The sequence below is a fragment of the Phyllobates terribilis genome, unplaced genomic scaffold (assembly GCF_046119375.1).
Source record: "Phyllobates terribilis strain yellow unplaced genomic scaffold, ASM4611937v1 Scaffold_796__1_contigs__length_659822, whole genome shotgun sequence".
Lineage (NCBI taxonomy): Eukaryota > Metazoa > Chordata > Amphibia > Anura > Dendrobatidae > Phyllobates > Phyllobates terribilis.
In genome coordinates this window covers 1,731-62,678 of record NW_027363556.1, presented here as the reverse complement: position 1 = coordinate 62,678, position 60,948 = coordinate 1,731, and the positions used below count along the sequence as shown (strand labels likewise).

Sequence of the window (60,948 nt, the reverse complement as noted above, 5' to 3'; positions counted from 1 at the left end):
ACTTTGCCAACTGGCTTCTTCACTTTCTATCCTGTGACATCCCCACGCTCATCACAGGAGACTTTAACATCCCCATCGATGATCCCCTCTCCCAATCTGCCTCTCATCTACTTTCTCTAGCCTCCTCATTCGGCCTCTGACAGGTTACTAATTCTCCTACACATGAAGACGGGAATACTCTGGACCTGGTTTTCTCCCGTCTCTGCTCGCTGCATGACTTTACTAACTCTCCTCTCCCGCTGTCGGACCACAACCTTCTTTCCTTCTCTGTCAAGAACTGTCTCCTCACCCGGGACACCCCCACTTACCACACTTCTAGGAATACACGTACCATTAATACCCAGCTGCTTATGGACAATCTCCACACATCTTCAGCCCCCATCTCCTCCCTCTTCTGTCCAAACTTGGCATTGTCACACTACAATAATACACTGAAGAGCACCCTAAATGAAGCAGCACCTTCTACACGCAGAAAGACCCGACGCAGACAACGGCAGCACTGGCACACAATGCAAACACGCTTTCTTCAGCGTTGCTCAAGGTGCGGTGAGCGTCAGTGGAGAAAATCTCTTTTAGCAGAGGACTTCATCCACTATAAATTCATGCTCAAAACCTATAACTCTGCCCTTCATCTGGCCAAACAATCCTACTTCACCCCTGTCGTCACTGCTTTCTGGTTCTTCTATCCTTTAGTATACAGGCCCGGAGAGAATAAGACACAAGACAGAGTCTGTTGATGCATACTACCTAACTTTATTACAAAGCATAGGGTTTATATACACCCTGGAGGAAGAAACGGATTTACCATATATGGTCCGATCATACAATTTAGCTGTGCAAACAAAGACTGGTTTCTGTTCTCGTGATGCCTATGCTTGTGTTGAAACATTTAATCAGACACATTCTGATGACTAGCAAGGACACGTTAGTTTCTATTGATACAAGGAAGGAACATTTAGTTGTTGTTTTTGACCTAAGGTAACCGTCAGACTTATATAGCATAGATGGGGTCTTTGAACTTGGGGGGACCTCATCTTCTGCTCTAACATTCCGTCCTTTTGTTCCTTCATTTATCAATATGAATCTCTATATTTTCTTTTTCTTTTAGTACAACGCTGAATACACATTAGAAAAAGCTTAAAAACCAAATAAACCGCAAGACACATTAGCAAAACCTGAAAAATAGCTTGCACTATACCAGCCAACCACCCACCGATACCTTTAAACCAATTGGCAGGATTCAGAAAGGAAAATCTCTGTGTGGAATTATTGGCCAAAGTATCTGAGCAGTTCACCCAAAAGTTTATCTCTTCCCATGTGACTGGGACAGCGAGAAAGGGTATGCTAGTGGATGTCACAGGGGCATGTGTACATATCCAACAATTAGCAATAGTCTGGTTTTGCTCCTTTAGTCCATCGATTAGAGCAAGATGGTGTTTAATTAATCTATTGTCATCTCCATCCGTGGTGCCTAACGTAGTCCATGCACCTGTGGTCGCAAGGATGCAGGTAAGTATAAACAATGTCTTCATTCTTTGTCCGCTGGTTCTCCTAGTATCTTTTTGCAATGGGACGCGTGGATCCAGGCCTCTTTTCCCTCTAGCTTAACGGCTGTGCTTGTGGTCAGCAGAACTTGAAAGGGTTCGTCAAACCGTGGATCTAGGCTTTTCCTCACGTGTCTTTTTATAACCACCCAGTCTCCAGGTTGCAGCGTATGGCTGCTAGAGTCTTGATCTGGATCTGGAAGAGAACTGAAAACATTATCATGTATTTGCTTAATCTTTTTGTGGAAAGCCCTCACGTAGGAACTTAGCACATGGTTGTTCATTTCTAATGCTTGCGGATAGAAACACCCTAGGCTGGGTACGTTGCCAAACAATATCTCATATGGAGAGAGTCCAGTATTTTTATTAGGCGTATATCTTACTGAAAACAGAGCAAGCGGTAAACAATCCGTCCATGGTTTTCCTGTCTCAGCCATGGCTTTCTGAACTTTTAATTTCAATGTCCCATTCAGTCTTTCCACTTTACCACTACTTTGTGGGTGATATGGGGTGTGGAATGCTTGTTGAATTCCTAGAGCTGACATGACTTCATTCATTATTTCACCCGTGAAGTGTGTACCTCGGTCACTCTCAATTACCTCTGGTACCCCATACCTGCAGACCACCTCCGCAAGCAGTTTCTTTGCAGTTGCCGCAGCCGTGGCTTTGGCAATCGGGAAAGCCTCTGGCCATCCTGAGAACAAATCAATACAGACCAACACATATTCCCATGATCCTGACTTCGGCAGCTGAATATAATCAATTTGCAGTCTCTGGAATGGATAGAGGGGCCGGGGTGTGTGTTTGGGTGGTGTTTTAACTACTCTACCCTGATTATGTGTAGCACATATCATGCACCCTTTTATCAGTCGTTCAATACAGGTGGAGAATCCTAGTGCCACCCAATGTTTCCGCATCACATTCATCACAGCCGTTTTAGATTGGTGTACCGGCCCATGTAGCATCTGGGCAGCCGCTGGGTACAGTGCCCTTGGAAGGCATCGTCGTGTCCCTTTCCCCCATACCCCATTTGCTTCATTCAGGCATGCACCTTCCTTCAACCACTTATTAACCTCCTCCTTCAGAGCCAGAGCCTGCATTTGGGATAAGATGTCCTCCGACACAAAGGGGTTTTTAGGGGCACTTATCTGACGTACTGTTGACCCTTGTTGCGGCTTGCAGGCTGCTGTTTTTGCTGCTGCATCTGCCATCGCATTACCTCTGCTTACCTGGTTGGTGCGTCTGGTATGTGCTCTTACCTTTATGACAGCTACTTGTTTGGGTAATTGTAGCGCATCAATTAACTGCTGGACCGCATCAGCATTCTTTATGGGGTGTCCTGCTGCCGTCAGGAAACCTCTTGATTTCCATATTGGACCAAAATCATGCGCTATACCGAATGCGTACCTAGAATCCGTGTAAATGTTAGCAACACTACCTTCTGCTAATTTACAGGCCTCGGTTAGGGCCCTGAGTTCGACCTCTTGAGCCGATTGGTGTGGGAGCATTGGTTCTGCCTTGATTACTGCATTGAGGGAGACAACTGCATATCCAGTATGGAAAGTCCCTGAATCGTCCTGATGACGGGATCCATCTACAAAAAATTCAAAATCTGCATTTTCTAATTCATGTTCAAATACAGTAGGTAAACCTGCCTTTTCTTGTGCCATCATTTGTACACAGTCATGAGGAACTTCCTCTCTTGGATATTCCTTAAAAAGCACAGTAACTGACCCCTCCTTCAGATCCGAGAGAGGTAACAAAGTTGCTGGGTTTAAAGTAGTACACCTCTGTAAAGAAACATTGGGAGGCATTAACAGTGCACATTGTAACCTGAGATGACGTGCTGCTGAGAGGTGAGCGGGTTGCACTTGATTCAATATAGTGTAGACATCATGAGGTGTTAGCACGGTGAGCAGATGATCTAGAACAATGTCTGCAGATTTGTGGAGTAGCAGTCCAACAGCATGCAGAGCACCTACACAGGATGGTGCACCTCTGGCTACCGCATCTAATCTGCCACTAAAATAGGCAACAAGTCTCTGATTGTCACCATGTGATTGAGTTAAAACTCCTGCTGCATGTCCGGCTTGCTCGTGAAGGTACAGAGTAAATGGGAGCTCATAATTAGGTGTACCCAAAGCTGGAGCTGCCAAAATACGGTTTTTGAGAGAATAAAAACAGTCTATTGCCTCTGGTGTTAGTACAAAAGGTGTTGGGGTAAGACAGTCATAGAGGGGCTGCATTAAAACAGAGACGGCATGAATCCACTGTCTGCAATAGGAAACATGTCCAAGAAAAGTTCTGACGGCTGCAACGTTAATGGGGACGGTGAATGCCTGTACTGCTTGTTTACGTGCATTTGCTAAATGACGAGCTCCTGGTGTAATGCAATGTCCCAAAAAAGTGACTGAAGATTTACAAAACTGAAGCTTATCTTTCTACGCCTTGCAGCCAGCGTGATAGAGAAACAACATAAGTGATATAGTTGCATTATGACATTGTTTCCTGGAGGGGGCACAAATGAGCAGGTCATCGACATATTGCAGAACAACGATATGTGGTTCAGACCATCCCTCCAGTATTTCCTGCAGACTTGCAGTGTACATTGTGGGTGAATTCTGGGCACCCTGTGGCAACACTGTCCATGTATATTGACTGCCCTGGAACGTGAAAGCAAACAGATACTGGCAGTCAGGATGTAATGGTACACTGAAAAATGCATTTGCCAAATCGACCACTGAAAAACAAAGAGAGTTAGACGGTATCTGTGATAGGAGAGTATGGGCACAACTGGTGTTAGAAGTTCTGTGGCTTTGTTAACCAACCGGAGGTCATGGACCATTCTATATGTGGCTGATTGTCCTGGTACGCTCTTTTTCTTTACTGGGAACAGGGGAGTGTTGCAAGGGGACTGGGTTTTGACTTGGACTCCCCTGTGTAGTAATTTTTGGACTTGCTGGGCTATGGCATTCTCCTGAGCCGAGCTAAGGGGATACTGCTTCTGTCGAGGCAAGATGGCTCCTGGTTTTAGATTCACCATTACTGGTTGAACTCTTAACCTACCAACATCTGTGTTATCTGAGGCCCAAAAGTCGTAGGGTACAGCCTGCTTCAATATCAGGGGAAAATCGTTTCTCTTCTATGCTGGCAATATCTAGTGACATTATTTTGCAAAGGGTGCTTGGTTTTAAACCTGGGGTCATGGTGACGGTGCCATCAGGATGATATTCGATATGTGCTTGTAATTGAGACAATACATTGTTTCCCAAAAGGTTACATTGGCCTCGGGGCGATACCATGAGCTGGCTATGTACAGTAGCTCCTTGAATTTGCAGGGGAATTTTTTTAGTGACAGGGAGCAGGACAGACGTGGCAATGACATGTGAAAAATCAGTGTCAGTGTATGGCCAATCACCTTGCGTAATTACTGAATTGTCGGCCCCCGTATCTACTTGGAAATCGATTTCATGTCCCCCTGGTAAGTTCACCTGCACTATACAACTGGGAGTTGGGGGTAAGGAGATGAGGGGGTTCATGTGCAAGCTACCCTCATCCTATGGGGGCGTTGTTTGGTTGGCTGTAGGACCCGTACTCTGAGCATCTGGATACGGGTTGGTCCTACAGTCCTTTCTAAAATGTCCTGGCTTTCTACATCCGTAACATAGTCTCTGTCCCCCTCCTGCAGTCTGTCCTCTGCCTCTGTTGTTTCTGGGGCTCGTCTCTACTATGTGAACTCTGGCAGCTTTCTTTGCCTGTATTATGTCATGCTGTGCCCCCTGAGCTATCCTGGCCAAATCCTCTGCCTTCACTGATCTCCACTCTGGTCTACTTGCTTTTACCTTTTCTGCAATCTCTTTCTTTAGTCCGTTCATGAAAGCACTTGCTAATACCCTCTCACTAGTCTTATTTTCAGGAATGAACCCCATTTCTGACCAAGTCTTCCTTAGAGCCCAAAAGTAGTCTTTGGGGTCCTCTTCCTTACCCTGAACTCGGTCTTCTAGTGTAACCTGCCTTTCTCCCTGCCTGTCTTTACATGCTTTTACCAATGCTGTTGTGAACAGGACTCCGGCCGCTGCATTATTGGGTTATGCGTCTTCGGGTCCGGTCCTATTGTTATACTGCTTGTACGTTTCGTCTGTCAACCTATCATAGCGGGCTTCATCTGCCAATTTTCCCTTAATTACCCCTTGTAAATCATACCTAGTTGCATTGTACGTATCCTGTATGGTTCTTATCATTCTGGCAAAACCCATCGGGGACTGGGACGGATCTGGCAACTGGGAAATCAACGCCAATTGTTCTGAGGGACTCCATGGTCTATACATTAACATTGTACGGGCTTCTTGACCAGGAACAACTGCGTCCCCTACTGCTGCTGCTGCTGCTCCCGGTGCTCCTGGTAAAACTACCGTCCTCATTGGGAATAGTCTAGCTGGGTGGGGTCTTGGTCCTCCGCATGCCACACAGATAGCTACAGTCAAGGGATTCTGCTGTCCACATCTGGGGCAAACCCAGCAGTTGAGTTCCTGGGAATTCTGGTACTGGGGTGGGGGTGACGTCGGGGGCAGATTGGGGGAAAAATCTGTCATTCCGGTTTTTGTCAGTCTGTAACATCCGTTTCCTAATTCTTCAATTCTCCCTTCAAAATGAGCGCATGCATTCATCCATACATCCACTGTCTCCAACAGACCCTTATCTTTCAGCCATCCATGATAGGAGTTAAAGAAGGATTTCCATTTCTCTCCGTTCATCTCTCCATTTTCATTCATTCCCGCCTTACACAATATTTTGTCAATTCCAATCAGTGCCTGTTTCCCTTCTCTGCGTACTACTAAGTCTTTGGCTGTAACGCCTTCTTTGGCATTTTGGTTCCCCATTCTTTCGGTTCTCCTCACTCAGAGTAGACTCCTCAGTCACTTAGACAATGGGCCACAAAGATTTCTGAACCACTCCACTACTTGCCCTCCAGGACTTATACGCCAACCAGAAAAACAGACCAAAAACACCGATTCCGAGACACACCCACAACACAATCATCGGATCCATGCTGTCATTCTTACGTTTTTCCAAAGGATAGAAGGCAGGACTGACAATTTATCTGAGGGGATTCTACTGGTTCAAAGGGACCTGAGGCAGACAACAATCTGTGAATTACCTGGGAGCCGACCGCTCGGGGGTGAGGGAGTCTCTTCTATGTAGTGATATAATTTAGGTAGAATATAACAGTTATTCTTACCTCAGCGCTGTATATATCACCAACAGAGAGCTTCGCTCGTCCCACATCTCGGACCAGTCGAGCACCCCTGGGCAGATTAACTCAGGTCCCTGTTCGAGCACCAGCTTGTCGTCACTCCTTTCTGGTTCTTCTATCCTTTAGTACAGTGGTCCCCAACCTTTTTTGCACCAGGGACCGGCTTGAAGCAAGATCATTTTTCCATGGCCCAGCAAGGAGGGGGTGGGGTGGGCGGGGCTTTGGTCATATGGGGGCGGGGTAATGGAGGGATTTGGAGTTTAGTGCATACTTATCATATAGTGTAGACCAGGTCCCCGCCAGGAGCTATGTCAGGAGCCCCACATAATGTGCTGTGCCAGGAGCCGCATCACTGAGGCCCCATCACGCCCTGCAGCAGGACAGGGCAGCTGTCCTGACAGCTGCTGTTCAGCTGCATTTACTTCATCCCAGGGGCGGACACAGACTGTAGTGGGCCCCTGTGCAAGAAATTTTTGGGGGCCCCCCCCGCCCTTCATAAGGCAACAAAGTTATGTAAACATAACCCCCCCATGTGCATCTCTCACCCCCCCATGTGCAGCTCACCCCCGTGCATCTCTCATCCCCCTCCGTGCATCTCTCATCCCCCTCCGTGCATCTCTCATCCCCCTCCGTGCATCTCTCATCCCCCTCCGTGCATCTCTCATCCCCCTCCATGCATCTCTCATCCCCCTCCGTGCATCTCTCATCCCCCTCCGTGCATTTCTCATCCACCCCCCGTGCATCTCTCATCCACCCCCCGTGCATCTCTCATCCCCCCCGTGCATCTCTCATCCCCCCCCGTGCATCTCTCATCCCCCCCGTGCATCTCTCATCCCCCCCCGTGCATCTCTCATCCCCCCCCGTGCATCTCTCACCCCCCCCGTGCATCTCTCACCCCCCCCCGTGCATCTCTCATACCCCCCCGTGCATCTCTCATCCACCCCCCGTGGATCTCTCATCCACCCCCCGTGGATCTCTCATCCACCCCCCGTGCATCTCTCATCCCCCCGTGCATCTCTCATCCCCCCGTGCATCTCTCATCCCCCCGTGCATCTCTCATCCCCCCGTGCATCTCTCATCTCTCCCCTCCCTCCCATGTGCATCTCTCATCTCTCCCCTCCCCCCATGTGCATCTCTCATCTCTCCCCTCCCCCATGTGCATCTCTCATCTCTCCTCTCCCCCCATGTGCATCTCTCATCTCTCCCCTCCCCCATGTGCATCTCTCATCTCTCCTCTCCCCCCATGTGCATCTCTCATCTCTCCCCTCCCCCCCATGTGGATCTCTCATCTCTCCCCTCCCCCCATGTGCATCTCTCATCTCTCCCCTCCCCCCATGTGCATCTCCCATTCCCCCCACTCCTAGTTAATTGTATTTAAAAAAAAAATAAAACTTGTTATACTTACCCCCATGCGATCCCTGCAGAATCCTGGCGCTCGTCCAAATCGCTGACACCAGGTTCTCCTGACCGGAAGTCAGAGGAATTATGAGATGTCCTGGACCCGGCGCTTTGCATGGGACCGGGGGCCCCATGAGGAGAGAGACGCACAAGAGGGGGGCTCCGAGGGGGCTCCTACCGGCCGGGCCCCATACTGGAGTCAGGGCAGTCATGCCCTGATGGCGGCCCTGCTGGAGGCTGGAGGGGCCCCCTCTCCCCGCGGACCGGCTGAAAAACCCCAACGGCCCGGTCCTGGACCGCGGACCGGCGGTTGGGGACCTCTGCTTTAGTATACAGGCCCGGAGAGAATAAGACACAAGACAGGTAGTATGCGTCAACAGACTCTAACTTTATTACAAAGCATAGGGTTTATATATACCCTGGAGGAAGAAACGGATTTACCATATATGGTCCGATCATACAATTTAGCTGTGCAAAGACTGGTTTCTGTTCTTGTGATGCCTATGCTTGTGTTGAAACATTTAATCAGACACATTCTGATGACTAGCAAGGACACGTTAGTTTCTATTGATACAAGGAAGAAACATTTAGTTGTTGTTTTTGACCTAAGGTAACCGTCAGACTTATATAGCATAGATGGGGTGTAGTGCCGGCGTCCCTGCCCTCTGCTAGGCAGGGACGCTGCTCCACTCACCGCTCTGCTCCGTGCCCGGCGTCCTCCCCCCGCTCTGCTGTCAGCGCGCGCTCCTTCCCGGCGTCCTCCTCCTGCTCTGCTCTCAGCGCGCGCTCCTTCCCGGCCCCTGTGCTTAGGGCGCGCGCGCGCTCCTCTCCTCTTAAAGGGGCCGCGCGCGCCGTCCTAAGGAGTCCCCGGCCAATGGCCGGAGGACTTCATCATATATAAGGCACCTCCTCCAAAATGGAGGTGCCCGAGCAATGTTGTTTGCACCTGTGTCTCACCTGTGCTTCAGCCCTCAGGTCCCGTTGCCAGTTACCTGCCAGTTACCTGCCAGCTACCTGCCAGTTACCTGCCTGATTCCTGCCTGAATACTTGTTACCTGTCTGCCAGTCTGAGGTCCGACGGTCTGCCTTACTACTCCTGTCAGTCTGTCTAAAGGACCAGCCTGCCCGCTCACCTGGGAGCGCACATCAGCTACCTGCCTGCTTGCCTGAGGTCCGACGGTCTGCCTTACTACTCCGGTCAGTCTGTCTATGGACCAGCTTGCCCGCTTACCTGGGAGCGCTTCTCCGTTACCTGCCTGCTTGCCAGCCCGGAGGCTCCGTTGTCACGTGCTGTGACCATCAGCTACTTCAGACTCTTGCCCGCTCACCTGGGAGCGCTTCTCCACTACCTGCCTGCTTGCCTACCCGGAGGCTCCGCTGTCACGTGCTGTGACCACCAGCTATTTCAGAGACTCTTGCCCGCTCACCTGGGAGCGCTTCTCCGTTACCTGCCTGCTTGCCAGCCCGGAGGCTCCGCCGTCACGTGCCGTGACCACCTGCTATTCCAGAGACTCTCGCTTGCTCACCTGGGAGCACACATCTACCATCTGCCTGCTAGCCTACCCGGAGGCTCTGCCATCACAGGTCGTACCTACCCTTTACCCAGAGACTGCCCTGATCACTTGCCGTTACTCCCTGTCCGTTCATCCAGAGACTGCCACCCGCTCCCTTACAAGGGCCGCCCCCTTGTATAGTAGCTCAGAGGTTCCGCCTCCCGGACCCGTTACAGTTTGCTCGGGCCATGGAACCCGGTGGCACCCAAGCTCCCTCGCTCACGGACCTGTGTCATGAACTGTCCCGTCAAAGGTCCCAACAGGAGTCCATTCTGGGTCACCTGCGGAATGTCAATACTCGCCTGGACACTCTGACTGCACCACCTGCAACCACTGCCAGTACCATGACTCGCAACCCGGCAGCTCCGCTACCCACTAATACCATGGTATCCTATCCCGGACCCCGGCTGTCTGCACCTCCTCGCTTCGGAGGCGACTCCGCCCAGGCTCGGGGCTTCATAAATCAGTGCACCCTGCACTTTGAACTTTTGTCCCATCAGTTTAACTCCGACCGGGCCAAAATTGCTTTTATCATGTCCCATCTCACCGGGGAGGCCCTGGCCTGGCTAAATCCTCTATGGGAGAGAGGAGACCCCCTGGTGTCCAACTTGCCTGCTTTTCTCTCGGCTTTCCGGAAAGTCTTCGACGAACCCGGACGGAAGACCTCATCCGCATCCTCTCTGCTACGCCTCCGTCAGGAGGGTCTCACCGTGGGCCAATATGCCATACGGTTCCGCACCCTTGCCTCGGAGCTGGCCTGGGATAACGACGCTCTGGTATCCGTCTTCTGGGAGGGTCTGTCCGGTCGTATTAAAGATGAACTTGCTGGTCGGGACATTCCTACCTCTCTCGATGATCTAATAACCCTTGCCACCCGGATTGACCTACGGTTCCAGGAGTGTGCCAAAGAGGTCACCCGTGAGAGGAGGATTCCACGTTTAGCTCCTACTTTCCAGAAACCCGTCATTCCCTCCGTCTCTCCCCAGGTACACTCTCCTGAGCCTATGCAGGTCGACCAGACCAAGATGGTCAAAACCCGTCAGGACTCACGCCGTACCGAGGGGAGCTGCTTCTACTGTGGCAGTAAGGAGCACCGGATCCGTGCCTGCCCGGAGAGGTCGGGAAACGCCTGTGTCTAGGTTCGCTCAGAGAGGTCCACCCAGACAAGAATAAATCCTCTCCATCCCTGCTGTTGTCAGTTTCGATCATCTACGGGGAGAACCGTTATTTCGAACTAGCCCAACTTGACTCTGGAGCAGCCGGGAATCTTATTTCACAGTCCCTGGTTGAGAAATACCGCATCCCCACCAAACCTCTGGCTGTACCCTTGTCTGTCGCTGCCGTGGATGGGGGCCTCTTACCTCGCCCCATTCAACTCATCACCGAATCCATTACCCTGCAGGTGGGAATGCTGCATTCTGAAAGTATCTCCTTTCATGTTCTGCCTGGACTCTCTCACGCCCTCTTGCTAGGTCTGCCCTGGCTCCAGAGACATGCACCCGTGCTTGACTGGCAAACCGGAGAGGTCCTTCGCTGGGGACAAGACTGTCATAAAACCTGCCTGGTTCCCGTCCATCCCGTCCGTCCCTCTCCTACCCCAGCTAATCTACCTGGACTTCCGATTCCTTATTGGTCTTATGCAGATGTCTTTAATAAAAAGGAGGCAGAGACATTACCACCTCATAGACCATACGACTGTCCCATCGATCTGCTACCCGGTACTACTCCTCCCCGTGGGCGTATTTATCCTTTATCCGCTGCTGAGACCCGGTCTATGTCCGAATATATTGAGGAGAATCTGGCCAGAGGATTCATCCGGAAATCTACCTCCCCGGCGGGAGCAGGCTTCTTTTTCGTCAAAAAGAAGGACGGCTCTCTCCGTCCCTGTATAGACTATAGAGGCCTAAACCTGATCACGGTGAAGAATAAGTACCCCCTTCCACTCATTCCAGAATTATTTGATCGTCTGAGGGGGGCTAGGATCTTCACCAAACTGGACCTTCGTGGGGCGTACAACCTGGTTCGTATTCGTCAGGGGGATGAATGGAAGACGGCATTCAACACCCAGGACGGCCACTATGAATACCTGGTAATGCCCTTTGGTCTCTGTAACGCTCCTGCCGTCTTTCAAGAGTTGGTCAATGACATCTTCCGGGACCTTCTCTACTCCTGCGTAGTGGTGTACCTGGACGACATCTTGGTCTTCTCTCCGGATCTCCAGACTCACCGGAGGGACGTTCGTCAGGTCCTGCTCAGGCTCAGGCAGAACCATCTCTACGCTAAATTTGAGAAGTGCCTCTTTGAGCAGACCTCGCTTCCGTTTCTGGGCTACCTTATCTCTCAGACCGGCCTACAAATGGATCCTGAGAAACTGTCTGCCATCGAGAAATGGCCCTGACCGGAGGGATTGAAGGCCATTCAGCGATTCCTGGGCTTCGCCAACTACTACCGCCTCTTCATACCACACTTCTCTTCCCGGACGGCCCCAATTTCTGCGCTCACCCGTAAAGGTACTAATCCCAAAGAGTGGCCACCCGAAGCAGAGGAGGCCTTTCTTTCCCTAAAACAGGCCTTCTCTTCCGCCCCGGTGCTGCATCGCCCAGATGGCAACAAGCAGTTCTTCCTGGAAGTTGACGCCTCCTCCTCTGGAGCCGGAGCGGTACTTACTCAAAAATCATCTTCCGGGAGGATGGTAACTTGTGGCTTCTTCTCAAAACTCTTCTCCTCCTCAGAGCGCAACTATTCCATAGGAGACCGAGAGTTATTGGCCATCAAACTGGCATTGGAGGAGTGGCGTTACCTGCTCGAGGGGGCTCTTCACCCGGTAATAATTTACACTGACCACAAGAACTTGGCTTACCTCCAGCATGCCCAGAGACTTAACCCGCGCCAAGCCCGGTGGTCCTTGTTTTTTGCTCGTTTTGATTTTGTCCTTCATTTTCGCCCGGCTGACAAAAACGTCAAGGCGGACGCCTTGTCTCGATCCTTTCTGGTGTCTGATCTCGAGGAGGATCCGAAACACATCATCGATCCCGCCAGAGTAATGCAGGTGGCTCCCGTGAGTCTAAATCGTCTCCCTCCTGGTAAGACGTTCGTATCAGTACCTGATCGGGAGAAGATCCTACACTGGGGTCATTCGTCTAAACTAGCTGGCCACACCGGTCAGAAAAAGACCCTCCAGCTTATTACCCGGCACTACTGGTGGCCTAACCTGCACAAGGATGTAATAGACTTTGTTTCTGCCTGTGTGTCCTGCGCCCGCAACAAAGTTCCGAGACACCTGCCGGCCGGCCGCCTCCTACCTCTGCCAGTACCTGCTGCCCCCTGGCAGCATATAGCGATGGACTTCATAACTGATCTGCCCGTCTCTGCCGGTTGTACGGTCATTTGGGTGGTCGCTGACCGCTTTTCCAAGATGGCTCACTTCATTCCACTGCCAGGCCTTCCGTCTGCACCCGAGCTGGCTAAAGACTTTATCCGCCACATCTTCCGTCTTCATGGCCTGCCCCGTCACATCGTGTCGGATCGAGGAGTACAGTTCACTTCTCGTTTCTGGAGAGCCACTTGTAAATTGCTGGACGTCACCCTGGACTTCTCCGCTTACCACCCACAGTCTAATGGTCAAGTGGAGCGGATCAATCAGAACCTGACCAGTTACCTCCGGCACTTCGTTAATGCCCACCATTCTGACTGGGTGGATCTCCTGCCATGGGCCGAATTCTCGTACAACAATCACGAGAGCGAGTCTTCCTCCAAATCCCCGTTTTTTGTAGTCTACGGTCAGCATCCTCGGATCCCGTTTCCCGTCTCCACCTCGGTGGACAATCCGGCTGCGGAATCTCTTGTTAACAAATTTTCCTCCATATGGGAGAGTACCCGGTCCGCACTCCTTCTGTCATCCGAGCGTATGAAAAGACACGCTGACAAAAAACGTCTGGACCCTCCTCAATTCCGTCCTGGGGATAAAGTCTGGCTCTCGTCCAAATATGTCCGGCTCAAGATCCCTTCCTATAAGTTAGGGCCTCGGTTCATCGGCCCACTGGAGGTCATCAGTCAGATCAACCCGGTGGCCTATAAATTGAAACTCCCGGCCAACTTACGGATCCCTAACTCCTTCCATGTATCTCTCCTCAAACCTGTGGTGCTTAACTCTTTTTCCAAGTCTACAGGTACGCCTCCTGCTCCTGTTTCTGCTGAGGACGAGTTTGAGGTAGAGAACATTCTTGCCACCAAAAGGGTAAGAGGAAAGACCTTTTTTCTGGTAGATTGGAAGGGGTTTGGTCCTGAGGAGAGAACGTGGGAGCCCCGGGAGAACATCCATGCCCCTCTCATCCTAGCTAAATTTCTATCTGGCCTAAAAAAGGGGGGGCCTAAAGGGGGGGGTACTGTAGTGCCGGCGTCCCTGCCCTCTGCTAGGCAGGGACGCTGCTCCACTCACCGCTCTGCTCCGTGCCCGGCGTCCTCCCCCCGCTCTGCTGTCAGCGCGCGCTCCTTCCCGGCGTCCTCCTCCTGCTCTGCTCTCAGTGCGCGCTCCTTCCCGGCCCCTGTGCTTAGGGCGCGCGCGCGCGCGCTCCCCTCCTCTTAAAGGGGCCGCGCGCACCGTCCTAAGGAGTCCCCGGCCAATGGCCGGAGGACTTCATCATATATAAGGCACCTCCTCCAAAATGGAGGTGCCCGAGCAATGTTGTTTGCACCTGTGTCTCACCTGTGCTTCAGCCCTCAGGTCCCGTTGCCAGTTACCTGCCAGTTACCTGCCAGCTACCTGCCAGTTACCTGCCTGATTCCTGCCTGAATACTTGTTACCTGTCTGCCAGTCTGAGGTCCGACGGTCTGCCTTACTACTCCTGTCAGTCTGTCTAAAGGACCAGCCTGCCCGCTCACCTGGGAGCGCACATCAGCTACCTGCCTGCTTGCCTGAGGTCCGACGGTCTGCCTTACTACTCCGGACAGTCTGTCTATGGACCAGCTTGCCCGCTCACCTGGGAGCGCTTCTCCGTTACCTGCCTGCTTGCCAGCCCGGAGGCTCCGTTGTCACGTGCTGTGACCATCAGCTACTTCAGACTCTTGCCCGCTCACCTGGGAGCGCTTCTCCACTACCTGCCTGCTTGCCTACCCGGAGGCTCCGCTGTCACGTGCTGTGACCACCAGCTATTTCAGAGACTCTTGCCCGCTCACCTGGGAGCGCTTCTCCGTTACCTGCCTGCTTGCCAGCCCGGAGGCTCCGCCGTCACGTGCCGTGACCACCTGCTATTCCAGAGACTCTCGCTTGCTCACCTGGGAGCACACATCTACCATCTGCCTGCTAGCCTACCCGGAGGCTCTGCCATCACAGGTCGTACCTACCCTTTACCCAGAGACTGCCCTGATCACTTGCCGTTACTCCCTGTCCGTTCATCCAGAGACTGCCACCCGCTCCCTTACAAGGGCCGCCCCCTTGTATAGTAGCTCAGAGGTTCCGCCTCCCGGACCCGTTACATGGGGTCTTTGAACTTGGGGGACCTCATCTTCTGATATAACACCCCCCTCATCACTTCACTGTCCAACAATCCAAAATGACTTTTTGAAACCTTAAACTCCCTCCTGAAACCTAATGCACAGGCCTCCACCACCAACCTCAGCGGTGAGGATCTGGCTACTTATTTCCTAGAAAAAATCAACCACATCCATCAGGTCATTTTGGTCCAATCTCCTCAGTGCCTGGATCCCCTTCCCTGCCGCACTTCAAGCTCACTAGCCATCTTTGAGCCTGTTACAGAAGAAGAAGTTACCCAGCTCCTCACTTCTTCTCGACCCCTTTACTTAAAAAGCCATCCCTGGACCAGAACTGCGCTGCTAACTACAGACCTGTCTCTAATCTTCCTTAAATCTCTAAACTCCTGGTACGCTTGGTCCACTCCTGTCTAATCCACTATCTCTCAGATAACTCTCTCCTCGACAATCTGGTTTCCGCTCTTTAGACTCCACTGAAACTACCCTCACTAAAGTCTCTAATGATCTACTAACAGCTAAATCCAAAGGTCACTGCTCCCTGCTGATTCTCCTGGATCTCTCTGCCGCATTTGACACTGTGGATCACCAGCTCCTCCTCACTATGCTCCGCTCTATAGTCCTCAAGGACACTGTTCTCTCCTGGTTCTCCTCCTACCTCTCTGACCGCTCCTTCACGGTATCTTTTGCCGGCTCCTCTTCCTCTCCTCGTCCCCTTACTATCGGGGTCCCGCAGGGATCAGTCCTATGCCCCCTCCTCTTCTCTCTATACACTGCCCCTATTGGACAAACAATCAGCAGATTTGGGTTCCAGTATTATCTCTATGCTGACGACACCCAACTATACACCTCTTCACCTGACATCACCCCTACCCTAATACAAAATACCAAGGATTGTCTGTCCGCTGTCTCTAACATCATGTCCTCCCTCTATCTTAAACTGAATCGCTACAAAACTGAACTTCTTGTGTTTCTCCCCTCTACTAACCTAACTCTACCTAACATCGAAATTACCTTGGATGGTTCAACCATAACTCCCAGCAGCACGGCCGCTGCCTGGGGGTCATATTCGACACTAACATTTCCTTTACTCCCTATATCCGATCACTCACTCGCTCTTGTCACATGCATCTTAAAAACATCTCCAGAATCCAACCTTTTCTCACCTTTGAAACTGCTAAAACTCTGACTGTCGCTCTTATTTACTCTCGTTTGGACTACTGCAACTCTCTTCTGATTGGTCTCCCTCTTACCAAACTTTCTCCTCGCCAATCCGTCCTGAATGCGGCAGCCAGGGTCGTATTTCTGTCCAGCCGCTTCACCGATGCCTCCATCTTGTGCCAGTCATTACACTGGTTGCCCATTCGCTACAGGGTCCAATATAAACTCATAGCTCTCACCCACAAAGCTATCCACAGTTCGGCACTGCCTTATATCTCCTCTCTCATCTCTGTAAATCGCCCTACTCGTGCCCTCCGTTCTACAAATGACCTAAGACTAACATCCCTCATAATCTGAACCTGGCACCTCCGTCTCCAAGACTTCTCTTGTGCTGCGCCAGTTCTCTGGAATGCTCTACCCCAGAAGAACCGACTGATGCCTAGCCCCACGTCTTCAGCGCGCTTTAAAAACCCATCTCTTTAAACAAGCCGACCACCTCAACTACTCAGTAAACCAACTTTCCCCTTTTTCCTCCTTCTAAATATTATTCAGAATCTGCTCCCTACTCTTCATCTGTCTCCACACCCTCCATGCACATGATAACTGCACTCGATACTTGATTATTGCACTTATACATACGGGCTGATGACCGGATCATGCAGCTTTATATGAAAATCCCTATTTATTATAATTGTCAGACCTGAAATAACAAGCACTTTTCACCTATTGTGTCCCCCCATTCCCTTGTAGAATGTAAGCGTGCGAGCGGCCGGACCCTCGCTCCTAATGTAACTGTTTAAACTGTCTTACCTTGTATTGAATTTATTGTCTGTACATGTCCCCGTTTAATTGTAAAGTGCTGCGGAATATGTTGGCGCTATATAAATAAAACTTATTATTATGTTTTTTTTTGCATTTCCTACAGTGCTTGCCAAAAGTATTGGCACCCCTGCAATTCTGTCATATAATACTCAGTTTCTTCCTGAAAATGATTGCAATCACAAATTCTTTGGTATTATTCTCTTCATTTAATTTGTCTTCAATGAAAAAACACAAAAAGAATTGTCCTAAAGCCAAATTGGATATAATTCCACACCAAACCTAAAAAAGGGGGTGGACAAAAGTATTGGCACCCTTTTAAAAATCATGTGATGCTTCTCTAATTCGTGTAATTAACAGCACCTGTAACTTACCTGTGGCACCTAACAGGTGTTGGCAATAACTAAATCACACTTGCTGCCAGTTAACATGGATTAAAGTTGACTCAACCTCTGTCCTGTGTCCTTGTGTGTACCACATTGAGCATGGAGAAAAGAAAGAAGACCAAAGAACTGTCTGAGGACTTGAGAAACCAAATTGTGAGGAAGCATGAGCAATCTCAAGGCTACAAGTCCATCTCCAAAGACCTGAATGTTCCTGTGTCTTCTGTGCGTAGTGTCATCAAGAAGTTTAAAGCCCATGGCACTGTGGCTAACCTCCCTAGATGTGGACGGAAAAGAAAAATTGACGAGAGATTTCAACGCAAGATTGTGCGGATGGTGGATAAACAACCTCGACTAACATCCAAACAAGTTCAAGCTGCCTGCAGTCTGAGGGTACAACAGTGTCAACCCGTACTGTCCGTCGGCGTCTGAATGAAAAGGGACTGTATGGTAGGATACCCAGGAAGACCCCACTTCTTACCCCGAGACATAAAAAAGCCAGGCCGTAGTTTGCCAAAACTTACCTGAGAAAGCCTAAAACGTTTTGGAAGAATGTTCTCTGGTCAGATGAGACAAAAGTAGAGCTTTTTGGGAAAAAGCATCAACATAGAGTGTACAGGAAAAAAAAAGAGGCATTCAAAGAAAAGAACACGGTCCCTACAGTCAAACATGGCGGAGGTTCCCTGATGTTTTGGGGTTGCTTTGCTGCCTCTGGCACTGAACTTCTTGACCGTGTGCATGGCATTATGAAGTCTGAAGACTACCAACAAATTTTGCAGCATAATGTAGGGCCCAGTGTGAGAAAGCTGGGTCTCCCTCAGAGGTCATGGGTCTTCCAGCAGGACAATGACCTAAAACACACTTCCAAAAGCACTATAAAATGGTTTTAGAGAAAGCACTGGAGCCTTCTAAGGTGGCCAGCAATGAGTCCAGACCTAAATCCCATAGAACACCCGTGGAGAGATCTCAAAATGGCAGTTTAGAGAAGGCACCCTTCAAATATCAGGGACCTGGAGCAGTTTGCCAAAGAAGAATGGTCTACAATTCCAGCAGAGCATTGCAAGAAACTCATTGATGGTTACCGGAAGCAGTTGTTCGCAGTCATTTTGGCTAAAGATTGTGCAACCAAGTATTAGGCTGAGGGTGCCAATACTTTTGTCCGGCCCTTTTTTGGAGTTTTGTGTGAAATGATCAATGATTTGATTTTTGCTTCATTCCCTTTTGTGTTTTTTCCTTGTAAGCAAATTAAATGAAGAGAATAAGACCAAAGAATTTGTGATTGCAATCATTTTCAGGAAGAAACTGAGTACTTTTGGCCAGCACTGTATATACGCCTATATATATATTTGTGGCAATGTGTATTGGTGTAAAATAAAATATTTAATTTGATAGTTATTATACTTTGTTATGGACGTTTTTTCATCTTTGTGTATATACAACTGCTCAAAAAAATAAAGGGAACACTGAAATAACACATCCTAGATCTGAATGAATGAAATATTCTCATTGAATACTTTATGTACAAAGTGGAAAAACGCACTACAGGCTGATCCAACTTTGATGTAATGTCCTTAAAACAAGTCAAAATGAGGCTCAGTATTGTGTGTGGCCTCCACTTGCCTCTATGACCTCCCTACAACGCCTGGGCATGCTCCTGATGAGGTTGTGGATGGTCTCCTGTGGGATCTCCTCCCAGACCTGGACTAAAGCATCCGCCAACTCCTGGACAGTCTGTGGTGCAACGTGACGATGGTGGATGGAGCGAGACATGATGTGCTCAATCAGATTCAGGTCTGGGGGAACGGGCGGCCAGTCCATAGCTTCAATGCCTTCATCTTGTAGGAACTGCTGACACACTCCAGCCACATGAGGTCTGGCATTGTCCTGCATTAGGAGGAACCCAGGGCCAACCACACCAGCATATGGTCTTACAAGGGGTCTGAGGATCTCATCTTGGTACCTAATGGGAGTCAGGCTACCTCTGGCGAGCACATGCAGGGCTGTGCGGCCCTCCAAAAAAATGCCACCCCACACCATTACTGACCCACTGCCAAACCGGTCATGCTGAAGGAAGTTGCAGGCAGCAGATCGCTCTCCACGGCGTTTCCAGACTCTGTCACGTCTGTCACATGTGCTCAGTGTGAACCTGCTTTCATCTGTGAAGAGCACAGGGCGCCAGTGGCGACTTTGCCAATCCTGGTGTAATGTGGCAAATGCCAAGCGCCCTGCACGGTGTTGGGCTGTGAGCACAACCCCCATCTGTGGACGTCGGGCCCTCATACCACCCTCATGGAGTCGGTTTATAACCGTTTGTGCAGACACATGCATATTTGTGGCATGCTGGAGGTCATTTTGCAGGGCTCTGGCAGTGCTCCTCCTGTTCCTACTTGCACAAAGGTGGAGGTAGCGGTCCTGCTGCTGGGTTGTTGCCCTCCTATGGCCCCCAACATCTCCTGGTGTACTGGCCTGTCTCCTGGTACCGCCTCCAGCCTCTGGACACTACGCTGACAGACACAGCAAATCTTCTTGCCACAGCTCGCATTGATGTGCCATCCTGGATGAGCTGCACTATCTGAGCAACTTCTGTGGGTTGTAGAGTCCGTCTCATGCTACCATGAGTGTGAAAGCCCAACCAACATTCAAAAGTGACCAAAACATCAGCCAGAAAGTATTGGTACTGAGATGTGTTTTGTGGTCCCCACCTGCAGAACCACTCCTTTATTGAGGGTGTCTTGATAATTGCCAATAATTTCCATCTATTGTCTATTCCATTTGCACAACAGCTTGTGAAATTGATTGTCAATCAGTGTTGCTTCCTAAGTGGACAGTTTGATTTCACAGAAGTTTGATTCACTTGGAGTTATATTCTGTTGTTTAAGTGTTCCCTTTATTTTTTTGAGCAGTGTATATTTTATATAATGAGACTAATATGATTATATGACTGTTTGTAGTTTTCTTCATTTTTTATTTCATTGTGATGTCATTTCCTTGTTTTTTTTCTATATAAATGTTGTATTTCTATGTGATTGGCCACAATTGACAAAAGCTCTGGAGGAGCTGAAACGTTTTGCAGATTTGTGGATGTGGAATAAATGATTGACTACAGGTGAGTGCCGGGATCTCTTTCCTTTCCCTCTCCATTACTAACCTGAGGGCTTGAAGACAGCTGTGTTTTATGAGAAATCACAGCTGTCATCAACCCTAACCACCATTACCCCAATCGCCACCGCACCAGGGCAATCGTGAAGAGCCGTGCGAAGCACCTGAATAGGTGCGCCATTTCTGAGGCGGCTGAGGGCTGGTATTTTTAGGCTGGGAAGGGCCCAGTAACCGAGGACCTTCCCACCCTGATAATATCCGCTCACAGCTGTCTGCTTTACCTTTGCTGGTTATCAAAAATAGGGAGGACTCCACATCGCTTTTTAATTTATTAGCTAAACACAAGTACAGTAAACTCCACACACAGGGCACTAATTATATATCTCACGGATATCTATCATCTATCTCGATCTTTGCACATCTAACACCTAAATATCTGTCATTTCTATTCTGCACTCTCTTCCGGCACGTGTCACACAGACGTGTGTGCGGATGTCACACTTTATATCATCTGTGTGCAGGACGTACTGACGTCCGAGCTGCCTGCAAAAAACGGACATGTCCGGTCCGTGTGACCATGTGCGCTGCCTATAGATTATAATGGGTGTACGTGTGTCTCCGGTACGTGTGAAGGGGGCCTAAAGGGTATGAGCACTTCTAGTATGAATTACCAGTAGGGGGCGTGACCACTTAAAGTGCCTAGGGCAGCATGAATGCCAGATACGGCCCTGAGCACAGCCCTAATAAAGTCATTAGAACTGCAGATAAAGGGGGCTCGATCACAGCTCTGGATAGTGGGTTGTATGAGCCGGAGGTTATGAACATGGATGACGATACTAATATATGCCGCACTCTAGATGGAGATCCTACTAATTCATACAATACCCCCTTACATTGTCTTTTGGAGGAGGGTTTGGTATCGGCTGTACTTAATGCCAAACAAATAGAACGATTAAAGGAAAATCACCCACAATGTCCAATATTTCATACATTACCGAAAACTCACAAAGAAGGAAACATCCATCAGTCTAGAGATACATTCAATACTGGCTGCAGAGAAGATTCCTATAATATAGTGAATATTACCAGAAAACATTTACCTATGTTATACACCGACAAGGATCCAGCAACAAGAAAGACAACTGACACGTGGAGGACAAACACCAAAGGTTTCATTGAATGTGGGAGAAATAAATGTGGTTTGTGCAAGTCTGTGCACAAAGCAAAAATGTCTGCATCTACTAACCATAATAAACCCTATAATATCCGACATCTCATTAGTTGTAGCTCCACACGTCATTGACACCATACAATGTGAAGCTTGTCTGCTGCAATATGTGGGGGGCACGGTCAGACCCTTATGTCACCGCATTGGGGGACACGTTAGGGACGTTCTTGGCCCCACAACACGTAATACATCTGCAGCATCACAACAACTCATACAACACAATAGGGATTAATCACTTTACAGTTGTGGGTATTGAATATGTCACCAGACCAGCTAAGGGGGAGATTGATATAAAAAGTACACCCCAGAGAAGCCTTGTGGATTCTGGAATTGGACCTCAGATTCCCCAGTGATATGAATCTTCGTTCAGACCTTGTATCCATTTACTGAATTGTGTTTTTTCCTCTTTTATAGTAATTATACATAATATACACATTATAGATGCAGACACTTCATTCTTCTATTGCACGGATGCTTTTTGTTGTGGATATATGATCGTCCATAGGGGTAATGTAGACATACTTGCACATGTCCATTTGGGGCTGGGGGTCTCCGCTGTGCATTAGACACTATGATGTGTAGAAGAAGCCGGTTACTGGTGATTTATTATGTCATGAAGAAGAACTGAACACAAATACCAGGTAGAAACGCAGAGATGTTTTGCTCCTATCTGTTTTTTAATGTTTCTATGATTTTAATTTGATTTGTTCAATAAAAGTTTTTGGTTTTATTCACACTGGAAAACAAGTGCTGGATTATCAGTAACTTTCTTTGTCCCGTCCATTCCTTCCCAACTGTGCTTTTTCATCCAAGCATTGAGAGATGAGCTGAAAGCAGACATATTTTTCTATAGAGGAATGGCAGACATGGGTGTTTTCCACATAGAAAGCTTCTCCTAAATCCCATACACAAAAAAGCCGCCCTACAATCTGCCAGGACACATGCGGAAACACATGAAGACTCCTGGGACTTTATACTCTGGAGTGATGACACCAAGATAAAGGTTTTTTTTGGAACTGATGGCTTCAAAACTGTATGACATTGAAGAGGTGAGGAATACAATGAGAATGCATGGTGTCTACAGTGAGACCTGGTGGTGGCCGTGTCCTTATGTGCGGCTGCATGAGAAGCTACATTTCATTGATGGTATCTTGAATTCACAGATGTTCTGCTCTGTAGTGAAAGAAAAGATGCTGCCATCACTCTGTTCCCTTGGTAGGCCACTGTTACATTTCTGAAGAACAGGGTGACAGTGATTCTGTGGCCAAGTGTCTCCTGATCTGAACCCAACCAAACACCTATGGGGGATTCTGAAGAGACAAGTTGTCATCGCTCCATCCAGCATCCAGGCTCTAAGAGCTCGTTATCAAAAAAGAGATAAAAGATAGATATAGTATTGTCACTAACTTGTTCATTCCAGGCCTAGAAAAACTTGATGCCGTCCTTTAAAATTATGGAGGCCATACAAAATAATAGATGTAGCAGCTTTTGATGTGGGGTGTACTCATTTTTGCATCAACTAATTTGAGAAAAACTGAAGGTTTTGTAATGAGAGTTATATTATTACTTTCATGTTTTGATTACAAAAAAATGTTCTATGAAACTTAGTGTTGACAAAATTGTAGAAATTGATCTTGTGTACAGTGAGCTATTAAATAAAATCTTACTCATCAAAGGGGGTGTACTCATTTATGCTGAACAATGTTTATTAAACTTTATAAAACACAGTGAACATAATTACACTTTCTTTCCCATATGACTTCTCTCATGTTTTACAAGGTGCGATTTATGTATAAAAGATTTACCACATTCTGAACATGAATACGGCTTCTCTCCTGTGTGAACTCTTTGATGTATAACCAGCTCTGATTTACATATAAAACATTTCGCACAAGAAAATAGCTTTTCTCCTGTATGAATTCTCTTATGAGCAGAAAGATTTGATTTACGCATAAAAGATTTACCGCATTCTGAACATGAATACGGCTTCTCTCCTGTGCGATTTCTCTGATGTGTAATAAGACTCCCTTTAAATGTAAAGCATTTCCCACATTCCGAACATGAATACGGCTTTTCTCCTGTGTGAATTCTCTGATGTATAACAAGGTCTGATTTACTTCTACAACATTTCCCACATGCCGAACATGAAAACGGCTTCTCTCCTGTATGAATTCTCTGATGTGTAATAAGATCCCCTTTATGTTTAAAGGACTTCCCACATTCCGAACATGAAAATGGCTTTTCTCCTGTGTGAATTCTCTCATGTATAACAAATTGTGATTTATATGTAAAGCATTTCCCACATTCTGAACAGGAGTATGGCTTTTTTCCTTTGTGTTTTCTGTGTGTTAAAAAATCTGAGCTTTTTGTAAATTGCTTGTCACACTGAAATCTTGAATCCACTTTGCCCCCTGGACTTTTGGTAATAATGGGAGATTGCTCAGGAGATGATTCCTCATGATTAGGAGGATTATAAGAAAGTGAAGTGCTGTGAAGTCCAGGAGGTGCAGGAAGGGTGATGAGGTTTCCTCCATTAGAGTGCTTCTTGAGATCTTTTTTACAATTTAGTGATGAACCGTTATTCTCACAAGGATTTCCTATCAGGATGAAAGATAAATTAGATGTGAGTTTTTTCTTCAACACAAACGAGATTTCTGAATGTATTTTCTGGAGCTCACAATGAAGACCCTCGTCAGTGAAAGTACCGGTAATGAGGAGGACAACTACATGCCATAACATTAACACAATGACGGGTAAAGTGAATGACACTTATAATCTGGTGACATTGGCACAAGTCAGGGGTGGCAGAGATTAGACAGCAAATAGTTCTTTAAGTGGTAATTACTGATGACAGGTTCCCTTAATGTACCTCCAGTGCCATTTCACTCTCTCAAGCTTCATATCTTGGCCTTAGTATAGAAAAGTGTCCACGTAATTAAAGAAGATGTCCACTACTATTAAAAATGCCCCCAATGTAATTAACCCGTTGAGAGAAGATTTCTTTTAATTACCTAGCTTTGTCTTTATTACCTGTGAGCGGCGCTATCGCTGGCCACTCACCGGCATCACGCGACCCCCGGCTGCAGCCGGCTCTTGCTTCCGCTGATGTCACGTCAAGTGAGGCGTGACTCGGTGATGCGATCCCCGCGGTGGATGCCGGGCTGTGGGTGGGGTTTCCCCGCGCGTCACATCCAGCATCCACCGCGCACTTTCCCAATGAATGCAAGGTAATTGTGATTCACAAAATGTTATACAATTGAACGGTGAAGAAAGAAAAAATTTAATTTTTCCACTATAATATTATTTTAGCCCCAGATTTTACATTTTCACAAGGGAAACTGGGTAAAAATGACCACATAATTTTATACAATTTCAGCTGAACGGGGCAATACCCCATATGTGGCTGTACTGTACTGCTTAGCCACATGGTGAGACTCGGGAGGGACGGAGCGCTATTTGACTCTTGGAGAACAAACTTTAGTAGAACAGTTTGCAGACTCCATATACAGAGCCCCGAAGTGGCAGAAGAGCAGAATCCCCCCTCAAGTGACACCAGTTTGCAAACTACACCCCTATGGAAATGTATCTACAGGACTAGTGATGAATTTGACTCCATGGGTGCTTTCCAGAAACGAGCAGTAATGGATGTTGTGAAGTGAAAATGCAAATATTTCATTATAGTGGCCAGTACATTGTAGTGTCCGGTACATTGTGGTGCCCTTACGTTGTAGCGACCAGTACATGATTCCCAGCTAGTGCTTTCTGGAGAAATAAATTGGCTCTCCTCGCTACAGTAATGCCAAACATGTGGATGGTAACTGCACACGGTGGGGCCCGGGAGGAGGGGGCATTTGGATTTGGGAGCGCAGATGTTACTGGATTTCTTTAAGTGGGAGCCAAGTCACTTTTCCAGAGCCTTTGTGCTACCAGTAATATGGACACCCCCTATATTACTGTTTACAGATGATGAACCTGAGTGGGGACTTGTTTTTTGTGGGTTGAGTAGAAGCTCTTGGTGGCATTCTGGGGTACAGAACATTTTGGATCATATTTATCCTGTGCTGTACGCTGAACACTTACAGTGGGTACGGGAAGTATTCAGACCCCTTAAAATTTTTCACTCTTTGTTTCATTGCAGCCATTTGGTAAATTCTAAAAAGTTCATTTATTTTTCTCATTAAAGTACACTCTGCACCCCATCTTGACTGAAAAAAAGCAGAAATGCAGACAATTTTGCAAATTTATTAAAAAAGAGAAACTGAAATATCACATGGTCATAAGTATTCAGACCCTTTGCTCAGACACTCATATTTAATTCACATGCTGTCCATTTCCTTGTGATCCTCCTTGAGATGGTTCTACTCCTTCATTGGAGTCCAGCTGGGTTTAATTAAACTGATAGGACTTGATTTGGAAAGGCACACACCTGTCTATATAAGACCTCACAGCTCACAGTGCATGTCAGACCAAATGAGAATCATCAGCTCAAAGAAACTGCCCAAGGAGCTCAGACACAGAACTGTGGCAAGGCACAGATCTGGCCAAGGTTACAAAAGAATTTCTGCATTACTCAAGGTTCCTAAGAGCACAGTGGCCTTCATAATCCTTAAATGGAAGAAGTTTGGGACCACCAGAAGTCTTCCTAGACCTGGCCGTCCAGCCAAACTGAGCAATCGTGGGAGAAGAGCCTTGGTAGGAGAGGTAAAGAAAAACCCCAAGATCACTGTGGCTGAGCTCCAGAGATGCAGTAGGGAGATGGGAGAAAGCTCACAAAAGTCAACGATCATTGCAGCCCTCCACCAGTCGGGCCTTTATGGCAGAGTGGCCAGATGGAAGGATCTACTCAGTGCAAGACATATGAAAGCCCGCATAGAGTTTGCTCAAAAACACATGAAGGACTCACAGACTATGAGAAATAAGATTCTCTGGTCTGATGAGACGAAGATAGAACTTTTTGGTGATAATTCTAAGCGGTATGTGTGGAGAAAACCAGGTACTGCTCATGACCTGCCCAATACAATCCCTACAGTGAATCATGGTGGTGGCAGCATCATGCTATGGGGGTATTTTTCAGCTACACGGACAGGATGACTGGTTGCAATTGAAGGAAACATGAATGCAGCCAAGTACAGAGATATCCTGGATGAAAACCTCTTCCAGAGAGCTCTGGACCTCAGACTTGGCCGAAGGTTCACCTTCCAACAAGACAGTGACCCTAAGCACACAGCTAAAATGACAAAAGGAGTGGCTTCTGAACAACTCTGTGACCATTCTTGACTGGCCCAGCCAGAGCCCTGACCTAAACCCAATTGAGCATCTCTGGAGAGATCTGAAAATGGCTGTCCACCAACGTTCACCATCCAACCTGATGGAACTGGAGAGGATCTGCAAGGAAGAATGGAAGAGGATCCCCAAATCCAGGTGTGAAAAACTTGTTGCATCATTCCCAAGAAGACTCATGGTTGTACTAGCCCAAAAGGGTGCTTCTACTCAATATTGAGCAAGGGGTCTGAATACTTATGACCATGGGATATTTCAGCTTTTCTTTTTTAATAAATTTGCAAAAATGTCTACATTTCTGTTTTTTTTCAGTCAAGATGGGGTGCAGAGTGGACTATAATGAGAAAAAAATGAACTTTTTAGAACTTACCGAATAGCTGCAATGAAACCAAGAATGAAAACTGTAAAGGGGTCTGAATACTTCCCGTACCCACTGTACATCAGGGTTTCCATCTAAATCTACAAAATACATGATTCAGATGACACCCCCGAGGGATCCATTCAGAATAATGAGGCAGCAGAGTTACACCGGACTCCGTCCAGCCTCTGGTCGACTGCGCTTTTATGCACGCTGAAAAAGAAGGACATCACTGGATCATAGGCCAGACGGCGTCCACAGCGTCTCATTATACGGAATCTTCCCCCGGGGTTCTGTCCGAATCGCAAGCTCAGTCATTTATATGGCAGCATGAGACTTGTGTAAGAATAATATGAAAATAAAAGATGGAAGTAATATTAAAAAACACAATTAGGAAAATTAAAAATGTGCTTATTAAATCATTAAGACGAGGTGTGAATGCGGCCCAGTTATTCATCGGTGCGCAACCGGACTCTGTACAAGAGCAGCCGCGCCATCACCGGACGCTTCTGCTGTGATGTGGACGGCGGATAAAGCTTCACTGCACCGGAGACTTCATACAATATCACACACCGGTCATCGTCAGGCGCCACTAATCATAGTCACATGCCAATCATCATCATCATACGCCAGTCATCATCATCACACGCCGCTAATCATAGTCACATGCCAATCATCATCATCATACGCCAGTCATCATCATCACACGCCGCTAATCATAGTCACATGCCAATCATCATCGTCATACGCCAGTCATCATAATCACACGCCGCTAATCATAGTCACATGCCAATCATCATCATCATACGCCAGTCATCATCATCACACGCCGCTAATCATAGTCACATGCCAATCATCATCGTCATACGCCAGTCATCATCATCACACGCCGCTAATCATAGTCACATGCCAATCATCATCGTCATATGCCAGTCATCATCACACGCCGCTAATCATAGTCACATGCCAATCATCATCGTCATACGCCAGTCATCATCATCACACGCCGCTAATCATAGTCACATGCCAATCATCATCGTTATACGCCAGTCATCATCATCACACGCCGCTAATCATAGTCACATGCCAATCATCATCGTCATACGCCAGTCATCATCATCATCACACACCGCTAATCATAGTCACATGCCAATCATCATCGTCATACGCCAGTCATCATCATCATCACACACCGCTAATCATAGTCACATGCCAATCATCATCGTCATACGCCAGTCATCATCATCACACGCCGCTAATCATAGTCACATGCCAATCATCATACGCCAGTCATCATCATCACACGCCGCTAATCATAGTCACATGCCAATCATCATCACACGTCACTAATCATAGTCACATGCCAATCATAGTTACATAGTTAGTAAAGCCGAATAAAGACTTGCGTCCATCAAGTTCGACCTGTTAGTTCTGTAATTGCTAAAGTTGATCCAGAGGAGGGCAAAAACCCCAAATGATTTGGCCAATCTTCACCCGAGGAAAAATTCCCTCCCGACTCTGAAACCAGCAGTCAGAATAAATCCCTGTATCAACCTACTATTTTATTTTATTTTTAAGTATACGCTGAAATCTGCCTGGTATCTAGAAATGCATCCAGTCCCCGCTTGAACTGGTTTAGTGAATCTGACATTACCGTCTCCTCACTCAGTGAATTCCATATTCTCACTGCTCTTACCGTAAAGAACCCCTTCCTATGCTGGTGCTGGAACCTTTTCTCTTCCAGTCTTAGTGAATGCCCTCGTTACCGTAATATCCCTCCTTTTGAACAAATCCCGGGCAAGATATCTATACTGTCCCCTAACATATTTGTACACATTTATTATGTCCCCCCTCAACCTTCTCTTTTCCAGGCTGAATAGTCCTAGTTTTGCCAACCTCTCTGGGTATTGAAGTCCCTCCATTCCCTTTATTAATTTTGTTGCCCTCCTTTGTACCTTTTCAAGCTCGTTTATATCCTTTCTATATATTGGGGCCCATAACTGAGCACAGTATTCCAAGTGTGGTCTGACCAGTGCTTTGTACAGTGGAAGAACAATGTTCTCATCCTTTGCAGCTATACCTCTTCTGATACATCCCATTACCCTGTTTGCCCTTACAGCAGCGGCCTGACTTTGGGCACTCCAATTTAGTTTGCTATCAATCAAGATGCCCAAGTCCTTCTCCATCTCTGAATTCCCCAATGATTTCCCATTCAGTGAGTACTGGTGACTTCCATTTTTCTTTCCCATATGTATGACCTTACATTTCTCCTCGTTAAACCTCATTTGCCATTTAATGCTCCACCTACCCAGCTTATCCAAATCCCTCTGTAGGTCTGCACTGTCCTCTTTTGTATTAATTGTTTTACATAACTTTGTGTCATCTGCAAATATTGACATTTTACTATTTATCCCGTTGACTATGTCGTTAATAAAGATATTAAATAACATTGGGCCTAGTACAGACCCCTGTGGTACCCCACTAGTGACGCTTACCCAATCTGAGTATATTCCATTTATAACCACCCTCTGCCTTCTATCCTTTAGCCAGTTAGCTACCCACTTGCAGACATTTTCCCCCAGCCCCATCATTCTCATTTTGTATACCAACCTATTATGTGGCACGCTATCGAACGCTTTTGAGAAGTCGAGATACACGACATCCTCTGGTTCCCCCTGATCTAATCGAGAGCTAACCTCCTCGTAGAAGTCAATCAGGTTTGTTTGGCAGGAGCGATTCCTCATGAATCCATGTTGGTTCGGGGTTAATAGATTATTAGCATCAAGATGCTCCGTAATTGCCTCATTAATAAAGCCTTCAAAAATTTTGCCCACAACGGACGTCAGACTCACCGGCCGATAGTTTCCGGCGTCACTTTTCGCTCCCTTTTTGAATATTGGCACTACATTCGCCTGTCGCCAATCAAGTGGTACAGACCCAGTCCCAACAGAGTCCTTAAATATAAGATATAACGGTCTGTCTATCACATTACTTAGTTCCCTTAGTACCCGTGGGTGTATGCCATCAGGTCCTGGTGATTTGTTTATTTTAATGTTACTGAGGCGTTTCTGTACCCCAGCTTGGGTTAGATTTGTCATACTTAGTGGAGGATTAAGTTTGTCACTTCTCATTTCGCCTGTTAGTTCTTTTTCTTTTGTGAAAGTTGTCGAAAAAAAATTATTTAATAGATTAGCTTTATCCTCATCTTTCTCTATGATTTTGCCTTCCTCACTTTTTATCGGTCCAATATTATCCGATTTAATCCTTTTACTATTTATATACGTAAAGAACAGTTTGGGATTTGATCTACTTTCCCTAGCAATACGTCTCTCTGTTTCCTCCTTCGCTATTGTTATTTGTTTTTTACAGGTTCTCGTTTTTTCCTTGTAACACATTAGTGCCTCCTTACTGTTTTCCTGTTTTAATCTCTTGAATGCCTCTTTTTTGCTATTTAACGCCCCTTTTGCGTTCTTGTTCAACCATATTGGTTTCCTCTTATTTCTGGCCCTTTTATTCCCATACGGTATATACCTCTCGCACTGAGTATTCAGAATTATTTTGAAGTTTTCCCATTTACTATTCGTATTCCATTGATTAAGAACTTTGTCCCAGTCAATAAGTTGAAGGCTTTCTTTCATCTGATCAAACTTCGCCCTCCTAAAGTTTAATGTTTTAGTTGTTCCCTTATTGATAACCCTACTGAAGGGCATTTTGAAATTGATAATATTATGATCGCTATTACCTAGGTGCCCCCCTATCTGTACCTCAGTTATTCTATCAGGCCTATTAGTCAATATTAAGTCCAACATGGCCGTCCCTCTCGTTGGTTCCTGCACTAGTTGGGAGAGATAATTATCCTTAATATTTGTCAAGAACCTTTTTCCTTTCTGAGATCTACAGGTTTCTGTTTCCCAGTCAATATCCGGGTAGTTGAAATCCCCCATTACAATCACTTCATTATGTTTTGCTACTTTGTCTATTTGTCCTAATAGCAGTTTCTCATTCTCCTCTGTTATATTTGGTGGCTTATAGCAGACCCCCAGTAATATTTTATTATTATTTTTAGTTCCCTCTATCTCTACCCACATGGACTCGACCCCCGTCATACGCCAGTCATCATCATCACACGCCGCTAATCATAGTCACATGCCAATCATCATCGTCATCATCATCATCGTCACACGCCGGTCATTACATACCTGTGGAAACATCTACAGGAATCTCCTCCTTCCCGTCACTCACACATGGCTGATCCCCCCTCGTCATCGCTTCTTCTTCTGTCTCATCCTTCACTTTATTCTTAGTCGGATCTTCCTCCTGATATATCAGATGTAACAATCAGCACAATACAAGAAACCACCAAAATATAAAACATCTATGACCTCGATCAGAAATGTCTCCCATATACAGATCCAGTACAGGGCTCAGCACCGTCTACCTGATGACTCTCCGGGATGTTGTGATTCTCCTCTGGACAGTCCTGGGGATACAGAGGACGGGGACATCTCTCTGGTGGATTTCTTTCCATGAGTCCATCTGTAGGAAACACATAGTGACAGAATACAGTGACATGTAAAAGTTTGGGCACCAATGGTCAAAATTACTGTTATTGTGAACAGTTAAGTTGAAGATGAAATAATCTCTAAACGGCCTAAAGTTAAAGATGACATTTCCTTTGTATTTTAGGCAAAACAATAAATAATAAATTATATATATTTTCATCTTTTACATTAAAAAAAAATTCAATAAGGGAAAATGCAAAAGTTTTGGCACCAGGCAAGGTTAGTACCTAGTAGCGCCCCCTTTTGAAAGTATCACAGCGTGTAAATGCTTTTTGTAGCCAGACAACAGTCTTTCAATTCTTGTTTGAGGGATTTTCATTCATTCTTCTTTGGAGAATTCTTCCAGTTCTGTGAGATTCTTGGGTCGTCTTGCATCGCCTGCTATTTTGAGGTCTAGCCACAGATTTTCAATGATGTTCAAATCAGGGGACTATGAGGGCCATTGTAAAACCTTCAGCTTGCGCCTTTTGACGTGTGTTTAGTGTCATTATCATTTGCCATCCTCTTTTTACCTTCAGCTTTTTTGCAGATGGTGTTATGTTTGCATCAAGAATTTGCTGAAATTTCATGGAATCCATTCTTCCCTCTACCCGTTCCCTGTGCCATTGGCTGCAACACAACCCCAAAGCATGATTGATCCACCACCATGCTTAATGGTTGGCGAGATGTTCTTTTCCTAAAATTCTGTGCCCTTTTTTCTCCACACAACTTTGATCATTGCTCTATTTTAACCTCATCGGTCCACAAGACTTGTTTCCAAAATGCATCAGACCTTCTTATATGTACTTTTGCATACTTCTAAAGCTTAATTTTATGGTGAGGTCGCAGGAGAGGTTTTCTTCTGATGACTCTTCCATGAAGGCCATATTTGTGCAGGTGTCTCTGAAGAGTACAACAATGTACCACAACTCCAGAGTCTGCTAAATCTTTCTGAAGGTCTTTTGCAGTCAGGCAGGGGTTCTGATTTGCCTCTCTAGCAATCCTTCTGAAAATTTGCTTGGTCTTCCAGACCTTATCTTGACCTCCACTGTTTGTGTTAACTGCCATTTCTTTATTACATTTTGAACTGAGGAAAGGGCAAATTGAAAACGCTTTGCTCATAGCCTTCTCCTGCTTTGTGGGCCTCCACCATTTTCAGAGTGCTAGACAGCGGATACCTTGGTTGATGAAATCCGTCTTGTGGTTCTGGTGTAATCTTTACTTTCAGTTTGGAGATAATGATATGCTCGTGCTCCGGGGCAGCCTATGGGGGGCGCTCTTTCTGGGTTTCTGCTTACATATTCATCTGTATGCTCTTATGATAGCTCACTTATCGTTCACTGACCTGCCTCCTATTTTACATAATGCATCTAGTAGTAGCTGGTAATTTAGCCACAAGCAGCTCCCACAATGCCCCTCACCTGATGGTTTAGTGTGCCCTATATATTTAGAAGCTCTGTAAGGGGTGCACGCGTCTTCTTGTGTAAAGTGGCTTCGGAGATAAGTGGCAGTTATTTCAGAGGCAGTTAGTCAGGGCAGGAGTCATATAACCATCACTTTAACCACTTACTCTCTATTAACTATGTTTCTGTTAGCTCTCACTTTTTGCTCCACAATCCTCCACTTTCTAGTAACCCCCCAAATCCCTACACCTAGTAATAAACTCTTCATCTCTCCCTCCATCCTCCCCATTCACCTCACCTCCTCCTCCGAAATATTCCTCAACATTCAATCCTGGATCTCTAAACACAGACAGCCACCCCCTGCTCTCTCTTGCTCCCACCTGCTAACACTTTCTCTGCTTCTCCTCACTGCTGGAGATATCTCTCCAAATCCTGGTCCTCCTCGCCATATCCCCACAGTTACTTCTACCTCCTATCCACGACCTTCCACAAACTGTCGCAACCCTTCTAACCTCATACCCATCCAACTAATACCCACTCCCTTAGTTGCTCTAACAGGAGCTCTATGGAACGCTCGCTCTGTCTGCAACAAACTTTCCTTCATCCACGATCTTTTCATTACAAACAAACTTTCCTTCCTCACCATCACTGAAACCTGGCTCACCCCCTCTGACACAGCCTCCCCAGCTGCACTTTCATATGGCGGATTCCACCTTTCCCACACTCCCCGCCCCAAAGGCAAACATGGCGGAGGCGTAGGTTTTCTCCTATCAGAACACTGCGCTTTCACCCAAATCCCACTGCCACCCTCCGTTACACTCCCCTCTTTTGAGGTGCACTGTGTGAGCATCTATTCCCCCTCCAACCTCCAACTGGCCGTCATTTACCGACCCCCAGGGCAAGCCACCACCTTCTTAGACCACTTCACCACCTGGCTACTTCACTTCCTTTCTGCTGACATCCCCACTATCATAATGGGTGACTTCAACATCCCCATTAACACTTCCCACTCGTCTGTCTCTAAGTTCCTATCTCTCACTTCCTCCTTCGGACTCACTCAATGGTCTTACGCAGCCACTCATAAAGATGGCCACACACTGGACCTCATCTTTACCCGCCTCTGTTCCCTATCTAACCTCTCTAACTCACCTCTCTCTGACCATAACCTCCTCACATTCTCTACCCTCTCCACTCCAGGTGCACAATCCCCACTCCACAAACTTACACACCCTCACAGAAATCTCAAACACCTTGACCTACACTCACTCTCTGAATCCCTCCTCCCTCTTACAGACATAGATTCCTTACACGATGCAGACGTTGCTGCTGCTTCATATAACACCACAATAGCTGCAGCTCTAGACTCTATCGCCCCTCTCACACATACCACATCTCGCACATTCAACAGGCAACCCTGGCACACTAAACTTACTAAAGAACTGCGCCGGGCCTCCAGGGTTGCGGAGCGGAGATGGAAAAGGTCTCACTCCATCGAGCACTTCATCGCATTCAAGCAATCCCTCATTAATTTAAAGTCCGCACTCACTACAGCAAAACAAACCTACTTCTCATCTCTCATATCCTCCCTATCTCACAACCCTAAACAGCTATTTAATACTTTCAACTCTCTCCTTCGTCCCCCAGCACCTCTTCCCTCTTCTCTCATCTCAGCCGACGACTTTGCTTCATTCTTCAAACAGAAGATTGACACCATCAGACAAAACTTTTGCCCAAAGTCCACTCAACCCCTCCTCATATCTACTCAACCCTCCTCCTCCAAACCCCACTTCTCCACCATTACAGAAAGTCAAGTCTCCTCTTTACTCTCCAAATCACACCTCACCACCTGCGAACTTGACCCAATCCCATCCCACCTCATCACTAACCTTACCACAGTCTTCATCCCAACCCTAACCCACCTCTTCAATCTGTCACTAACAACCGGTGTCTTCCCCTCATGTTTCAAACATGCTGCAATCACACCCATCCTCAAAAAGCCCTCCCTTGACCCTTCCTCTCTGACTAGCTACCGCCCCATATCACTCCTCCCCTTTGCCTCAAAACTACTAGAACAACATGTCCACCTTGAACTGTCCTCCCACCCCTCCTCCTGCTCCCTCTTCGACCGCCTGCAATCTGGCTTCCGACCACATCACTCGACTGAAACTGCCCAGACCAAAGTCACCAACGACCTACTAAATGCCAAATCCAAGCGACACTACTCCATCCTCCTCCTTCTGGACCTGTCATCTGCCTTTGACACAGTGGACCATTCCCTCTTACTCCAGATTCTCTCATCTCTTGGCATCACGGACTTGGCTCTATCTTGGATCTCCTCATACTTAACAGACAGGACATTCAGTGTCTCCCACTCACGCACCATCTCCTCATCTCGCCCCTTATCTGTCGGTGTCCCCCAAGGTTCAGTTCTAGGACCTCTGCTCTTCTCCATCTACACCTTTGGCCTGGGACAGCTCATAGAGTCTCACGATTTTCAGTATCACCTCTATGCTGATGACACACAGATCTACCTCTCTGGACCCAATATCTCCTCCCTACTAACCAAAATCCCACAATGTCTGACCGCCATCTCATCCTGCTTCTCTGACAGATTTCTAAAACTCAACATGGATAAAACAGAGTTCATCATCTTTCCACCCTCTCATTCACATCCCCCATCTGACCTAGCCATCAACGTCAATGGCTGTTCACTCTCCCCAGTCCCACAAGCTCGCTGCCTTGGAGTAACCCTGGACTCTGATCTCTCCTTCAAGCCACATATCCAAGCCCTTTCCACTTCCTGCCGACTCCAACTCAAAAACATCTCCCGGATCCGTGCATTCCTCAGCAAAGACTCTGCAAAAACACTAGTGCATGCCCTCCTCATATCCCGCCTCGACTACTGCAACCTCCTGCTCCGTGGCCTCCCTTCAAACACTCTTGCGCCTCTCCAATCTATCCTAAACTCTGCTGCTCGACTAATCCACCTGTCCCCCCGCTACTCCCCGGCCTCTCCTCTCTGTCAATCTCTTCACTGGCTCCCCATTGCCCAGCGAATTCAGTTCAAACCTCTAACCATGGCATACAAAGCCATCCACAACCTGTCTCCCCCATACATCTGTGACCTAGTCTCCCGGTACTTACCTGCATGCAACCTCCGATCCTCACAAGCTCTCCTTCTCTACTCCCCTCTTATCTCCTCCTCCCACAATCGTATACAAGATTTCTCCCGTGCATCCCCCCTACTCTGGAACTCTCTACCCCAACACATCAGACTCTCGCCGACCGTGGAAACCTTCAAAAGAAACCTGAAGACCTACCTCTTCCGACAAGCCTACAACCTGCAGTAACCACCGCTGCATGACCAGCTCTACCCTCACCCATCCCTTCTAGAATGTGAGCCCTCGCGGGCAGGGTCCTCGCTCCTCCTGTACCAGTCGCTGACTCGTTTTGTTAAGATTATGTAAATGCTTTTGTTATGTATATCCCTATCACATGTAAAGCGCCATGGAATAAATGGCGCTATAATAATAAATAATAATAATAATAGTAGAGCGTGGCTAGGTAAAATAGGAGGCAGGTCAGTGAAGGCACAGTGAGCTGCCATAAGAGCATACAGGTGAATATGTAATCAGAGCATCAGATAGAGCGCCCCCCACAGGTCGCCCTGGAGCACGGGCATATCATTATCTCCAAACTTAAAATAAAGATTCCACATAATGTGGAATATCTCCTGAAAAAAATTAATAAAGTGAAACAGTTTTTTTGTATAGAGACTCATGTTAAATACAAAAGAGCAAATGATAATTTGAAACAAAAACCAATGGGAGGGAAAAATAGAAAAATCGAAAGCTTTCTGTGTCACTGGTATTTCCACCTTTACCTTAATTTAGCATGGAAACACATTTTGACTCGCCTGTGGTAAATCACAAAAGAGATTCTCCTGTGATTATCAGTGTCCATGCGACAAAAATTAGCCAATAATGATGACTTCAGTGTTTTAAAAAGCCACATGGTAGGCCCCGTTCCTTTGTCACAATGGAGAAGACAAAGGAGCTGCCTGAGGACATCAGAACTGCTATTAGCAAACACAAGACTTCCAAAGGGTAGAAGGCCATCTCCAAAAACCTTGGTATCCCAGTTTCAACAGTGCGCAATGTCATTAATAAGTTTGCCAAGCATGGAACCGTCAAGAACCTCTATGGAAAGAGGAAAATTGGCAAAAGAGATCTTCGAAGATTGGTGGAAATAGTGGAAACAAAACATCACGTCAAACATCCAAAGACCTGAAGGCCAACCTGGAACAGTCTGGGGTCATGGTTAAAACAATTACCATACGCCGCACACTAAACCAAGCAGAGCTTTATGGGCGAAGGCCAAGGAAGAAACCATTGCTGAATAAAAGACCTAAAAAGGAACAACTGATCTTTGCCAAAGAGTACCTTGACGAGCCTCAATCCTTCTGGGAAAATGTTCTGTGGACAGATGAAACAAAAATAGAGCTTTTTGGCAATGCAAAGCAACAGTTTGTTTACAGACGGCGCAATGAAGGTTATATAAGGAAAGAAAACCATACCAACACTTAAGCATGGTGGAGTATCCACAACGCTGTCGGGTTGCATTGCAGCATCTGGTACTGGAGGCCTTGACCATATCACAGGAATCATGAAATCAGAGAATTATCAAGAGGTTTTAGAGCGAAATGTCCTACCCAGTGAAAGAAAATTTGGTTTGAGTCAAAGATCATGGGTCCTCCAGCAAGACAATGACCCAAAGCACACATCCAAAAGTACACAGGAATGGTTGAACAAGAAAAAACATGGACTGTTTTATAATGGCCAGCAATGAGTCCAAACCTCAATCCCACTGAAAATCTTTGGGGTGAGCTGAAATCTGCTGTTGGGAAAAAGAACCTGCAAACATTCAAAAGCTCGAACAAACTGCAAAGGAAGAGCGGGAGAAAATCCCAGCTGAGAAGTGCAAGAAGCTTATAGATGGCTACAAGAAATGTTTGGAGGCCGTCAGCAATGCCAAAGGGTGTGCAACCAAGTATTAATTACTTGAAGAACAGAGGGGGATGGGGTAAAGGAATAGTCAGCTCACCCACCGTTGATTAGCAGTCTTCATCTGTAAGGCAGCGCGCGGAGCCGTCCCAGTCTCGGACGTGGAGACAAACAGCAGAAAATAGAATAGAATATCTATGGATCTCTTTTGGTGACTTGCTACTACAGTTTCTAATGTGATCAATAAACTTTGCTTGTTATATTTTTGGCTACCGCTGGAGGATGTTCTTGTTTTTCTGCCAAGTATTAATTAGGGGTTTAGGGGGGCCTTTATTGCTGCACATGCTGTTTATTCGGTTTCTTCTTTGAAATTGCCACAAGGAGGTTAAACAATGTTCTATTGTTGTATTACTTTGGACCACCAATTAAAAAAATCCTAAGGATATACTGTAACTTTCATTATTTCTGAAGATATTGTACAGGCCATGAACAAAATGAAGGGATGCCAATAATGGTGATCAGCAGAGCACAGAAGCCCAGTCACTGAGCAGCGGGAGAAGCAGGTCCTCCGAGCCGTCACCACATGGATTATAGGAGGACTCCCAACACAGATTTATGTCATAGTCACAGGATAATGAATAAGGGACACATGCCGATTCCCCATGGGGGGTCGTCTGAGGAGTTTTTTTCCTTCTGAGAACTAGAAATAAGTAAACCTCCGGCTATTTAACCTCTTTATTGTTGAAAGTAATAGCAGCAGAGGAGTCTATGTGAGGGGGTCCCAGTATGAGCCCATCGGGGTCTTCACTTTATAGTTATTTTCAGATGGGATGACCGAAAAACATCTGTTCTAATAAAATATACATTTTCCTATAAAGTATTTATTCCCTTCCCAATATCCAGCATCTACCTGTAACTGCAGCGATCGGGGCTTAAACTCTGACCTTTGCGGTTAACCCCATGAATACATAGTTATATAGGTTTAAATAAGACTCAGGTCCATCAAGTCCAACCGGTCTCCACAAGTTCTACATTCTTTTTCAATTATTTTAACCTACAATGACATTCACTGTGAGACAATCATCCGGCCCTTCTATAAATGCCATTTCTCTTGATTGAACAAATCTAATTGTCTGGAATAACTAAGAAGAAAAGCTGTAATACATTGGGATCACAGGTTTTTATCCCTGTATTAGAGTCGTGAGGCAGTGAGGGGAATTATATGCGGGGAAGGGTATTTATACCCCAGGATGCTCATAGAGACACATTGAACCCGCTGGAGTGCACTGGAGTCACAGAAACACCTGTGGCTGCAGAGCAAAATAAAAGTAAAGTTTGGACTTGGTCAAACTATTTGACCAAGTTGGATTTAAGAAAACCCAGCGTGGGCTTTTATTTTGGGAGTGATCTGCAGGGGGGCAGTGGGGCGGTCCACTCCCTCCTGACCAGTCTTACAAGTGGCTCATGGCCACAGAATCCATTAAAAAACCTTCAGCAAAGGTTTGGGTGTGTCAGTGGTTTGTTTGCTAAGCTGCAGAGCAGGAGGCTCTGTACAATGCAAGCCTGGGTGAAGGTACAACAAAGGCTTGTGAAGGCAACGTAACTGGCGCACCCGAGTGAAACGGCGGCAGGTTTACACGGACTGTTTGGATCACCCGGCTGCGATCCGGAGGACATTGTGCAAATAAAGACATTTAAAGTTGAACTTTCCTTGGGTCACTGCCCCATTACAATATGGTGGAGAATGCGGGCAGTGTGAACTGAGGCATACCCCAAAACCAGCATGTCTGTGATCAAGTCTGCAAAGCTACAGCTCAAGCCTGCTGACAAGCAGGAGCTACTAAAGCAGTTAGTACTCACCCAGCAGCACCAGCATCTCCAGAGGCAACAGCAGGATCAGCAACAGCAGCGCACTAATGACTTAATCGTGCAGCAGATTGCGGCTCTGCGAGAGATGCCGCCAGCACCGACCCCGGAAAGTTGTGAGGCCCGGGACAAGGTCCGCTCAGTCTTGAGGAAGCCGAGTCCGGAGGATGACGTAGAAGCCTTCCTCACCATCTACATGCACACCACGGAGTGGGAGAACCTGCCAACTTCCCAGTGGGCTGACGTGGTGGCTCAGTTTCTGATAGACGATGCGCAGAAGGCCTACTTTGGCCTGAGTTGCGATGATGACCAGGACTATGGGAAGCTGAGAGGTGAGATCCTTGCCCTACTGGGAGTTAATACATATTTGAGAACCCAACGGGTGTTTTCATGGACCTTTGTGGAGGCCGGGCCCGCCAGGTCTCAGGCATATGACTTGCTGCAGCTAGTTAAAAGGTGGCTCCAGCCTGAGACTTTGACTCTGGCCCAGATGGTGGAGAGGATCGTGGGTGATCGGCTAGAGAGAACTCTGCCAGCAGCTATACAGAGTTGGGTGTGGCAAGGGGACTCGGGCACTTTAGACCAGGTGGTTAGCCTGATTGGGCGGTACACGGCCACTCAGGACTTCATACGGGACTCTGCCCCACTGCTACTATCACGCCGGACTCTGCAAGCCCAGGAGCCGGTGAAACGGTTGCGTCCCTCTGCTGGGGACTGTGGGTTCACGCGCAGAGTCTTAATGTATGCCCAGACAGTCTGCACCGTGACTGCAGACGCTGCGGGCAGCAAAACCCAATTGTGCCAGGTACTCATCAAAGGGTACCAGAAGGAGGCTCTCTTGGACTCAGGGAGCCTAGTGACTCTGGTCCATGGGTCACTGGTTGCCAAGGAGAACCCCAGTGGACGGAAAGTCGGGGTTGTTTGCATACATGGGGACCTCCGACAGCAGAGGTTACTTTTTCCACCCCGTGTGGGGAGATGAAACATGTGGTGGGAGTGGTCAAGACCCTTCCTGATCGGACTGTTTTGGGAAGATACTTGCCCCTGTACTGGTCCCTATGGGAGAACAAAATTAACCCTCCCAGGGTAAATGTCCGGGCACGGAACCCAAAGATTCCGAGTCTGGGATACCTGCCGTAGGGGGTCGCCGACCTAGGGACAGAGTGTAACCCCGATAGGTTCCCCTAGAGGTATTGGCAGGAGAGGTTGAGGAGACCCCATCGATCCCAGAGCTGGAAGTGTCCCCTGGTACTTTTGGGACAGCTCAGCTGCAGGATCCCACTCTAGCCAGCGCACGAGAAAGGGTGGTAGAAATAAATGGGGTGCCTCAACAACCAGGTGCAGAGGTGGTTTTCCCGCGCATGGCTGTCAACCAGGATCTATTATATAGAGTTGATAAAATCTGGGATGAAGTGGTGGAATAGCTGGCAGTACTACAGTCATACCGCTGGGCGGTGCTGGAGATGGCTCACACACAAACACACACACACACACACAAACACACGGTGGGTGGACACCTAGGGGTTAAAAAAACCCGCAAGAACATATTTTGCAGCGGTTCTATTGGCCCAGGATTTATGCCGAGGTACAGAGGCATTGTGAGTCGTGTCCCAAGTGTCAACTTACCACACCCACTGCAAATTTCCGGACTCCATTGGTACCTCTACCCATTATAGGAGGTACCTTTTCAGCGGATTGCGATGAATCTGGTGTGGCCTATAGTAAAATCTTCCCGTGGCCACCAACATATTTTGGTGGTAGTAGATTATGCCACCCGTTACCCGGAGGCAATACGTATCCCCTGCGAGCTGTTTGCCATGTTCTGCCGCCTTGGGCTACCCAAGGAGATCAAGTGGCAAGGGCCAAATGAAGTCCGGGAAAAGGTGGGGGAGGTGAATTACCGAGTGTACCAGCCCGGAAAGAGAAAACCGGAACAACTGTATCATGTGAACCTGCTAAAAGCCTGGAAAGTCCGGGAATGTTTGATTATGGATGAGACGCCAGTCGTACCGTCTGGGAACCCTCTGACACCAGCCAGGGACGAGGTCGGGTGTGAGGTTAAGATAAGTGATGCTCTCACTAAACAGCAGCGATGGGAGGCTCGGAATTTGATGCAGCAGAATACAGACGTATTCTCAGTACTGCCTGGCCATGCATCTGTGATCCGACATGACACTGTCACCGAGCCCCTAGTAAGGGTACGAGTGAAACCGTACTGTGTACCAGAAGCCCGGAGGCAAGCCATCGCGTCTGAGGTAAAACAAATGCTCCAGTTAGGAGTCATTGAGGAATCTAGGAGTGAATGGGCTAGCCCCATTGTTCCGATTCCGAAGCCTGATGGATCATTACGGTTTTGTAACGACTTCAAAGAATTGAATGAAGTGTCAAAATTTGACCTTTATCCAATGCCCCGGGTGGACGAGCTGATCGAGAGACTGGGGTAGGCCCAGAACTTCACCACGCTTGATCTCACCAAGGGTTACTGGCAGGTGCCTCTGACAGAATCGGCGAAAGAAAAGACCGCCTTTATAATACCGGAGGGTCTATCACTAGGTCATTTTGCCTTTTAGATTACATGGGGCCCCGGCTACATTCCAGAGGCTGATGGACATAGTGTTGCAGCCTCATCAGAAGTACGCGTCCGCATATTTAGATAATATCATCATCTTTAATACCAACTAGCAGACCCACCTGTCCCAGGTACAAGCGTTGCTGGATTCACTCAGAGTCGCAGGAATAACAGTGAACCACAAAAAAATGTGCGATAGGTCTCGAAGCCCGGTACTTGGGGTACGTGATGGGCCGTGGGGTTATTAAACCCCAAATAAACAAGATTGAGGCCATTCAAAACTGGCCTAAGCCTTAGACTACTAAACAGGTAAGAGCGTTCCTTGACATTATTGGGTACTACCGACGGTTTATACCTAATTTTGCTGGGAGATCGGCACCCCTGACCAATCTCTTAAAGGGAAAGAGGTCGGCCATGGTTCGGTGGAACCCTCATGCGGAGGAAGCATTCCAATCCATGAAGTTGGCATTGTGCGGACAGCCGGTCCTCATCAGCCCCAACTTCAAGAAAAGCTTCATTGTGCAGACAGATGCCTCAGAGGTAGGCCTAGGAGCGGTAGTGTTGCAAGAGGTGAACGGAGATGAACATCCAGTCACCTACTTGAGCAGGAAACTTACCCCGGCAGAGAAAAATTATAGCGTAGTGGAGGAGTGCCTGGCCATTAAGTGGGCCTTGGAGTCCCTACGTTATTATTTGCTCGGGCGAGCTGTGAAGTTGCAAGGGAATGCGGATGCCCTGTCACGGGCACCCTGTATGGTGACAAGTGTTCAACCCCACAAGTTTGAACAGAGGGTGGGGGATATGCGAGGCAGTGAGGGGAATTATATGCGAGGGACCTGTGGTTGCAGAGCAAAATAAAAGTAAAGTTTTGGACTTGGTCAAACTATTTGACCAAGTTGGATTTAAGAAAACCTGGCATTGGCTTTTATTCTTGGAGTGAACTACAGGTGGCAGTGGGGCGGTCCACTCCCTCCAGCTGAGTCTTACAAGTGGCTCATGGTCACAGAATTCATTTAAAAACCTGCAGCAAAGGATTGGGTGTGTCATTGGTTTGTTTGCTAAGGAGGCTCTGTGCAATGCAAGCCTGGGTGAAGGCACAACACAGGCCTGTGAAGGCAACGTAACTGGCGCACCCCAGACTGAAACAGCGCAGCCATCTCCAACAGCAACAGGTTTACACGGACTGTTTGGATCACCCGGCTGCGATCCGGAGGGCATTTTGCAAATAAAGACATTTAAAGTAGAACTTTACTTGGGTCACTGCCTCATTACCGCACAGTGTGAACACCGCCGCACTACACAGTATATAAAGTAATCAGATGATAGACTCACATACCCTAAGGGACTAAAGAAAAAACATATAATCACCCATCCTCAATTATACAAAAGAAACCTCATCTGGTGTTGCCACATCCGTAAATATTAAATCTATAAAAATATTGAACCCATACGGTAAAAGCTGTGAAGAAAAAATAAACAAATAAATTGGAAAAAAAACTGAAAGGCCACAATTGGCACACCTCTGTAAGAAGAAAGCTCTAAAAACTGATCCAAATGCTGAACGAGCATCAAAATGCACCAATAAATGCATTTATACACTGCTCAAAAAATAAAGGGAACACTTAAACAACAGATTATAACTCCAAGTAAATCAAACTTCTGTGAAATCAAACTGTCCACTTAGGAAGCAACACTGATTGACAATCAATGTCACATGCTGTTGTGAAAATGGAATAGACAATAGATGGAAATTATTGGCAATTATCCAGATACACTCAATAAAGGAGTGGTTCTGCAGGTGGGGACCACAGACCACATCTCAGTACCAATGCTTTCTGGCTGATGTTTTGGTCACTTTTGAATGTTGGTTGTGCTTTCACACTCGTGGTAGCATGAGATTTATTTTTTTGAGCAGTGTATATACCAGGGATTAGCTGCAGAGCATTGCAAGTAAGATGGAGATACAATGCAGATTTCAGAAGAGATAACACGTAGCAGAGGAGTGAGATATTAATATCACGGGGGAGGAAATGTGTAAGAGGGTGACCAGGACGGTCATGCGCCTCTTCCCTCTTTCTGCACATATTGCTGTACCCTGTGTTTATATATGAGTGTGTATGTGACCTAATGTCTGATGTGTTAGTTATAGGGTGAGTATATATAGATAATTAGATTAGGTGCTGCATGTTAGCAGACATTTCAATTCATATATATTCAGCTCTGGCTCAGGATAGCACACGTGCTGGGTCACGCGTGCAACAGACTAAGTGCAATAGCTTAAAGTGCTTTTAATAAGCAGTTATACAATGGCAGTTGGACAGGGCAGGAGACAGGTAAGGTGCATAAGATATTCATACAAACATGCAGCTTCTTGGTCAGTTGTATTACATTATACATTGGTCAAACCATCCACTACCTCCATACAGCACTCAAAACATTCATACAAATCATTGCACCACCTGCTCTCTCTCTTTTTTCTCCTTCTCCTATTCACTGGCGACATCTCCCCCAAACCTGGGCCTCCCTGTGTGTAACAAACTAACTTACATTCACAATTTTTTCCTCTCTAATTCCCTTCACCTTCTGGCTATTACAAAATCTGGATCCAGCATTCAGACACCACAGCAGCTGCTGCTCTCTCATTTGGTGGGCTGAAATTTTCACATACGGCCAGACCTGAGAATAGACAAGGTGGAGATGTTGGTTTGCTCCTTTCACCACAATGTGCTTTCCAGGTCATACCCCAGTTCGCTCACTAACATTTTCTTCCTTTGAAGTCCACATCGTCAGACTCTTCAAACCCTTCTCCCTGTGAGTGGCGGTTGTGTATCGCCCTCCAGGCTTCTCCCACCAGTTCCTGGATCACTTTGCCACCTGGCTTCCTCACTTTCTATCCTGTGACATCCCCACCATCATCATGGGAGACTTTAACATCCCCATCAATGATCCCCTCTCCCAATCTGCCTCTCATAGGTTACTAACTCTCCTACACATGAAGACGGGAATACTCCGGACCTGGTTTTCTCCGGTCTATGCTCGAGCATGACTTTACTAACTCCCCTCTCCTGCTCTCGGACCACAACCTTCTTTCCTTCTCTGTCAAGAATCGTCTACTCACCCGGGACACCCCCACTTACCACACTTATAGGAATACACGTACCATTAATACCCAGCAGCTTATGGACAATCTCAACACATCTTCAGCCCCCATCTCCTCCCTCTTCTGTCCAGACTTAGCATTGTCACACTACAATAATACACTGAAGAGCGCCCTAGATGAAGCAGCACCTTCTACACGCAGAAAGACCCGACACAGACAACGGCAGCCCTGGCACACGATGCAAACACGCTTTCTTCAGAATTGCTCTAGGTGCGCTGAGCGTCAGTGGAGAAAATCTCTTTTAGCAGAGAACTTCATCCATTATAAATTCATGTTCAAAAGCTATAACTGTGCCCTTCATCTGGCCAAACAATCCTACTTCACTCCCCTCATCACTTCACTGCCCAACAATCCAAAATGACTTTTTGAAACCTTAAACTCCCTCCTGAAACCTAATGCACAGGCCCCCACCAACAACCTCAGCCATGAGGATCTGGCCACATATTTCCTAGAAAAAATCAACCACATCCATCAGGACATCTCAGCCCAATCTCCTCAGTGCCTGGATCCCCTTCCCTGCTGCACTTCAAGCTCACTAGCCATCTTTGAGCCTATCACAGAAGAAGTTACCCAGCTCCTCACTTCTTCTTGTCCTACAACCTGCAACAGTGACCCCATTCCTTCACATCTCCTGCAGTCCCTCTCACCGGTGGTCACCACTCACCTGACTAAAATATTTAACCTCTTTCTTTCTTCAGGTATCTTTCCCTCCTCATTTAAACATGCCATCATAACCCCTTTACTTAAAAATCCATCCCTGGACAAGAACTGCACTGCTAACTACAGACCTGTCTCTAATCTTCCCTTTATCTCTAAACTCCAGGAACGCTTGGTCCACTCCCGCTTGGTCCACTCCCGTCTCATCCGCTATCTCTCAGATAACTCTCTCCTCGACCCTCTACAATCTGGTTTCCGCTCCTTACACTCCACTGAAACTGCCCTCACTAAAGTCTCTAATGATCTACTAACAGCTAAATCCAAAGGTCACTGCTCCCTGCTGATTTTCCTGGATCTCTCTGCAGCATTTGACACTGTGGATCACCAGCTCCTCCTTACTATGCTCCGCTCTATAGGCCTCAAGGACACTGTTCTCTCCTGGTTCTCCTCCTACCTCTCTGACCGCTCCTTCACTGTATCTTTTGCCGGCTCCTCTTCCTCTCCTCGTCCCCTTGCTATCGGGGTCCCGCAGGGCTCAGTCCTAGGCCCCCTCCTCTTCTCTCTATACACTGCCCCTATTGGATAAACAATCAGCAGATTTGGGTTTCAGTATCATCTCTATGCTGAAGACACCCAATTATACACCTCTTCCCCTTACATCACCCCTACCCTAATACAAAACACCAAGGATTGTCTGTCTGCTGTCTCTAACATCACGTCCTCCCTCTATCTTAAACTGAATCTCTCTAAAACTGAACTTCTTGTGTTTCTCCCCTCTACTAACCCAACTCTGCCTGACATTGAAATTACCTTGGAGGGTTCAACCATAACTCCCAGCAGCACGGCCGCTGCCTGGGGGTCATATTCGACACTAACCTTTCCTTTACTCCCTATATCCGATCACTCACTCGCTCTTGTCACCTGCATCTTAAAAACATCTCCAGAATCCGACCTCTTCTCACCTTTGAAACTGCTAAAACTCTTACTGTTTCTCTTATTCACTCTCGTCTGGACTACTGCAACTCTCTTCTGATCGGTCTCACTCTTACCAAACTTTCTCCTCTCCAATCCATCCTGAATGCGGCAGCCAGGGTCATATTTCTGTCCAGTCGCTTCACCGATGTTTCCATCATGTGCCAGTCATTACACTGGTTACCCAGTCGCTACAGGGTCCAATATAAACTCATCGCTCTCACCCACAAAGCTCTCCACAGTTCTGTACCGCCTTATATCTCCTCTCTCATCTCTGCCTATCGTCCTACACGTGCCCTCCGTTCTACAAATGACCTAAGACTAACATCCCTCATAATCTGAACCTCGCACCTCCGTCTCCAAGACTTCTCTCATGCTGCGCCAGTTCTCTGGAATGCTCTACCCCAGACGATCCGACTGATGCCTAGCCCCCATGTCTTCAAGCGCGCTTTAAAAACCCATCTCTTTAAACAAGCCGACCACCTCAACTACTCAGTAAACCAACTTTCCCTTGTCCCCTCCTTCTAAATATTATTCAGAATCTGTTCCCTACTATTCATCTGTCTCCACACCCTCCATGCACAAGATAACTGCACTCGATCCTTGATTATTGCACTTATACATACGGGCTGATGACCGGATCATGCAGCTTTATATGAAAATCCCTATTTATTATAATTGCCCGACCTGAAATAACAAGCACTTTGCACCTACTGTGTCCCCCCATTCCCTTGTAGATTGTAAGCGTGCGAGCGGCCGGACCCTCGCTCCTAATGTAACTGTTTACACTGTCTTACCTTGTATTGAATTTATTGTCTGTACATGTCCCCGCTTAATTGTAAAGTGCTGCGGAATATGTTGGCGCTATATAAATAAAACTTATTATTATTACTAGGAATTGGGTACAGTGTAGGGGTGAATGCAATAGTTTAGGATAGAAACCGTTAATGTGTTCAGCAATAGCTGCAGAGCAGGAGGAGCCGGGGTAGTTACCAGGAGGTTTAGTGACTGCAGCAGGGGAGTAACGGGGAAGTCTGCCCAGCAACCGAAGGAGGATTGGTGATTGGCCCAGTCAGAAGGGGAGGAGATTAGGCCAGGGCGGAGCAACGGTTTTTCCTGTCAGTTAGTTCTGAGGGAGGGATGTGACAGAGCAGTAGCTGGAGGTCCAGGGGGCACAGAAACCCGGTCCGACCAGCTGCAGAGGAACGTTAGTCAGAAACTCTAAAACGACTTTCCCTTAATGTTCGGGGCCTACGGTCCACAGGAGTCAGCAGAGTAACTTGTCTCAAAATCTTCCCAGAAGGGGAAGTCGGACGGGGAATAGTACAGAGGAAATGGAACGGGACTCTAAAAACTGCGAGGGTCTCAGAGGCCAAAGAGGTCGACTATGGAAGGGACATCTCAGGAGAAACAGACGGTGAATATTAACATATGCTGTGCAAAGAACTGTGAACCTGGAAAAGGATGCGCCCAATACTGCGTGTTCCCTCATGGTGAAGTTGGACGGTTAAGTAAAGTTCTTTTTTATAAAACGGAGTGGAAGTCCCCTATCGTGTGTGCGTCGTTTACTGAAGAGGAAAAACCGAAGACGGCAGAGTTACAGACGCCGCTCAGTGCTGCGTACGGTGACAGTAGCTACGTTGGCGCCTGCATGACTGAAAGCCGGCGGCTACCGGGTGCCGCACACTCAGTACAGCGGCCGGGCACCTCCCTAATGCTATTAACCAGCAGATTAACCCCATATGTGCATGTTACTGGCGATATCCAACCAGACAGGTTCCCTGTAAGGAACAATGCACAATAAATGTAAATCACTACAAATCTGAGACCTCAGAGACGTGTAACATCTTATTCTGGTCGTGTCCGATACGAAACTCCTTCTATTCCCCCCTAACATGTAGACTGTGAGCAGGGCCCTCCCTTATATTGTACCATACTGATACCGGGGGAGAGACGTCACCAGAGTAACCGCCCAGTGTGGGACGTCGGATCAGGGGACAAAGGACCCCATCAGTCACCAGAACAAGTCCTGAGACCCCAAAAAGCTCAGGAGGAACGACCCTTCATAACCCTCATTACTGATCGTCCATTATGTCAAGAAGCGATGAATCTTCCTAATATTTCTTCTGCTGTCGCCTTATGAGGCTTCATTGTCCTCCAAACACAATCGGAAATCTGCTGATTTATCCACAGAATCTAAAATCAAACGCTGCGGACAATCACTCTCCTGTGTGAGCGATGGGGGCGGGGAGTGGAGAAGACGAGACAGGGAGGGAGCGAGAACAGCAGCACAAGAGTCACATGTACAAGGCAAAAAAAGAGGAGAAAAGCCGAAAATGGAAGATTCATCATTACACGTCATCTACAGCGAACCTGGTGTAAGAGGCCGGAGCTCCTCCATCATCACCTCCTGGTACCGATCCTGGTGTCCTTCTAGATACTCCCACTCCTCCATGGAGAGATAGACAGCGACGTCCTGACACCTTATAGGAACCTGACAACAACGACACCGTCATCACCCAGAATCCTCCAGTGCTGTCCTGTATAATGTCCCAGCAGTCACCTCTCCGCTCATCACCCAGAATCCTCCAGTGCTGTCCTGTATAATGTCCCAGCAATCATCTATCCGCTCATCACCCAGAATCCTCCAGTGCCATCCTGTATCATGTCCCAGCAGTCACCTCTGCGCTCATCACCCAGAATCCTCCAGTGCCGTCCTGTATAATGTCCCAGCAGTCACCTCTCCGCTCATCACCCAGAATCCTCCAGTGCTGTCCTGTATAATGTCCCAGCAGTCACCTCTCCGCTCATCACCCAGAATCCTCCAGTGCCATCCTGTATAATATCCCAGCAGTCACCTCTGCGGTCATCACCCAGAATCCTCCAGTGCCGTCCTGTATAATGTCCCAGCAGTCACCTCTCCGCTCATCACCCAGAATCCTCCAGTGCTGTCCTGTATAATGTCCCAGCAGTCACCTCTCCGCTCATCACCCAGAATCCTCCAGTGCTGTCCTGTATAATGTCCCAGCAGTCACCTCTCCGCTCATCACCCAGAATCCTCCAGTGCTGTCCTGTATAATGTCCCAGCAGTCACCTCTCCGCTCATCACCCAGAATCCTCCAGTGCCGTCCTGAATAATGTCCCTGCAGTCACCTCTCCGCTCATCACCCAGAATCCTCCAGTGCCGTCCTGTATAATGTCCCAGCAGTCACCTCTCCGGTCATCACCCAGAATCCTCCAGTGCTGTCCTGTATAATGTCCCAGCAGTCACCTCTTCAGTCATCACCCAGAATCCTCCAGTGCTGTCCTGTATAATGTCCCAGCAGTCACCTCTCTGCTCATCACCCAGAATCCTCCAGTGCTGTACTGTATAATGTCCCAGCAGTCACCTCTCCGCTCATCACCCAGAATCCTCCAGTGCTGTCCTGTATAATGTCCCAGCATTCACCTCTCCGCTCATCACCCAGAATCCTCCAGTACTGTCCTGTATAATGTCCCAGCAGTCACCTCTCAGCTCATCACCCAGAATCCTCCAGTGCTGTCCTGTATAATGTCCCAGCAGTCACCTCTCCGCTCATCACCCAGAATCCTCCAGTGCTGTCCTGTATAATGTCCCAGCAGTCACCTCTCCGGTCATCACCCAGAATCCTCCAGTGCTGTCCTGTATAATGTCCCAGCAGTCACCTCTCCAGTCATCACCCAGAATCCTCCAGTGCGGTCCTGTATAATGTCCCAGCAGTCACCTCTCCGGTCATCACCCAGAATCCTCCAGTGCTGTCCTGTATAATGTCCCAGCAGTCACCTCTCCGGTCATCACCCAGAATCCTCCAGTGCTGTCCTGTATAATGTCCCAGCAGTCACCTCTCCGCTCAGCAGCTGAATCCTCTTGTTGCTGAGCTCTAGGATCTTCTTCTTCATCTCATGTATCGGGGGGTGCGGGGGAGGCTCTGTGATGGGGCCCGGGCTCCGCCCTCCTGACTCCTGGAGATGGATGATGGGAGTCACACCCTCCCCCGGTGTCTTCCTCACTATTGTGTAATCCTGTGAATGGAGAGAGACACTTAGGGAGAAGAATTCCTTCCCGACTCCAGATCTGACAATCAGTAGAAATCCCGGGATCAATAACCGTCTCCAGTAATCTGGGGCCATAACCTGGAATATTATTACACTCAGGACAGACATCCAGGCCCCTCTACAGCTCTTATAGGGAATCCCCATGACAACTCCTCCTGGCAGAGAGCTGCACACAATCACTGCTCTTACAGTAAAGAATCCTTCTCTTCCTCTTCTGGATTTCCTCTTCCCGATGTCGGACTTGTTACATAACACAATAAAGCTGATAGAAATGTAGAGGAGTTACCTCTCCGCTCAGCAGGGAGATGATCTCCAGGGTGAAGTGTAATAATCTTCTGGTGGTCTCGTCCTCGTCCATCCTCCGGGGGTCATTCAGGAGAAGGAGGGATGAGCACTGGATCAGCTGGAGGGATCTCGTCCTGCCGGCGTCTTCATGATAAAGGAGAAGATGGAGGTCACAGGGGACGATATAATGACAATCACTGAATTCTGCCCCAAATATCCGACATTTATCAGGAAGAATCTGGAGGAAAAGCCACAAACTCCATCGCGGCCTCCTCAGCCGATCTGACCGCTCATTATCAGCCTCGTAGGAGGTCGGTCACCGTGGTAACTACACCGCCAGCGGAGGTCGGTCACCGTGGTAACTACAGCGCCAGCGGGGGACGGTCATTGTGGTAACTACAGCGCCAGCAGGGGACGGTCACCGTGGTAACTACAGCGCCAGCGGGGGACGGTCACCGTGGTAACTACAGCGCCAGCGGGGGACGGTCACCGTGGTAACTACAGCGCCAGCGGGGGACGGTCACCGTGGTAACTACAGCGCCAGCGGGGGACGGTCACCGTGGTAACTGCACCACCAGTGGGGGACGGTCACCGTGGTAACTACACTGCCGGGGGGGGAGATGGTCACCGTGGTAACTACACCGCCAGCGGGGGATGGTCACAGTGGTAACTACATCTCTAGTGGAGGACGGTCACAGTGGTAACTACATCTCTAGTGCACGACGGTCACCGTGGTAACTACATCTCTAGTGGACGACGGTCACCGTGGTAACTACATCTCTAGTGGACGACGGTCACCGTGGTAACTACACTGCCGGGGGGAAGGAGGGGATGGTCACCGTGGTAACTACACCGCCAGTGGGGGACGGTCACCGTGGTAACTACACCGTCGGGGGGGGGGGGGATGATCACCGTGGTAACTACACCGCCAGCGGGGGACGGTCACCGTGGTAACTACGCCGCTAGCGGGGGACGGTCACCGTGGTAACTATACCGCCAGCGGAGGACGGTCACAGTGGTAACTACACCGCCAGCGGAGGACGGTCACCGTGGTAACTACACCGCCAGCGGAGGACGGTCACCGTGGTAACTACACCTCCAGCGGAGGACGGTCACCGTGGTAACTACACTGCCGGGGGGGGGGTGGTCACCGTGGTAACTACACCACTAGCGGAGGAAGGTCACCGTGCTAACTACACCGCCAGCGGGGGATGGTCACCGTGGTAACTACGTCTCTAGTGGAGGACGGTCACCGTGGTAACTACATCTCTAGTGGAGGACGGTCACCGTGGTAACTACACTGTCGGGGGGGGGGGGATGGTCACCGTGGTAACTACACCGCCAACGTGGGATGGTCACCGTGGTAACTACATCTCTAGTGGAGGACGGTCACCGTGGTAACTACACCGCCAACGCGGGATGGTCACCGTGGTAACTACAGCTCTAGTGGAGGACGGTCACCGTGGTAACAACACTGCCGGGGGGAAGGAGGGGATGGTCACCGTGGTAACTACACCGCCAGTAGGGGACGGTAACCGTGGTAACTACACCGTCGGGGGGGACGGTCACCGTGGTAACTACACCGCCAGCGGGGGACGGTCACCGTGGTAACTACACCGCCAGCGGGGGACGGTCACCGTGGTAACTACACCGCCAGCGGGGGACGGTCACCGTGGTAACTACACCGCCAGCGGGGGACGGTCACCGTGGTAACTACACCGCCAGCGGAGGACGGTCACAGTAGTAACTACACCGCCAGCGGGGGACGGTCACCGTGGTAACTCCACCGCCAGCGGGGGACGGTCACCGTGGTAACTCCACCTCCAGCGGGGGACGGTCACCGTGGTAACTCCACCTCCAGCGGGGGACGGTCACCGTGGTAACTCCACCTCCAGCGGGGGACGGTCACCGTGGTAACTCCACCTCCAGCGGGGGACGGTCACCGTGGTAACTCCACCTCCAGCGGGGGACGGTCACCGTGGTAACTCCACCTCCAGCGGGGGACGGTCACCGTGGTAACTCCACCTCCAGCGGGGGACGGTCACCGTGGTAACTCCACCTCCAGCGGGGGACGGTCACCGTGGTAACTCCACCTCCAGCGGGGGACGGTCACCGTGGTAACTCCACCTCCAGCGGGGGACGGTCACCGTGGTAACTCCACCTCCAGCGGGGGACGGTCACCGTGGTAACTCCACCTCCAGCGGGGGACGGTCACCGTGGTAACTCCACCTCCAGCGGGGGACGGTCACCGTGGTAACTCCACCTCCAGCGGGGGACGGTCACCGTGGTAACTCCACCTCCAGCGGGGACGGTCACCGTGGTAACTCCACCTCCAGCGGGGGACGGTCACCGTGGTAACTCCACCTCCAGCGGGGGACGGTCACCGTGGTAACTCCACCTCCAGCGGGGGACGGTCACCGTGGTAACTCCACCTCCAGCGGGGGACGGTCACCGTGGTAACTCCACCTCCAGCGGGGGACGGTCACCGTGGTAACTCCACCTCCAGCGGGGGACGGTCACCGTGGTAACTCCACCTCCAGCGGGGGACGGTCACCGTGGTAACTCCACCTCCAGCGGGGGACGGTCACCGTGGTAACTCCACCTCCAGCGGGGGACGGTCACCGTGGTAACTCCACCTCCAGCGGGGGACGGTCACCGTGGTAACTCCACCTCCAGCGGGGGACGGTCACCGTGGTAACTCCACCTCCAGCGGGGGACGGTCACCGTGGTAACTCCACCTCCAGCGGGGGACGGTCACCGTGGTAACTCCACCTCCAGCGGGGGACGGTCACCGTGGTAACTCCACCTCCAGCGGGGGACGGTCACCGTGGTAACTCCACCTCCAGCGGGGGACGGTCACCGTGGTAACTCCACCTCCAGCGGGGGACGGTCACCGTGGTAACTCCACCTCCAGCGGGGGACGGTCACCGTGGTAACTCCACCTCCAGCGGGGGACGGTCACCGTGGTAACTCCACCTCCAGCGGGGGACGGTCACCGTGGTAACTCCACCTCCAGCGGGGGACGGTCACCGTGGTAACTCCACCTCCAGCGGGGGACGGTCACCGTGGTAACTCCACCTCCAGCGGGGGACGGTCACCGTGGTAACTCCACCTCCAGCGGGGGACGGTCACCGTGGTAACTCCACCTCCAGCGGGGGACGGTCACCGTGGTAACTCCACCTCCAGCGGGGGACGGTCACCGTGGTAACTCCACCTCCAGCGGGGGACGGTCACCGTGGTAACTCCACCTCCAGCGGGGGACGGTCACCGTGGTAACTCCACCTCCAGCGGGGGACGGTCACCGTGGTAACTCCACCTCCAGCGGGGGACGGTCACCGTGGTAACTCCACCTCCAGCGGGGGACGGTCACCGTGGTAACTCCACCTCCAGCGGGGGACGGTCACCGTGGTAACTCCACCTCCAGCGGGGGACGGTCACCGTGGTAACTCCACCTCCAGCGGGGGACGGTCACCGTGGTAACTCCACCTCCAGCGGGGGACGGTCACCGTGGTAACTCCACCTCCAGCGGGGGACGGTCACCGTGGTAACTCCACCTCCAGCGGGGGACGGTCACCGTGGTAACTCCACCTCCAGCGGGGGACGGTCACCGTGGTAACTCCACCTCCAGCGGGGGACGGTCACCGTGGTAACTCCACCTCCAGCGGGGGACGGTCACCGTGGTAACTCCACCTCCAGCGGGGGACGGTCACCGTGGTAACTCCACCTCCAGCGGGGGACGGTCACCGTGGTAACTCCACCTCCAGCGGGGGACGGTCACCGTGGTAACTCCACCTCCAGCGGGGGACGGTCACCGTGGTAACTCCACCTCCAGCGGGGGACGGTCACCGTGGTAACTCCACCTCCAGCGGGGGACGGTCACCGTGGTAACTCCACCTCCAGCGGGGGACGGTCACCGTGGTAACTCCACCTCCAGCGGGGGACGGTCACCGTGGTAACTCCACCTCCAGCGGGGGACGGTCACCGTGGTAACTCCACCTCCAGCGGGGGACGGTCACCGTGGTAACTCCACCTCCAGCGGGGGACGGTCACCGTGGTAACTCCACCTCCAGCGGGGGACGGTCACCGTGGTAACTCCACCTCCAGCGGGGGACGGTCACCGTGGTAACTCCACCTCCAGCGGGGGACGGTCACCGTGGTAACTCCACCTCCAGCGGGGGACGGTCACCGTGGTAACTCCACCTCCAGCGGGGGACGGTCACCGTGGTAACTCCACCTCCAGCGGGGGACGGTCACCGTGGTAACTCCACCTCCAGCGGGGGACGGTCACCGTGGTAACTCCACCTCCAGCGGGGGACGGTCACCGTGGTAACTCCACCTCCAGCGGGGGACGGTCACCGTGGTAACTCCACCTCCAGCGGGGGACGGTCACCGTGGTAACTCCACCTCCAGCGGGGGACGGTCACCGTGGTAACTCCACCTCCAGCGGGGGACGGTCACCGTGGTAACTCCACCTCCAGCGGGGGACGGTCACCGTGGTAACTCCACCTCCAGCGGGGGACGGTCACCGTGGTAACTCCACCTCCAGCGGGGGACGGTCACCGTGGTAACTCCACCTCCAGCGGGGGACGGTCACCGTGGTAACTCCACCTCCAGCGGGGGACGGTCACCGTGGTAACTCCACCTCCAGCGGGGGACGGTCACCGTGGTAACTCCACCTCCAGCGGGGGACGGTCACCGTGGTAACTCCACCTCCAGCGGGGGACGGTCACCGTGGTAACTCCACCTCCAGCGGGGGACGGTCACCGTGGTAACTCCACCTCCAGCGGGGGACGGTCACCGTGGTAACTCCACCTCCAGCGGGGGACGGTCACCGTGGTAACTCCACCTCCAGCGGGGGACGGTCACCGTGGTAACTCCACCTCCAGCGGGGGACGGTCACCGTGGTAACTCCACCTCCAGCGGGGGACGGTCACCGTGGTAACTCCACCTCCAGCGGGGGACGGTCACCGTGGTAACTCCACCTCCAGCGGGGGACGGTCACCGTGGTAACTCCACCTCCAGCGGGGGACGGTCACCGTGGTAACTCCACCTCCAGCGGGGGACGGTCACCGTGGTAACTCCACCTCCAGCGGGGGACGGTCACCGTGGTAACTCCACCTCCAGCGGGGGACGGTCACCGTGGTAACTCCACCTCCAGCGGGGGACGGTCACCGTGGTAACTCCACCTCCAGCGGGGGACGGTCACCGTGGTAACTCCACCTCCAGCGGGGGACGGTCACCGTGGTAACTCCACCTCCAGCGGGGGACGGTCACCGTGGTAACTCCACCTCCAGCGGGGGACGGTCACCGTGGTAACTCCACCTCCAGCGGGGGACGGTCACCGTGGTAACTCCACCTCCAGCGGGGGACGGTCACCGTGGTAACCCCACCTCCAGCGGGGGACGGTCACCGTGGTAACCCCACCTCCAGCGGGGGACGGTCACCGTGGTAACCCCACCTCCAGCGGGGGACGGTCACCGTGGTAACCCCACCTCCAGCGGGGGACGGTCACCGTGGTAACCCCACCTCCAGCGGGGGACGGTCACCGTGGTAACCCCACCTCCAGCGGGGGACGGTCACCGTGGTAACCCCACCTCCAGCGGGGGACGGTCACCGTGGTAACTCCACCTCCAGCGGGGGACGGTCACCGTGGTAACTCCACCTCCAGCGGGGGACGGTCACCGTGGTAACTCCACCTCCAGCGGGGGACGGTCACCGTGGTAACTCCACCTCCAGCGGGGGACGGTCACCGTGGTAACTCCACCTCCAGCGGGGGACGGTCACCGTGGTAACTCCACCTCCAGCGGGGGACGGTCACCGTGGTAACTCCACCTCCAGCGGGGGACGGTCACCGTGGTAACTCCACCTCCAGCGGGGGACGGTCACCGTGGTAACTCCACCTCCAGCGGGGGACGGTCACCGTGGTAACTCCACCTCCAGCGGGGGACGGTCACCGTGGTAACTCCACCTCCAGCGGGGGACGGTCACCGTGGTAACTCCACCTCCAGCGGGGGACGGTCACCGTGGTAACTCCACCTCCAGCGGGGGACGGTCACCGTGGTAACTCCACCTCCAGCGGGGGACGGTCACCGTGGTAACTCCACCTCCAGCGGGGGACGGTCACCGTGGTAACTCCACCTCCAGCGGGGGACGGTCACCGTGGTAACTCCACCTCCAGCGGGGGACGGTCACCGTGGTAACTCCACCTCCAGCGGGGGACGGTCACCGTGGTAACTCCACCTCCAGCGGGGGACGGTCACCGTGGTAACTCCACCTCCAGCGGGGGACGGTCACCGTGGTAACTCCACCTCCAGCGGGGGACGGTCACCGTGGTAACTCCACCTCCAGCGGGGGACGGTCACCGTGGTAACTCCACCTCCAGCGGGGACGGTCACCGTGGTAACTCCACCTCCAGCGGGGGACGGTCACCGTGGTAACTCCACCTCCAGCGGGGGACGGTCACCGTGGTAACTCCACCTCCAGCGGGGGACGGTCACCGTGGTAACTCCACCTCCAGCGGGGGACGGTCACCGTGGTAACTCCACCTCCAGCGGGGGACGGTCACCGTGGTAACTCCACCTCCAGCGGGGGACGGTCACCGTGGTAACTCCACCTCCAGCGGGGGACGGTCACCGTGGTAACTCCACCTCCAGCGGGGGACGGTCACCGTGGTAACTCCACCTCCAGCGGGGGACGGTCACCGTGGTAACTCCACCTCCAGCGGGGGACGGTCACCGTGGTAACTCCACCTCCAGCGGGGGACGGTCACCGTGGTAACTCCACCTCCAGCGGGGGACGGTCACCGTGGTAACTCCACCTCCAGCGGGGGACGGTCACCGTGGTAACTCCACCTCCAGCGGGGGACGGTCACCGTGGTAACTCCACCTCCAGCGGGGACGGTCACCGTGGTAACTCCACCTCCAGCGGGGGACGGTCACCGTGGTAACTCCACCTCCAGCGGGGGACGGTCACCGTGGTAACTCCACCTCCAGCGGGGGACGGTCACCGTGGTAACTCCACCTCCAGCGGGGGACGGTCACCGTGGTAACTCCACCTCCAGCGGGGGACGGTCACCGTGGTAACTCCACCTCCAGCGGGGGACGGTCACCGTGGTAACTCCACCTCCAGCGGGGGACGGTCACCGTGGTAACTCCACCTCCAGCGGGGGACGGTCACCGTGGTAACTCCACCTCCAGCGGGGGACGGTCACCGTGGTAACTCCACCTCCAGCGGGGGACGGTCACCGTGGTAACTCCACCTCCAGCGGGGGACGGTCACCGTGGTAACTCCACCTCCAGCGGGGGACGGTCACCGTGGTAACTCCACCTCCAGCGGGGGACGGTCACCGTGGTAACTCCACCTCCAGCGGGGGACGGTCACCGTGGTAACTCCACCTCCAGCGGGGGACGGTCACCGTGGTAACTCCACCTCCAGCGGGGGACGGTCACCGTGGTAACTCCACCTCCAGCGGGGACGGTCACCGTGGTAACTCCACCTCCAGCGGGGGACGGTCACCGTGGTAACTCCACCTCCAGCGGGGGACGGTCACCGTGGTAACTCCACCTCCAGCGGGGGACGGTCACCGTGGTAACTCCACCTCCAGCGGGGGACGGTCACCGTGGTAACTCCACCTCCAGCGGGGGACGGTCACCGTGGTAACTCCACCTCCAGCGGGGGACGGTCACCGTGGTAACTCCACCTCCAGCGGGGGACGGTCACCGTGGTAACTCCACCTCCAGCGGGGGACGGTCACCGTGGTAACTCCACCTCCAGCGGGGGACGGTCACCGTGGTAACTCCACCTCCAGCGGGGGACGGTCACCGTGGTAACTCCACCTCCAGCGGGGACGGTCACCGTGGTAACTCCACCTCCAGCGGGGGACGGTCACCGTGGTAACTCCACCTCCAGCGGGGGACGGTCACTGTGGTAACTCCACCTCCAGCGGGGGACGGTCACCGTGGTAACTCCACCTCCAGCGGGGGACGGTCACCGTGGTAACTCCACCTCCAGCGGGGGACGGTCACCGTGGTAACTCCACCTCCAGCGGGGGACGGTCACCGTGGTAACTCCACCTCCAGCGGGGGACGGTCACCGTGGTAACTCCACCTCCAGCGGGAGACGGTCACCGTGGTAACTCCACCTCCAGCGGGGGACGGTCACCGTGGTAACTCCACCTCCAGGGGGGGACGGTCACCGTGGTAACTCCACCTCCAGAGGGGGACGGTCACCGTGGTAACTCCACCTCCAGCGGGGGACGGTCACCGTGGTAACTCCACCTCCAGCGGGGGACGGTCACCGTGGTAACTCCACCTCCAGCGGGGGACGGTCACCGTGGTAACTCCACCTCCAGCGGGGGACGGTCACCGTGGTAACTCCACCTCCAGCGGGGGACGGTCACCGTGGTAACTCCACCTCCAGCGGGGGACGGTCACCGTGGTAACTCCACCTCCAGCGGGGGACGGTCACCGTGGTAACTCCACCTCCAGCGGGGGACGGTCACCGTGGTAACTCCACCTCCAGCGGGGGACGGTCACCGTGGTAACTCCACCTCCAGCGGGGGACGGTCACCGTGGTAACTCCACCTCCAGCGGGGGACGGTCACCGTGGTAACTCCACCTCCAGCGGGGGACGGTCACCGTGGTAACTCCACCTCCAGCGGGGGACGGTCACCGTGGTAACTCCACCTCCAGCGGGGGACGGTCACCGTGGTAACTCCACCTCCAGCGGGGGACGGTCACCGTGGTAACTCCACCTCCAGCGGGGGACGGTCACCGTGGTAACTCCACCTCCAGCGGGGGACGGTCACCGTGGTAACTCCACCTCCAGCGGGGGACGTCACCGTGGTAACTCCACC

At 50.1% G+C, this 60,948-nt stretch overlaps 1 protein-coding gene across 1 annotated transcript; it reads right to left on the bottom strand.

Moving 5' to 3' along the window:
* Positions 1-1,335: 1,335 nt before the first annotated feature.
* Positions 1,336-51,776, bottom strand: LOC141240124 (uncharacterized; the record flags this gene model as incomplete). The annotated part of the gene is made up of 5 exons (XM_073668595.1): positions 1,336-1,740; positions 31,764-31,881; positions 32,003-32,100; positions 50,109-50,229; positions 51,597-51,776. Coding segments are annotated over 5 exons (729 nt in total), but the record flags the coding sequence as incomplete, so codon positions are not given.
* Between the last annotated feature and the right edge of the window lie 9,172 nt (positions 51,777-60,948).